This window comes from Microcaecilia unicolor, chromosome 4 (assembly GCF_901765095.1).
Source record: "Microcaecilia unicolor chromosome 4, aMicUni1.1, whole genome shotgun sequence".
In the NCBI taxonomy this organism is placed as follows: domain Eukaryota; kingdom Metazoa; phylum Chordata; class Amphibia; order Gymnophiona; family Siphonopidae; genus Microcaecilia; species Microcaecilia unicolor.
The window spans coordinates 297,753,292-297,821,491 of record NC_044034.1 but is presented as its reverse complement, the minus strand read 5'-3'; the positions used below and the strand labels follow the sequence as shown (position 1 = coordinate 297,821,491).

General features: G+C 44.0%; 1 protein-coding gene across 1 annotated transcript; it reads left to right on the top strand.

Annotated features, from left to right (window-relative positions):
- Positions 1-11,059: 11,059 nt before the first annotated feature.
- LOC115469282 (all-trans-retinol 13,14-reductase-like) lies at positions 11,060-51,564 on the top strand. Its single transcript, XM_030201777.1, has 11 exons — positions 11,060-11,231; positions 20,438-20,620; positions 23,807-24,048; positions 24,248-24,449; positions 28,735-28,932; positions 30,767-30,886; positions 32,229-32,367; positions 38,628-38,737; positions 42,660-42,826; positions 43,269-43,428; positions 51,273-51,564. The coding sequence occupies exons 1-11, from the start codon at positions 11,075-11,077 to the stop codon at positions 51,416-51,418; spliced, it is 1,824 nt and encodes a 607-aa protein (XP_030057637.1). The 5' UTR covers positions 11,060-11,074; the 3' UTR covers positions 51,419-51,564.
- The last annotated feature ends 16,636 nt before the right edge of the window (positions 51,565-68,200 follow it).

Genomic DNA, 68,200 nt, shown 5'->3' with positions numbered 1-68,200 from the left:
CGGCATTGAATATCCGACCTTAGTTCAGCCTATGCCTGGGAACAGCTTATAAAATACTTACTCTTTGGGGGCTGCTTATACCCCCATAGTCACCTAATGGTAGGGCTGGCCCAGACTAGAGCATACCTGATGAAACCAGGTCTAGAACTAACCGGAAAGTACTTCTCAACCTAACCTGTAAAACTCATTGGGACAGGACACTGTGAAGGTGGATAACAGGGTTCCAAAAGAAATTCGATAAATAACCTGTTCTGTCTGCCTTCCCTAAGTTTAGCATAAAAATGAAGGATGCCACTATGAGTTAATGCATTCTTAAATACACGATTGCTAGAAAGGGAGGCTCTGATCAGGGATGGACAGTGCTGCAGATGCCCTGTTTCTTAAAGCATTCCTCTAAGCACTAGCTGCTTCCTCTCACTGGAGAGAGTGCAGCGAGACTGATGGAGCTTTGACTCGACCCAGCTTGGCAATTATGATAAAGAATGTAGTAGTCTGAAATAACAGCTTCTTTTTCTGAGTTGCACAACAGTATTCAGTAACTAAAAGGAATAACATGATGATATCACTATGTAGTGACCTAGAGCTGAAAATAGACTTGCCTCATTACCTTTCCCCCAGACTGGAGCTGTTATCTGCATTGCAAGGAAGCTCTACCCAGACTTATACACACAGATAGCAAGTGGCTTTAAGCCTTGGGATTTGCTGCCAGCTCTTCTATTGAAACACAAACTAGCTTAGTCAGGTTCTGTACTCCATGAAAGTGCTCTCTATGTATAACAGGCCAGAGGCCAAAACTTATGTCTGTGTGCTAAGGAAGATTTGTTTCAACAGAATCTGACTGTTCTCCAGAGCTGACCCAAGGCTATCTAAGCAGACCTTTAACCATGCACCCTGCCCTCCCCCCACACCAAGGGGCATCTCATGGCTCAAAGCCCTCCCCATGGTTTATATAAGAACATAAGAGTAGCCAAACTGGGTCAGACCAATGGTCCATCTAGCCCAGTATCCTGTTTCCAACAGTGGCCAAGCCAGATCACAAGTAGCTGGCAGAAACCCAGATTGTGGCAACATTCCATGCTATAAATCCCAGGCAAGTAGTGGCTTCCACATGTCTGTCTCAATAGCAGACTATGGGCTTTTCCTCCAGGAACTTGTTCAAACCTTTTTTTTAAACCCAGATACTCTAACCGCTGTTACCACATCCTCTGGCAAAGAGTTCCAGAGCTTAATTATTCGTTGAGTGAAAAAATATTTCCTCCTATTTGTTTTAAAAGTATTTCCATGTAACTTCCTTGAGTGTCCCCTAGTATTTGAACTTTTGGAACAAGTAATAAAAAATCGATTTACTTTAACTCGTTCTACACCACTCAGGATTTTGTAGATCTCGATCATATCTCCCCTCGGCCATCTCTTTTCCAAGCTGAAGAACCTTAACCTCTTTAGCCTTTCCTCATAAGAGAGTTCCATCTCCTTTATCATTTGGTTGCTCTTCTTTGAACCTTTTATAATTCCACTATATCTTTTTTGAGATATGGTGACCAGAATTGTACACAGTAAAGGTGAGATTGCACCATGCAGCGATACAGAGGCATTATAATATTTTTGCTCTTATTATGCATCCCTCTCCTAATAATTCCTAGCATCTTGTTTGCTTTTTTGGCTGCCACCACACACTGGGAGGAAGATTTAAGCGTATTGTCTACAATGACAGTGTCACGTCCCTCACCTGTTCGACGCTCCTCCCGGCTAGGTCATCCTGCAGTTCCGTCTGAAAGGGACGAGGATCAGTCTTAGGAAGGTCTGTTTCTGTTTCCTATTTCTGGCAGCCGTCATCTTGGTTGGATCAATGGCTGCAGCCATCTTGGATAGCTCAAGGGGTACAGCCATCTTGGATAGATCATCCCCTAGGAAGCCATCTTGGAGTAACGAGGACAGGAAGGAAGCCCAGATTTGGTCCTTTGAGCTCTCCTGTGGGGGCAGCCATTTTGGATTCAGCTGAGGATGGTTGACTCTGATTGCTTTACTATTTAAAGCCTTGCCTTCAGTCCTTCTGTGCTTCGGCTTCTATTCAGTTCCTGGGTAGTTGCAGTTGGACCCTCTTGTATTTGTTCCTGATTTTTGACCTTTGCCTGTTTTTGACTCTGTTATTTGCTGCCTGCCCTGACTTCGGACCGAATCCTGACCATTGCTTGTTTGCTACCTGCTCTGACTTCGGACCAAATCCTGACCATTGCTCGTTTGCTACCTGCCCTGACCTTGGACCGAATACTGACCATTGCTTGTTTGCTGCCTGCCCTGACCGCGGACCAGATCCTGACTACCTCCTTCTGGGTATCTGTTTTCCACCCGTGTCTTTCCTGGGTGACAACCCCATGTGGTTCCAGAAGACCTGTAGACCGCCTGCACCTGGAGGCTCAACTTCCAGGGAATGGCGGCCTTCCCAGGTGAAGATTCGGGGCTGTCCGGCCGCCTTCCGACACCGACGTTTGACTCAGCTAAGGTGTGGGATCAAGGCACAAGGGCTCACAGTCTGACACCTAGGTCTTTTTCTTAAATGCTGACTCCTAAAGTGGACCCTAGCATCAGATAACTATGAATCGAATTATTCTTCCCAATGTGCATCACTTTGCATTTGTGTACATTAAATTTCATCTGCCAGTTGGATGCCCAGGCTTCCAGTTTCCTAAGGTCTTCCTGCAATTTTTCACAATCCACATGCGTTTTGACAACTTTGAATAGTTTTGTGTCATCGGCAAACTGAATCACCTCACTCATCATTTCGAGTTCAAGATCATTTATAAATATGTTAAATAGCACTGGTCCCAGTACAGATCCCTGCAGCACTCCACTAATCACCCTCCTTCATTGAGAAAAATGGTCATTTAAACCTACCCTTTATTTTCTGTCCAATAACCAATTCTTGATCTACAGAAGAACATTGCCTCCTATCCCATGACCCTTTAATTTTCTCAGGAGTCTCTCATGAGGTACTTTGTCAAAAGTTTTCTGAAAATCTAGATACAATACATCAACCGGCTCAACTTTATCGAGGGCCCTGGGTGAGCAGGCACTGCGCCTTTGGACACATGGGGCTATCGTTTCCATTGTTGACAGGGATGTGGGTGTGTGTGCATCCCCAGGCATATGGGAGATGGCAGGGGAGGCTGTCATAGCCACCACTCCTCCTGGCCACCTGTGCTGGGACCCCTCAGGAGAATGGTGATTCTTTACATCACAGTGGGAAGTTTACACATAGGTGGGAGGTCCCATAGTGGGGGTTGTGGGCCCAACATAATATGAATATTTCAGGAAACACCAGTAGAGGCTTTGAGGGATGTCTCACAGGGCACCATATGGACCTTTGGACTTGACACTGGTATACCCAATGAGTGCAGGTTAGGGGGCATGAGACAGCTTCCATTTGGGGGGCAACTGATGCGGTGAGGGCCCTGTGCGGTCAATGTACTGTCCTTGAATACTTCTTTGTCAGATGGAAGTTTAGTGTAGGGGTTAAGTCTGGGTTCCTTGAATGCAGGAGTCATGGGTTCAATTTCCACTGTCTGGGTTTGTGGTAACTCATTTCCTGTGTTGTAGCGGCTGCAATGTGCTAGATAGGTGTGAGTACCATGTGGAGCTCTTTTGTATTGGTGTCTTGGGTAGGGTGAGCAAGGGGTTCCCCCTTCCCTGTTCCTTCCAATGCCATCTCATAGGTTGAGGGTTGGGTGCAACACATATAGGGGTTATGGGCACACTCTAGGAAGGGTAGCTGCATCCTTAGGCCTTGATCTGGGTCAGAGGTGTTATAGGGGTGCTCTGTTTGTGGCACTTTGGCCCTGGAGGCGCTCCCACATGCAGGGTTCTCCCTCTGGACTCACCAGTACTGGTGTTGGAGTGACCCCAGGTCACCAAACCACATACAAAACAGAAGTTGGTAGAGATGGGGTTCAGATGATGTTTCTTCTTGCCTTCACATATATTATTAATTTTTAAGACATGTTGTGCAATGCTTCTCACATAGGCTGTGACAGATGTTAACAGGCAGATGGTGGGGGTGTTGATGGGGGGATATGCATTATACGGGCACAGGTGATAGGTGAGTTAAGGTGGCCATGTGAATAGAGTGGCATGGTGACCTTTTTGTGCAGCATGTGCAGTACTACAGGGATGTAAGGGTGGGCAGTGGAGTAAAGTTGGTGTTCCTTTGGGCATCTGCCTGAATTTTAGGGAGCAGCTGCTAATGTTTCCATCACTATGTAGGTGGGAGCCAGGATAAGGGGGGTGGCAAGGGGTGCAGGTCTGTGTGGTTTTTCATTATAGCTTTGCATAGTTAGTGGAGGGGGTGGCCCCCATACTGTCTGGGCATTGGATGTGGTGTAGATTCTGATTCCAGCAATGAGTTGTTTTTTTGTTAATGTTGTTTCTCATTTCTGTATTTGTAGATATGCACATTTAGAAACATGATTAATCTTGAATTGAAAAATACAGTAAGAAATTGGACCTCAGTGCATGTGACCCTGCCTATGTCTGGTGCTTGTTCATGAATGGTGCTGTGATCCAGGGGGGCAGTGTGGTACACTTACCTTGCCAGGGTGGCTCTTATGAGTCTCAAGGCTCTAAGGGAGACATTTATAGGGGTCAGGTGGTGGTGGCATTTGAAGAGATGCCTCCTATGCCTCTGCAACAGGAGGACCAAGAGCAGGGTCTCCTCTGGGGAATAACTAGGTTCCTTGGTAGTGACATGCTTGCAGACTGATGGACATTCCTCCATATGCAGAGCTGTATATGGACGTGTTGTATGTGGAGGGAAATTCCTGCTGTGGTTGTGCACATTTTCTTGACGCGGGGGCATGTAGTGACGGGTGTTTTGCATACTGTATTTTCAAATGGTGGAGATGTTTTTCACTGCTGTTTGTGGATGTATTATTTCAAGACATATATTTCCCATATTTTCGGATGTAGGGAAACGTTTAATTTTTTTTTCAATTATGCCCCCCCAACTTTGGATGTTTTTTAATAAACGTCTCTGGCATCATTTGGGCGTCATATTGAAAATGCCCCTCCACATATTTTAGCTACTCTGCATCATAGTAGATGGCTAGACAGCTTTGAATATAGACCCCTGTGTTCATACAGAAAAATAAATAACAAAATAAAAATAGAGAAAGGTGCCTCATTTGTTATCATATTTCCCAATGTACTGCATGGGTTTCTCAAGCAGAGTTCAGGCTGATACCCTGGTTGTCCTGGCCTAGGAATTGGAAGACTGAAGAAATAGACATAGAAAAATAGAGTCATTGACCTTTCACCTAGTCATAAGCTCAGAACTGGAGCAGGTTAATGATAGTTCGTCACCTGTGTCTTCTGACAGCTGCCATTACCAATCCATGGCTGCTAGGGGCCCACGTGACTGTACAGTGCTATTATGTTATATATTGTGCTACCTTTACCCGCTCTGTTATTACTGAATAAATGCTTTACTTGCTTCTGATGGACTCTTCAGATACCCATATTGATGTTAACGCAGTGGGTGTTGGGGGGGACCATGACTAGCACGTTTATCAGAGATAAATATTGCAGTGTCAGTATAAATGGCTCTTGGAGCATTTGGCCTCTGCGTGAAGTTTTACAGTATCAAGATATGGAGATGATCTCCGCAATGAGAAATTGCAAAATAGGGGCATAGGGAACACAAAAGATTTTATTCATATCCCATGCTTATTAATAAAGCACTCATTCATTTTTGTCAAAAGTCCAAACTCTAAACATGGTCATAAAATGCTGTAAATCTACCATATCTTGTTTCTGGAGACATACTGTACCTGAATGTAACTTGTATTGAGCTACTAATGAAAAAGGCATGACATAAATATAAATACAGAAGTTGATATTCAGCTGGTCTCTGGCATTGAATTTCCGGGTTTACGAAGCCAGCTAAAAAAACATAGCCATATTCAGCACTTAACCGGCTATGGTGCACCACGTAAAGATAGGATTGATTTTTATGTGGTCCCATTTAATCGGTGACCTTGGCCCAAGTGCTGAACATTGGCACTTAACAAATGAGGCACTTAGCTGGTCAATTGCTGACGCCATCCCCAAATATGCTGGTTTTGCGTTAGATGCTAGTTGTCATTTTCAGCAGAACTGAGTAAGAGCTGCTGAGAACGACCGGTTAGCCTAGAAAAAGTGATTTCACCAGCCAGGAGCGTTTATCGCTGGTTAAATCGCTTTGAATATCGACCTCAAAATGTCTAGAACTGTTTTATTGTCTGATGCTGTACTTCTCCTTTATTTTATAAGCCACATTATTTCATATTGAAGAGGAAATTGTGGACTCTCTCCCAAATTCTATGTATGGCGCCTTAAGTTGTGCGTGCTAATTTGACCACATGGCTAAATTGAGCACACAACTTAACTGATTAAGAAGCCAATCAGCGGTGATAATTGGTACTTAACAACCAATTAGCTGCACTAATTGGCCTTAATTAGAATTAACGCACACAACTTTCTAGGCGTATTCGATAAAGCGGTGCTAGTAAATTCTAATGCGCACAGTCAAAATGGGGGTGTGCAATGGGTGGGTTGTGGGCATTTCACAAAACTATGCATACACTATGCCTAAATTTTATTTATTTATTAGGTTTTATTTACCGCCTTTTTGAAGGAATTCACTCAATGCAGTGTACAGTAAGAATAGATCAAACATGAGCAATAGGCAATTACAGCAGTAAAAATATTCAACTAACAATGCAAAGTATTACTTAGAGGGGCATTTAGTCGCAAGAACAGCACCTGAGCATATTCTATAAACTACGCCTAACTTTTGGTATAGTTTACAGAATCACGCTAACCGCGTGGTTTTTCAGCACCAATTTTTAAAGCGCCATATATAGAATTCCCCCCTCTGTGTTAACTGACAGAGTGAAGCGATATATCCGAGTGAGAAAAAGGCATGAAAAAGCTGAAGAGGATATTAGTAAGTATTGTGATGCGATGGTCCTGGAAATCTAGAAGAGAAGGAATACTGTGAGTAAGTAATAATACCCACAAATATACCATTCACAGACACAGCTGCAGTACAAGCTTAATGTTTATGGACTTGACTGACAACCCACCATTCATTCTGAAACAGCAAAGCAGTGGACATACAGTGCAAATCAGACCTGAGATGGGAGGTTTTAAACTGATAAATATCCTGATGCCAAAGAAAGAAAAATAGGTGTTTATTGGATAAATACCAGAAAAACACCACCTGTTCTTGTGTTCTCTCACCTCTCCCCTGGCTTGTCTTTATATACGCCACTCACTTTTTGTGCTGATGACGCCTAAAGGACACAAATTACAAGTTTGATTCTAACAAAAAGAGTACCCAACAATATTACCTGTAGTGTGAAAATACTGATTGATTTTTTGTATCCTCAAAAAAAACAAACCTTAATTAGCTGGGAAATAAACACCTAAATTTACAATTATAAGTACTAAGGAATACAAGCCTTAAATTAAAAGGAGGTAGACAAAAACAGTTATCCAAGTCAAATTGCTCGCTTCCTTCATTTTGGATATAAAAAGCTGGTACTGCGATCCTACCGACAAAGCAAAGATCTATACTATCAAGATACCCGAGTGTTGATATTTCAGGATTATTCAGCTGGAGATGCAACTAAGAGGAGAGCATTTGGTACTATTTGTAAGACGGTGGTGGAGAAACAAGTGTGGGTCACTCTGCAATATCCAGTACACCTCTGCGTTGTTCATAATGGTGTTCTACACACATAGGGCCAGCCCAAGGCAAGATGCCGCCTGAGGTGGCGCTAAGATGCTGCCCCCCTCAGGCTGAGATGCTGCACCCCCTGGGCCAAGATGACGCTCCCCACCCCACGCCAAGATGCCTCCCCCTCCCGGGCTGAGATGCTGCCCCCCTTCCTACCTCCAGCCCGTTTGCAGTGTTTACCTGTTTCATCACATTCCAAACCCGGCAGCGATTCCCATACAGGTGAATGCCACAAAGGGGGAGATGCCGCTCCTGAACAGTGCCACCTGAGGTCCCCACCTCAGGTGGCCTAATGGTTGGGCTGCCCCTGCACACACGTTTGAGACACCAGAAGATGCTACTCAACAACTTCAGCAATTATTACGACCTGTGGAATGTCAGGCAACGGAAGATGTGGGTTGAGCATGACTACTTCTGTTGTATGGATTGTACACTAGCTGATGGACATGATATTTGGTCACTATCTAGTGATATTGTATGACACTGGAGAGGGAGACTTACCGAGAAGGGGGGGGGGGGTAGAATCCATGCAAATGCTTTATTGGGGATTTCTGGGGCTGTTACTGCCTGGGATATTGGGGTGGAGGATGGGAGGGATTGTGTGCTTACTTATATGCTAGCATGGCATGGTCAGGTAGGGTCTTTTTTACTTCTTTGGATGGATGAGGTCTTTTTGATTGTAAATGGAGATTTGTATCTAAGGTTACCCAGGGGTCTAGCGAGGGCTGGGTGCTGGACACCCCATTATCTGGTATGGTTCTTTTGGAACTTGATTTCTTTACAGAGGATGGGTGATGGCTGATGTATGTATAGCATCATGGAGGGTCCCCAATCAAGTGCCTACTTATGCCATCATAAAATACAGTTGGCTTGTTTGCAAGAAACTTGGCTTTCAGACTCTGAACACCTTAAATTGAGGCGTGATTGGGTATGGGAGGTTGTGGCGGCTTCCCCTGGGGGAACGTAGGGCAGGAGTGGCCATTCTAATTGGGAAAGCGTTTCCTTGTGTGACTGAGCAAAAAATATTAGATCTAGCAGGCCACTATGTGACTATTAAATTGTGTTGGCAAACCTCTATCTTCATGGTGGCCAATATCTATTGTCCCGCTGTGTAGAGTCATGATTTTTTTAATTAACTGTGATGCAACAGTGTTGGTCTTTGGGTAATTTCCCCATGTTCCTTATGGGTGATTTTAATTTGGTGATGGACCTCGGATTGGATAGGTTGCCTGCCTCCTCACAAAAAGTTAATCCTCTTCAGGAGCTGCCTTATATGGCTTCTGCTTTAGACGTAGTTGACAGCTGGCAAACCCTGCATCCCATGGAATGGTCTCTTGGCCTTTCCTTTTTCATATATTGGATTTTTTTGGTTTTCAGGGTTATTTTCTACAGATTCTGCGAGCTCTCTATGATAACCCCAGTGCACAGGTTCTAGTTAATGGTTTGCAATCTGTTTTTTTTTTTTCATATCCATAGGGGCACCAGACAGCGCTTTCTTTGGAAGGGAAATAGAGCAAGATTCACATACAAACAACTAACCGAACCTATATGCTGAGACGTGAAAGCTTGGGCCTCACAGATTTAGATCTATATAACAGAGCTTGCCACCTTTGTCATATTAAGGATTGTTTGAAACAAAACTACATACAGGGAAGAAGAGGAAGTTATGAAACTTGGCCATATTGGCAGAGGTTCTCACGGTGTTGAAAACAGCTGCAAGTTAAGTGGTGTTAGTCACACTAAAAAAAGTTCTGAACAGTTTTGGACTGTTTTTAAAGAAAATGTAACAAAAAGCTAACTAAAAAGTTAAAGCAAAAAGTTAAAATGATGGATCGATGAAGATTTTCACATTGTTGCTTTTGAATGTTTGGATAGCGACATTGATGTTTGAAAATATTTTGAAATATTCACAGGGCTTTTTTTGAGGGGGTACTTGGGGGTACTGAGTACCGGCACCTTTTCCATTGTCTGCTAAAGTTGACCCATGGACCCCAGGTTTTAATGAAAGAGCTCAGGCTCTACACACCAATTCTGCCTTGTCATAGATTCTGTGACTAGTTGCAGAGGGCCTGGCTATTCTGGGGTGGGTCCCTCAGTGATCACCCCACCCATGAAGAGTGGCCTAGCATTTGAGTACCAGCACCTTTTTGCTAGAAAAAACACATTGAATATTCATGAAAGTATTTGGAAATGTTATTGATATTGCTACTGCATTGTGTTCAAGTAAGCAGTTCCCGGGACAATTACCACTGTAGTTTATATGTCCCTGCACAGTGAACGATTTTGTCCTATTTATTGGATCTGTTGGGTGGAGGCATTTACACCAGCCTTTGGCAAGGCCCAAAGTTAGGCGCACGTCCACTTTATATGCACTACTTAATTGAATATTGAGCCAATCAGTGATGATAAGTGGCCGATAGCAACCAATTATCATCACTAATTGGCAATAATTGAAATTTACACACTCTTCTTAATAGGCATATTCTAAAAAGAGGTTTGTGCAAATTCTAAAGCACGTAGCTGAAAAGGGGACATGACCATGAGAGGAGTGTGGGCGTATCGGGGCATCACTCAAATGTATGCGCATTACTATAGAATATGGAAGAATGTGCCTACATTTAGGTACAAGTATTTACACCAGGTTTTCAGTTGCATAAATGGCTGCACCTAAATGTAGGTGCGTTTCCTATGTGCCATTCTATACAACACACTTAACTTTAGATGTGTTATATAGAATAGTGCTAAACACCTTTTTTTTTAGATGCCATTTACAGAATCTGTCCCTTAGTGTGCAATTTTCTGGTGCCTAAGTATGGGCATCCTATGCAGAATCTACTCCAATGTGTATAGGTAACATGTGCTTGGAGCAGCAAATTATTTCTGTATCTTTCTGCCATATTTAATTGGTCTCTGACCTCATTTCTTAGTGCCAAGGACTTTCTCTCTTTCCATACCAGGCACAGAATAAGCACTTGGCATTTACACTTCTGTTATCAGTGATGCTCTAATATTTTTCTCCTTTAACAACATATCCGGTTTTCTTGCATCAAGCTTCTTATCAGTTGGAACAGGAACGTCCCAGGTGACCCTTAATTCTGTTAAGGGTCCTGGATCCACTGTTTTCCGGTACAGCAGTGTTAATGTTTACAAAATTCTAGGGCAACCCAGCTGCAAGGAGCTGAGGTCCAGCCCAACATCAGGAGACAGTTGAGGGTGGGGCCACAAGTAAGTGACAACATAATAAAGCCTTCCTGAACCAGTCCCAGGCTAGCCTCATTCACTGGAAAACAGCACAGAGGCACAATGTGGCTCTACCTGGCAGTTGGGTTCCTCCTGTTCCTGGCAATCCTGAAAATAATTTTCAGGAATGACTCTGCAAATCCATTTTCTGTAGATTCCCGGAGACCTCCTGTGCCCATGGTGACTGACAAAGACCAGCGGAAAAAAGTTCTGAAACCAGGTAACCAGCAAAGTTTATATCTATCCTGAGTATCTATTGCTTCAGTTGCATATATCCTGCTATATCCAGACTCCTCTCATGGGATTGATTCATATTTTTTATCATCTGACTCTGCTAAGTCTTCTAAGAAACAACACTACAACTCCCACAATGCACCAGGGGATAGGGGTGTTTAAAGCTGGTCCAGTTCCAGTGAGAACACTAAATATGATATTAAACTTACCTTTAAAAACAATGCAAAGTTCAGCTTTTGTAATTATTACTCTCTTGTTAAAGCCACAGTATCTGTTAGCTCATGCTATGTTAATTAACCCAAATTTCTAGACTCTTGCTGGCAGATATGCTTACAGTTTTAGTTAGTGAACAAGTTTGGTGATTGTGTCACCTAGCACATACCTCTTGAGCACTGTTCTCTCTAAGCTGAGTGGAAGACCTCCAACTGCATTGCTGCCAATGGGGGGGGGGGGGGGGGGGGGGCTAATATTGTGTTTTCAATCACTAGGGACAGGCAGGTTCCCTGGAGTCCTGCAGAGGCTACCTGTTCCCCTCACTATTGAAAATGTGATAGTGAAACAGCACCCCCCCACTGGCAGGACTGTAGGTTTAGGACTCCCGCTCAGCATAGAGGGAACAGTGCTGTGTAGTTTAGCATACAGGGGAGTAAATATCTTGGCTGTATTTACATACATTTTAGAGCCAAACATTCAATCCAGTGCAGCTGTCTTCTGTTTCTCTGAATTGCATAAGCCTATTCAGTAGGTGAAAGGTAGTGTAACAAAGTCAGAATCACCCTGTCTGACTGTTTCTCTGAATTGCATAAGTGTATCCAGTAGGTGAAAGGTAGTGAAGCAAAGTCATAATCACCCTGTCTGACTAGCTTAGGGGACAGACATGCCTCTTTACTTCCCCAGTCTGCAGTCTGCTGACTCCGTGAGTGCTCGAGCACCCCCAATATTTCTACCCACCAGAAATTGGAACCGGAAGTTCCCTTCCCAGCCTGCCTGACCTGCCCGGTGCCCGCCCTCTTCTCCCTCAACAGTCCTCCGCCGGTCCGCCCTCGCCTTCTTGCTTGCCGTCCAGAATTTTAAAAGTCATCTTACCTCGGGGTCCTGGCTGCAGCAGTGAAAGGCGAGCAGGCTCAGCGCTTCAGCCTTCCTTTCTCTCTCAGCTCTGAAGGGAAGGTTGAAGTGCCAAGCCTGCTCGCCTTTCACTGCTGCCACCGGGACCCCGAGGTAAGATGACTTTGAAAATTCTGGGTGGCACGCAGGAAGGCGAGGGTGGACCGGTGGAGGACTGTTGTGGGGGGAAGAGGTCGGGCTGGGGTTGGGACTAGCACTCGGAGGGAGGGGGCCTGGAACTCGGAGGAGGGGAGAGGGAGGGGGAGGGGGAGGGGGGAATGCACCACCTGTGAAAAAAAAATTCAGCACCCCCAATCATTTTGAAAAGTTGACTCCTATGTCTGGCGTTATTATTAACCTTATATTCCCTCTGTTTACTATTACTTCTCATGTACACACACACCCAGCAAGTAGCAATACTAACCCTGTATCAATTAAAATCCAAACGGTCTACTGCTGAAGCACTTTGGAAATGCTGCTAAACTGCTGCACCAGGGTTCACTGGGTGAGCACTCCCTATTCCCTCAGCTAGTAGTTTAATTTTCTTCTTTTGTAACTTCCTCCACTGTAAAATTGGCTTTTACTGGGCTAGCTGAACACTTCATTTGCAACTATGTTGGAGTTTTCTGCTAATTTAACCCTTTTTCTCACTTTTGTTTAGCACAGTATTTAAGACACAGGAACTACAAGTCCCTGTATGCAATGAGCCAGCCTGGAGACAGTGTGGTACAATGCCATGCGGAGTGACCTGGGTTTGATTCTCGGTTCAGATCTTCTGTTTTCTGGTACAGTTTGGGCTGCAAATGCTGTGGAGATAGTGTTCACAGCCCCAAAGGGGAGGAAGTCGGGGGGGGGGGGGGGGGGGGGGGGAGGGAGGCTGCAACAGTGACACCTAGTGGGTGGATTTAGAGCCCATGATGGTAGGGGTTTAGAAAGAAATCCTTATGCATGGTCCAGCGGAGGGACTGTCACTGCAAAAACTAAAGTAAAATAAGAGCAGATTCGAAATAGGGGAAAAAATTCACTAGTAGTGGCAAATAAAGGCTCATAGCACCAAATTGCAGCCCAAGGTTTATTTTAAGTTGAAGCCCCAAGGAACGGTGGGAAAATTCCAGGAAGAAAAAACAAATCCAAAATAAGAAGTAAAGATTTTGTATCTTTGGGGGCAAATTTTCAAAGGTTCTAACATACAAAAATCTTATGTTGTAAAGTGCCTCCCCCTGCTTATATGAGCTGTGTATTTATCCCCAAGAAAAAAGTGTGGCATTTGGTCAGGGAGTGAAAGTGTACAGGAAAACTTCATTTCAAATAAGTAATGCCACACTGGGAAAAGACCAAAGCTCCATCGAGCCCAGCATCCTGTCCACGACAGCGGACTGTCCACTATGCTTACTTTCATGCATATACTTTCAGATGTTTTTATTTAGTTTCATTTGATGTTTTGACTTCTGTCACTCATTATAGAGATATATACCCTGGAGGAAAGGAGAAACAGGGGTGATATGATACAGACGTTCAAATATTTGAAAGGTATTAATCCGCAAATGAACCTTTTCCAGAGATGGGAAGGCAGTAGAACTAGAGGACATGAAATGAGATTGAAGGGGGGCAGACTCAAGAAAAATGTGAGGAAGTATTTTTTCACGGAGAGAGTGGTGGATACTTGGAATGCCCTCCCGCGGGAGGTGGAGGAGATGAAAACAGTAACGGAATTCAAACATGCATGGGATAAACATAAAGGAATCCTGTTCAGAAGGAATGGATCCTCAGAAGCTTAGCCGAGATTGGTTGGCAGAGCCGGTGGTGGGAGGTGGGGCTGGTGGATGGAAGGCAGGGCTAGTGCTGAGCAGACTTCTACGGACTGTGCCCTGAAAATGGCAGATACAAATCAAGGTAAGGTAAGGTATACACAAAAAGTAGCACATATGAGTTTATCTTGTTGGGCAGACTGGATGGACCGTGCAGGTCTTTTTCTGCCGTCATCTACTATGTATGTATATTGTTAATCAAAGCACGCAATAATCTCAAACACTCCTGCATTGTGTGAATTGGATGCATTTTGAAAGGGAAAGGGATGGGTAAAGGTTCTCCACTTATCCTCTTTACCTCTGGAACTGTGTAGGAACAGGAGGCTTATTTTCAAATCACTTTGAAGGGGGGCAGACTCAAGAAAAATGTCAGGAAGTATTTTTTCACAGAGAGAGTAGTGGATGCTTGGAATGCCCTCCCGCGGGAGGTGGTGGAAATGAAAACGGTAACGGAATTCAAACATGCGTGGGATAAACATAAAGGAATCCTGTTCAGAAGGAATGGATCCTAAGGAGCTTAGCCGAGATTGGGTGGCAGAGCCGGTGGCGGGAGGTGGGATGGTGGTTGGGAGGCGGGGATAGTGCTGGGCAGACTTACACGGTCTGTGCCCTGAAAAGGACAGGTACAAATCAAGGTAAGGTATACACAAAAAGTAGCACATATGAGTTTATCTTGTTGGGCAGACTGGATGGACTGTGCAGGTCTTTTTCTGCCGTCATTTACTATGTTACTTAGATGTACATAGTAACCTATGGTACTTTGTGTATCTAAGTGCTTTGAAAATGAGCACCCAAACCTCCTAGTTTTGGTGTTTGTTTCCATTGCAAAAGGAATTGAACTGAGCAGGGACTAGACGGACCTTGTGGTCCTTATCCATCTTTATAATCTCTCTCTCTCTCTCTACTGCCAGCAGCTGCCGCTTGCCCTTTGCAGAAATGAAAAGTGCTCCGTTCATGATCATGGGATATTAGATTTGCATTAATGCTACATACTGAGATTTATCATTCTAAAACCTCTTACTAATGTGACTCATCACTAAAGTTTACCTAATATTGATGCCGTAGAGATTAATGGTTGGCCCTTTGTTTATTGATGGCCTCGGGGATATCCCTGTTAGGCTATTGAGCTGAGTATTTTTGAAGATATGTTCTCCAATAGGAATATGGGAGGAGAGATTCAAATGTAAAGGGTCATGGATTTGAAATGCCACCTTTCTGTGGTACAACAAAATCAGTTTATTTGTTATATGTAGGTACTCTCTCTGTTCCTAGTATGTTCACACAATCTAAATTTTTGAACTTAGCATAGCCAGAGCCCAAAGTGGGGGGGGGGCACATTTTAGCCCCCTCCCTCCCTGCCGCTTCTGACCCCACCCCCCACTCCCGCCGCTGCCGCCGCAACCAGGTACCTTTGCTGGTGGTGATCCTCAACCCCCGCCAGCTGAAGCATTTATCTGTCCCGTGCTGCTAGTCTCGCACTTGCTTCCTCTCCTGTTTTCAACGTGCCATCACTGCATGCTCGTTTTAATGAAACTGAGCATGCGCGAGCATGCACAGCGCAACTGGAAACAGGAGAGGAGGGAAGTGCGAGACCAGCGCGAGACAGATAAATCTTTTAGCTGGTTAGGGTCGGTGACCCGGCCAGCCAAACTGGGGGCCCCAGAACCAATTTGGGGGGGCCCAGGCCCCTGTGGCCCCACCATAGCTACGCCACTGCCTATGGCAATAGAGGGTTAAGGGTTCCTTTAACAAAGGCACACTAGCGTTTTTAATGCGTGCTAAAAATAAGCACATACTAAATGCTAGAGACACCCATATATTCCTATAGGCATCGCTAGCATTTAACGTGCGCTAAAAACGCTACCACGTCTTTGTAATAGACCCCCTAAGTGACTTGCCCAGAGTCACAAGGAGCTGCAGTGGGAGTTGAACGCAGTTCCCCAGGTTCTACTACTACTACTTATCATTTCTAAAGCGCTACTAGACGTATGCAGCGCTGTACATTTGAACATGAAGAGACAGTCCCTGCTTGACAGAGCTTACAATCTAATTAGGACAGACAAACAGGGCAAACAAGAGATAAGGGAATATTAAAGTGAGGATGATAAAATAAGGGTTCTGAACAAGTGAATAAGGGTTAGGAGTTAAAAGCTGCATCAAAAAGGTGGGCTTTTAGCTTAGATTTGAAGACGGCCAGAGATGGAGCTTGACGTACGGGCTCAGGAAGTCTATTCCAGGCATACGGTGCAGCAAGATAAAAGGAACGGAGTCTGGAGTTAGCAGTGGAGGAGAAGGGTGCAGATAAGAAGGATTTACCCAGTGAATGTTCCCGGGGAGGAATGTAGGGAGAGATGAGAGTGGAGAGGTACTGAGGAGCTGCAGAGTGAATGCACTTATAGGTTAATAAGAGGAGTTTGAACTGTATGCGGAAATGGATAGGAAGCCAGTGAAGTGACTTGAGGAGAGGGCTAATATGAGCATAACGACACTGGCGGAATATCAATTGTGCAGCAGAATTTTGAATAGATTGAAGAGTCCACTGCACTAACAGGCTACTCCTTCACAGTACTGATAACGTCATGTTCAGTATAAAACCTCCTGTTGGGAGGGATCTTTCTACTTTTTTGTCACAGCCTCTCATCTGTTCTAGCAGAATGACAAGTGCTCACGAATAGAGTACGTTGGCTTCTGGGAGCTAGGTCTTAAATACTAAATTAGTCAAAGACAAAGGAAAAAGAGGGGTTTGTGCCTTCTCCCCTTTCCCTCAGAGCAGCTGGAGCTTCTGGAGTGACCTTCTGGACTCTCTTGAGTATAATCCTTGGGCCAGGAGACCTGGGGTTTGGAAGAAAGTGGCACCCCAACAAAACGGCCTTGTAACAAAATAGCCCTTGACAAAATGGCCCCTCCCACAAAATAACCCTTTAAAAAATAGCCCCCTAGGACAGTGGCGTTCCTGGCCTGGATGGCACTCGGGGCGGAGCGCCGATGCGCCCCCCCCGGGTGCAGCGCTCCCCCCATGGCAAAATGACACCCCCCCGGGTGCATGCCGCTGGGGGGGGGGGGGGGGGTGCCACGGCACGCGCCTGCTCCAAGTTCGCTAAACTTCACTTCGCTGCAGCTCCCTCTGCCCCGGAACAGGAAGTAACCTGTTCCGGGGCAGAGGGAGCTGCAGCGAACGAGTGACAAAGTTTAGCGAACTTGGAGCAGGCGCGCACCACGGCATCCCCCAGCGGCGTGCACCCGGGGCGGACCGCCCCCCCCCCTTGGTAAGCCACTGCCCTAGGAAAAAATAAAACACCACAAAAAAAGATAATAAACTACAAGTGAAATCTTCACTGATAAAGGCTCCTACCAGCATTGCATTATATAAAAGCATATATAAATAAACAAAATTCTAATCTATAGCTACCAGCTGGTGTTCATGATCTGTTCTGCTGTTTAAGGAAACTATTCTTCCATCAACATGCTAATTAAAAATAAAAACCCAATATTGTCATCATTTTCATAGTCTTACCAACTTTATTCTGTTTGGCAAGGTAAGATTATTAGGAAAAAAAAATGCAGTGTCATATTCTGAGCAGCCTGATTGGGCCCTTTTGTCGGGGGGTTAATTTGTCAAGGGCTATATTGTGGGCAGGCCGTTTTGACAGTGGCTGTTATGTCAGGGGCTATTAGGTCGGGAACTTTTTTGTTTGGAGCTTTTTTTGTAGGGGCTATTTTGTCAGGGTCCATTTTGTTGGGGCTATTTTGACTGGGTACCGAAGAAAGGAATTCTGGATTTTCTTTTTTTCTGGATTTTTTAAAGGAAGATTTTCTAAAAACTTTCCTGAGAGGGATCAGGGCTTAGAAGAGGAGTCTGGACTACCATGAGAGGGTCCAAGGGAGCCTATGGATGGAAGCAATTTAAAAGAACCTAGAAAGAGAAATGTATTCTTTTAGAGTTTAAATGTGGGTATTATGTAGGAACAGTGGAATAGGAGACATATGATAAAGATATTGAAAAACCTCCAAAGCATAAATGCACAGAAGGTGATCCTTTTCAATTAAGAGAAAGCTGTAGAATGAGGGAGAAGGGGGCAGACTCAAGAGTAATCAAAGGAAATATTTTTATATGGAAAGGGTGATGGATGTGTGGAACAGCCTCTCGGAGAAGGTGATGGAGATGAGGATGATACTGAATTTAAGAAAACATGGGAGAATAAGGGATTCTTTTGACCAGTAATTGGTGTGGATGATCAGATTGGATTGGCTGTATGATCTTTATCTGCTGTTATTTTTCTCTGTTTACATAAATTCACTACTGGCTCTATCACCCTAGCACTCTGTGAAGAGGTTGAGCCTGGAATGTCTGATTTTGGGAAAGCTGTCTTTATAGGATGTTCAGAGTCTATAATGTGGAGGGACTCAGTGAGTCTGAAGCAGGGGCGTAGCCATGGGCGGGCCTGGGCCCACCCAATTTGAGGTCAGGCCCGCCCAGCAGCAGTGTTCCTGCACAGCGATTCCGGTCGCAGGCTCGGATCGCAGCGATTCCTACACGCTGTCTGCCACTCAACAGTCTCCTGGCTTGCAGCTACTAAGCGCTAACCCGGAAGCCTTCTCCTGCCGCATCTTGACTGGGCAGAAACCGGAAGTTGTGACAGAGGAGAGGCTTCCAGGTTACAACTACAGGTTAGCATTTAGTAGCTGCAAGGAGATTGTTGAGCGGCAGCCGGCAGGCAGCGTGTGGGAATCGCTGCGAGCCGAGCCTGCGACCGGAATAGCTGCGAGCTACAGGAACACTGCTGCTGGGCGGGCCTGCAAGGAGGGTGAGGGAAGATGGGGTGAAAGTTGCTGCACGGGGGAAGGGATGATGGGGGGAAAAGATGTTGCACGGGGGAGGGAAGATGGGGGACAGCAGCTGCAAAGGGGGGAGGGAAGATGGAAGGAAAGATGCTGCACACGGAGGAGGGAAGATGGAAAGATGAGGCATGGTGGGTCGGGGAGATGCTGCACAGGGAAGAAGGGAGAGATGAAGCAAAGGGGTGGAGGGATGAGGAAGGGAGAAGTCTTGGCTGCATATGAGGTGGAGGGGAGGGAGACATGCTGCATAGAGAGGGGATAGGTGGTGAGAGGGGGAGAAATGTTGAACATATGGGTGGAGATGAGGGAGAAATGGTGGGCATAGGGGTGGAGGGAAGGGAGAAATGTTAGACATGATGGTAGAGGGGAGGAAAGGAGAGATGCTGCATGGGAAGGGGAGAGAGATATTGGACCAGAACACAAGGGAGAGGAAGAGAGAAATGTTAGACATGATGGTAGAGGGGAGGAAGGTAGAGATGCTGTATGGGAAGGGGAGAGAGATGTTGGACCCAGAACACAAAGGAGAGGAAGAGAGAGATGGTGGACAGAGATAGACATGAGAGGGGGAATGAGAGGGGGAGATAGACATAGGGGTGGATGAGAGGGACGGAGAGGTACACAGTAGGTGGTGAGGAGGGAAAAAGCTGAGTGCCTAAAATTAGGCTCCTAAATTTGTGTCCTATATTCAGCCAGACTTAGGAGCCTATGGGGCCCTTTTACTAAGCCGCAAAAGCATCTATGCACTCCAAAATGGAGTTACTGCGCGACTACCACATGGCTCTGGCGGTAATTTCATTTTTGGTGCACGTCTGATACGCACAGCTGAAAAATTATTTTCAGACACGTGTATCGGATGCGCGCCAAGTGGCATTTGATGCACGTAGATCATTACCGCCCGCTTACCACGTGAGACTTTATCACTAGGTCAATGGCTGGCGGTAAGGTCACAGACCCAAAATGGACGCACGACAATTTTGATTTTGCCACATGTCCATTTTTGGCAAAAAATTTTAAAAGGCCTTTTTTACAGGTGCTCTGAAAAATGGATCGGCACGCACCCAAAACCCGTGCCTACAATACCACGAGCCATTTTCAGCGCACCTTAGTGAAAGGACCCCTATGTTTTCAGCTGAAAATTCAAGTTATGCCTATAAATTTAGGACTGTTGTGCTTCAAATCCGCCCCTGTTGCCACCCACTTTCATGCTTCTAAATTTAGTAGTTTAGTAAAATTTTGAGTATAAATTTAGGAACTTGGCCTTAGTAAATTTTCAAAGAGGCCAGTTTATGAGCTTAACTTTCAAAGTCAGGAGCATAAATCCTTTCAATATTGGCCTCTTCATATTTATACACTGAGAAATAATTACTTGGCAAAGTTTCATGGAGATATCTCTCAGTAAGCCAAGGCAGAATTGTAACATGGGATGTCTCTTATTTTCCAGCTTTCTCGGTAGACAAGGTTCCAGAGAATCAGGATGCCATAGTGATCGGCAGTGGTGCTGGTGGCCTGGGAGTTGCAGCCCTCCTGGCAAAGGCTGGCAAACGTGTGCTGGTGCTGGAGCAACACAGCAGAGTTGGAGGCTGCTGCCACACTTTTAACGATAAGGGCTATGAGTTTGATGTGGGTAAGTTGGTCACAGGCACGCCTACCCTAGGTGTGTTTGGCTCTTTAGGGACATTTTTAGCTTTCTCTGCAGTGGTAGGGGTGATTCAGGTACCCGTCTGGTCACCAGGGTGTAGGGTACTTTGAAAGTATTTACTAATTAGTGGAGCCTGTGAGAGTGGTTGCTTTTGTCGTACACATACCCCAGCCCTCACCTATAAATGGTCTAGAATGAATTTAAATATCAGGGCCAAAATTATTTATTCAGAATGTAATTGACCTGGGTAAATAGGAAAGATAAGAATTGGCCATCCTGTGTGCAGGTGATAGTGTAGGGGATCATGCATATTTTACTCAGAATAAAAGTAAGCAGGCTCATAGTCAGGGTTAGCTGGAAGGAGACAACTATGCATGATCTCTTTCAGGAAAATATTATTTGCAAACCAAGCAGGTGCAATGTTATTTTAGGTTTTCATGGCTGGTGTCATGATTATTTCCAAGTTTATTAGGGGTTTATATTCAGCCCATCAAATAATATCTGAGTGGCTTACAATAAAATAGAGGAAAATGGAGGAAGAGTGATTGACCACATAACCGTGAGGATAGAGGGGGAGAAAAACAATAATATAAGAAAAGGTGGCGCAGGAAAACACAAAAGATAGGGGAACCAATGGTTCCCAGAGTGCAACCAATCCTCAACAGGCAGAAAAGGCAAATCTGAACTAGTCATAGGCATCATGAAACAAAAAGGTTTTTAGATCAGTTTTGAATTTGGATTATGAAGATGAATGATGTAGGTGAGCTGGCAGTTTGTTCCAAAGTTCGGGGCCTTGAACTGAAAAAATGGAATGAGGTGTAGTATCGTAACAGATTTCTTGAAAAGATGGAACTAAAAGATGGTTTTGTTGGACCGATCGAAGAACATGGGGGGGGGGGGGGGGGGGAAGACAATAAGGAGTAAGAAAATGGGATAGATAAGCCGATTCATCAGAAGAGAGAGTCTTAAAGACAAGGAGCAATAATTTATAAGTTATGCAATGAATCAATGGAAAACAATGTGCTGTTTTTAAAAGTGGAGTGACTTGGTCGAATTTTTGATGACCTGTAATGACTGTATTTTGAACTAGTTGTAAACGATGGAGATCCTTAACTCAAAGTACTTTGTATAGAGAGTTGCAGTAGTCTAGTTGACTGATTACCAGTGAATTAACAAAATATTTACAGTTGGGAGTGTAAAAGATGATACGAAGTTTGAAAAAAGAGCGTTTGATCATTGCAGAAATTTGAGGAATAAATGAAAGGTCTGAATCAAGAATGATCCCAAGTATTTTGACATTGTTTACCAGTGGAACAATAATGGAGTGAAGCTGGATTGGAGTTGCTAAGGTGGCAATAGGCTGATTTGTAAAGAGAAGAAGCTTTGATTTGTCTGGATTTAACACAAGTTTACTGTCAGCTAGCCAGTTGGTTACTTTGATCAATTTAGAGTTGATATGATGAATAAGTGTAGAATCCGTAGGATCAGGCGTACAAAGAATTTGTATGTCATGGGGTAAATTCCAGTGATTAGAGAAGAGTCAGAAAGGGAGAAAAGAAGAGATTAAAAAGCATGGGGGCTAAAACTGATCCTTGTGGCACACCAGATGGAAGTAAAAAACAATTTAGTTATTCATGTGAACTGTATAACAGCGATCAGAAAGGTAGGAAACAAACCAATGAAGCGCAGTGACTTTCAAGCCTAATTGCTGTAATCGAGAAAGAAGTATAGTATGGTCAATGAGGTCAAAAGCCACTGACAGATCAAGAGAAAGTAAAAGAACTGAATTGGATTGTTCAAGATGATAGTGTATATAAGTAGTTAACCTGAAAGAAATGTTTCAGTACTGTGAAAAGGGTGGAAGCCTATTTGATTTGGATGAAGGACTAATGTTTTATCCAAAAAATCTTGTAGTTTTAAGTAGATTATGTTTTCTGCAATTTTGGCTATAAAAGGGAGATTGGCAATCAGGCAATAGTTACTACATTCTTGAAGAGGTTGTGTTTTACCTTTGAGTTTTGATATAAGTGTTGCTTGTTTCCAAGAGGGAGGGAAGTGACCTTGTTCAAGAATTTTAGTGATCATAGAATGTAGAAAAGGGAGCGTTGGGGGGGGGGGGGGGGGGGGGTCTAGGAATTTTTTAAGGATGGATGGTGGTATAGGGTCTGAAGGAGCAGTAGTAGATCTCATGCTGTTAATAGTTGAAGAAAGAGCAGAAATAGATGGGATGATGAATTTATCCATAGTACATCAAGGAAGCTGATGGACAGAAGTCTGCAGTATAGCAGTCTCAGTGGGGTTAACAGAAGATACAGTAGTAATGGTACACAAGAAAACAGTTTGTTTTCGAAATAGAATGTTAAACACTGAGCAGTGGGTTCAATAATGGTTGATGAAGACCTAGTAGATGAAGTAGTAAGAGACGTAAGTAGTTTATATAAGATGGGTGTGTTAGGTACCTTTGAAATCTTATCTGTAAAATAGGTACATTTTGCTTTCTGAATGGCGGTCCTATAAGTGGCGGCTACTGTCCGAAAATTTGTAAGGGTGTTCATTTGCAGTTGTCCGGGTCTTGCTGGCTGAAACTTACTTGGACACAGTAAGGCCTGGAGAGCTTCAATAACCAAGCAGATGCAGTCTCTGTGGATACTTTTTCCCAGACAATTTTCAAAGGAAACGTTCACATGTATTTTCCCTTTGAGAAATGGTGCAGAATCCTTGGGAAAAAGTACCCACGGACTTTCCATCTGCCCACATAATTTTTGAAAATACCAGGCCCAGATTTAGGCATAGGCAATGTAGGAAACTGCCTGAGGCAACAAATTTTGGAAGGCCCCAGAACATTGCTGCCATACCTTAATCCAGGCCTACAGTTGTGCTGGAGAGCAGCCAACTGCAGTTGCAGCAACTCTGGAAGTAAATTTTAGTGTGGGGCCTACCTACCAGCCTTGCATTGCTGACAGGCCCTGCAGTATCCTATCCTCTTCTTCTATGTGGCCTCCCTGTCACAGCTAGAAACCTATCAGCGTTGGAGGACTAGTGTGCTCCGCACTAAAGTTACCTTACTGCTGCTGTGAGTATCAGGAGGGGCTCCCCCATTGCATTTTCCCTCCCCCATTGCATATAGATGCCTTTTATATGAATCCGGTTCTGTTCATCAATCTATTTCAGGAATTCACTATATTGGACAATTGGAAGAGGACTCACTGTTTCGACTGACAGTAGACCAGCTAACAGATGGGCAGCTGCAGTGGTCCAAGATGGACAGTCCATTTGATTCAGTGATCCTGGAACATCCCACCATTAGCAAGAAGTATAACTTGTATAGTGGGAAGAAGGAGTATATCGATGGGTTAAAGAAATATTTTCCAGAAGAGGCACAAGCCATTGACAAATATATGAAACTTGTACAGGTAATGCCATTTTTAATTTATAAGTACACAAAATCATGAAAAATCTTCTCTTGGAACCTGGAAGATTGTTACAAACATATGATCAGAACTGGCATAATGATGAATGTTGTCCAGGAGAATGATACAGAATTGATGATAATGATTATAATTTCAAGAACCACACAATCTTAACATTTAACTTTCATTTTTTATCTTACAGACTACCGCAAGAAGAGCTGTAGACATGGGTGTTTTAAAAATGATTCCTCTGCCCTTGGCAAAGTTTCTAATTAATGTGGGCCTTGTTAAGTGGATATCTCCTTTCTTTAAGATGGCTTCAAAAACTGTTAGTGAGGTGATCAACAGCTTGACTGAAAATGAAGACCTCAGAGTGGTTCTTGCTTACATCTTTGGCTGTTATGGTATGCCTGACCTCTTTTAGATAAATTGGCCTCTATAACAGTGTACATAAGTACATAAGTACATAAGTAGTGCCATACTGGGAAAGACCAAAGGTCCATCTAGCCCAGCATCCTGTCACCGACAGTGGCCAATCCAGGTCAAGGGCACCTGGCACGCTCCCCAAACGTAAAAACATTCCAGACAAGTTATACCTAAAAATGCGGAATTTTTCCAAGTCCATTTAATAGCGGTCTATGGACTTGTCCTTTAGGAATCTATCTAACCCCTTTTTAAACTCCGTCAAGCTAACCGCCCGTACCACGTTCTCCGGCAACGAATTCCAGAGTCTAATTACACGTTGGGTGAAGAAAAATTTTCTCCGATTCGTTTTTAAATTTACCACACTGTAGCTTCAACTCATGCCCTCTAGTCCTAGTATTTTTGGATAGCGTGAACAGTCGCTTCACATCCACCCGATCCATTCCACTCATTATTTTATACACTTCTATCATATCTCCCCTCAGCCGTCTCTTCTCCAAGCTGAAAAGCCCTAGCCTTCTCAGCCTCTCTTCATAGGAAAGTCGTCCCATCCCCACTATCATTTTCGTCGCCCTTCGCTGTACCTTTTCCAATTCTACTATATCTTTTTGAGATACGGAGACCAGTACTGAACACAATACTCCAGGTGCGGTCGCACCATGGAGCGATACAACGGCATTATAACATCCGCACACCTGGACTCCATACCCTTCCTAATAACACCCAACATTCTATTCGCTTTCCTAGCCGCAGCAGCACACTGAGCAGAAGGTTTCAGCGTATCATCGACGACGACACCCAGATCCCTTTCTTGATCCGTAACTCCTAACGCGGAACCTTGCAAGACGTAGCTATAATTCGGGTTCCTCTTACCCACATGCATCACTTTGCACTTGTCAACATTGAACTTCATCTGCCACTTGCACGCCCATTCTCCCAGTCTCGCAAGGTCCTCCTGTAATCGTTCACATTCCTCCTGCGACTTGACGACCCTGAATAATTTTGTGTCATCGGCGAATTTAATTACCTCACTAGTTATTCCCATCTCTAGGTCATTTATAAATACATTAAAAAGCAACGGACCCAGCACAGACCCCTGCGGGACCCCACTAACTACCCTCCTCCACTGAGAATACTGGCCACGCAATCCTACTCTCTGCTTCCTATCTTTCAACCAGTTCTTAATCCATAATAATACCCTACCTCCGATTCCATGACTCTGCAATTTCTTCAGGAGTCTTTCGTGCGGCACTTTGTCAAACGCCTTCTGAAAATCCAGATATACAATATCAACCGGCTCCCCATTGTCCACATGTTTGCTTACCTCAGGACACATGTTTGCTTACCTCAGGACACACCTAGCCAAACAGGCTTGCAGGATGTCCACAAGGAATATGCATACAAACAATAGAGGCAGTATATGCAAATTTATCTTATGCATATTCATTGTGGATATCCTGAAAACCTGACTTTTTATTTTATTTTTTTATTTGTTACATTTGTATCCCACATTTTCCCACCTATTTGCAGGCTCAATGTGGCTTACACAGTACCGTTAAGGCATTCGCCAAGTCCGGTAGAGAAACAAATACAAAGGTGATATTGTGGTCGAATAAAGGTACATGTGTTTCAAGTATAGTGGGGGTTAAGGAGAGGAAAGGTTATATAGTGTCCATTACGATCTTTGGTTTTCCTGTGTTGCAGAGTGTAGGTATTTATGTTGGGTCGGTGGAGTATGCCTTTTTGAATAGTTAGGTTTTTAGTGATTTCCTGAAGTTTAGGTGGTTATAGGTCATTTTCACAGCTTTTGGCAATATGTTCCATAGTTGTGTGCTTATGTAGGAGAAGCCGGATGCATAGGTTGTTTTGTATTTGAGTCCTTTGCAATTTGGATAGTGGAGGTTTAGATATGTTCGAGATGATCTGGTTATGTTTCTGATTGGTAGGTCTATGAGGTTTGTCATGTATGCTGGGACTTGGCCGTAGATAATTTTATGGACCAGGGTACAGATTTTGAAGGTGATACGTTCTTTGATGGGAAGCCAGTGCAGTTTTTCTCAGAGCGGTTTGGCGCTATCAAATCATGATTTACCAAATGTCAGCCTGGCTGCTGTGTTTTGAGCGGTCTGGAGTTTCTTTGTGAGTTGTTCTTTGCATCCTGCATAGATTCCGTTGCAGTAGTCTGCATGGCTTAGTACCATTGATTGTACAAGGTTGCGAAATATTTCCCTCGGGAAGAAAGGCTTTACACGTTTAAGTTTCCACATTGAGTGGAACATTTTCTTTGTTGTGGAGTTCACTTGGCTCTCGAATGTGAGGTTGTGGTCAATTGTAACACCGAGTATTTTCAGATTGTCTGAGATAGGTAGGGTATGGTCTAGGGTGATTAAGGTTGTGGGTTTGTATGTGTTGTATTGAGATGAGAGGATGAGGCAGTGTGTTTTTTCAGTGTTCGGTTTCAGTTGAAAAGAATTGGCCAATGAGTCCATGGTGTTCAAACCAAGTTTGATTTCATTGGTGATTTCTGTTAGATCATGTCTGAAGGGAATGTATATTGTGACATCGTCTACGTAGATGAACGGGTTGAGGCCTTGCTTTGATAATGACTTGGCCAGTGGGATCATCATTATGTTGAAAACTGTTGGTGATAGGGGTGATCCTTGAGGTACTCCATAGTCTGCTTTCCAAGGTGGTGATATGCTTAAGTTTGATTTCACTTGGTATGTTCTGGTGGTTAGAAAACCCTTGATCCAGCTAAGTATATTTCCACCAATCCCAAAGTAGTCTAGGAGTCTTAGTAGTATGTTGTGGTTTACTATGTCGAATGCACTTGACATATCGAATTGTAGGATAAGTATGCTTTTGCCTATGGCTATTTCCTGCTTGAATTTGGCCACGAGAGTGACTAACACAGTTTCAGTGCTATGGAGGGGGTGAAATCCTGATTGTGATTCATGTAGTAATGAGAACTTGTCCATGTAGTCAGTAATCTTGCTGGGTGTGTCTCAAGCACTGGGTTGAGAATCCCTGCTTTACAATAATGAACTTGGTACTTGTCTGCTTTTTATAACTTTTGTTTATATAATAAGTAATGGAACAGCTTGTTAAAAATGATGGTGTAAAACAGCTTCCCTATCATTGCCCTCCCCACCCCAATATAACACTGTCTACCCTGAATCCTTCCAAGTTAAACACTGCACCACAAAAAAAAACACCAACACCTGACTGTGAAAACATTAGGTCCCCTATCCCTCCTGGTTCTCTACCCCATTGCCCCAGGGCAAGGCAAAGCTTACACGAACAGGAGCAAAGCCTAATCACTCCTTCTCCATAAAAGCCAAAATTCAAAATGGCATGGGCCGAGCCGTAAGTCAGCTAGTGCCATCTTGAATTTGGGTTCTGGTAGGGGCAGAAATGATTAGGTATTGCTCCGGTCCCCAACGACTTCAACTTGCTCTGGTATAAAAGGAGGAAAGAGCATTCTATGAGCAATTAGCTAGCTTTATTTGCTATTAGTGCACACCAGTCTCAATGAGTGCACGCTATTTGCTTCTAGTGCATACATACAGTGGCCTCCAGGACAAACACACAAATACTGCTCCACCTTTAATGTATCAGTGAGATGATAACGCTCTTATGCTAAGAGCTGATGCCCTTGTGATGTAAGGCTTATGAAACGAGAGTAACAAGAGTGAAATACGTGTATGTCAACTGTCAAGATGAAAACAGATCTTGAACTTTGTAAGACCCCTGTTACACAGCTGTGAAGTTGAAGAACCAAGTACTACACTCATTCATTTTCTGTACTTTTCTGCAGAAGAAATATGGACATGCTTGTGTGCAACATCTTTTGATCTAGTTATGCTAAACAGGATCAAAGCCCTTTCTGGGAAGGAAAGGACTGCACTTATTTGAATAAAGTGCTGGGATCTGATGGAGAATACAAAAGAGAGGGAATCCAAAAGCACAGAAGCCAAAGCAGGACTGGGGGCGTCTCAACTTCACTTTATTGATCAAACCTGAATGGTCCGTGTTTCGGCATAAAATGCCTGCGTCAGGGGTCAAATGATGTTATCTAGTTCCAATGTAACAAACCCTGTTTCTATGCTATTTGTTTGACGTTATTCATTCAAGTCTGCAGCAGAGTAGTTTTTCAAGAAAAGGGTGTTTTCCTTCACTGGCTAGATTGTTATCTTGGAGAAAAATGCTCCCCTTAATTTTCCAGCAGATTTCCTGCCCTAAAAATGTGTTTTCTGTCTCCTTTAGGGGTGTTCCCGAAGAATGCCAGTTTCTCTCTGCATGCCATTCTGATTGATCATTACCTGGAAGGTGCATGGTACCCAACGGGAGGTGCCAGTGAAATCGCCTTCCATCTGTGTCCAGTCATACAAAGGGCAGGTGGTGCTGTCCTTGCCCGAGCCCCTGTGGAAAGCATCTTAATAAACAATGAAAGAAAAGCTTATGGTAAGTTTGGGTGAGTTGCATAACCCCTCAACTAGATAGATACTCTCAGAACAACTGTTATTCTGCACTGCATTTCAAAGTCATTTTTGTATATTTTAGATTCTTTTTATTTTATAGATTGTACGGTGACTCACAAACATGAATTCCAACCAGATATCAAAACTTAAAATGGAAATAATTTAGAAGGAAACTTGCTTGCATTCTTTTGATTGTCACTGCTGGTCTTGAGAAGCAGCAGCTGAGGGGGCACAAGTCAGATAGGGAAGGGAAGAGAAGAGATTCTGGTTGGAAGTGATTAGAGAGAGGAGGAGACACTAGATGGAAAGAGTGTAGAGAGAGAGAGAGGAGATCTTGCATGATAGAAAGTGGGGGAGAGGGCAGATGCTGGATGGAAGATGGGTGAGACAGAGAGCAGATGCTGAATGGAAGGAGAAGAGAGAGAGGAGAGACTAGTGGCTAAGCCACACTCACTTTGGGCTCAGGCCTCCCCCAAAATTGCAGCACCAATGAGTGGGTTCAAGGGAGGGGCACAGTGGAAAGGGGTGAAGGGTTTTTCTCTGTCAATAAGTTGGCAACCCTACATGTAGTCAACTGAAAGCCAGTGAAACTATCTCAGTATTGAAATGATACGATCATAATATTCCCCCCCCCCCCCCCCCCAGAGACAATGCAGGAAAATGGACACTGGGAGTAATTCTCTATAGATTACCTAAAGTAGGCTGGAATGATGCGCACTAAGCGCAAATTCTGTATTGGTAATGGCACTTGCGATTGCCATTATAAAATATAGTCTGCATTTATGCACCTAGTTTTAGTTGCGAACATCTCTGCCAGCTGAACGAAGTGGAGGAGTAGGCTAGTGGTTAGTGCAATGGACCAGTGGCGTACCAAGGGGGGGCGGTGGGGGCGGTCCGCCCCGGGTGCACGCCACTGGGGTGTGCTGCGGCGCGCGCCTGTCAGCTGAGTTCGCTAACTTCGCTGCAGCTCCCTCTGCCCCGGAACAGGTTACTTCCTGTTCCGGCCGGGGCAAAGGGAGCTGCAGCGAAGTTAGCGAACTCAGCTGACAGGCGCACGCCGTGGCACCCCCCCCCCCCCAGCTGTGTCCTCCATTGCCCCAGGTATAAAAATAAGTACCTGAATATATGTAAACCGCTCAGAAAGGAGGTATATCAAGTCCCATTTCCCTTTCCCTCATGCCTAAATGCAGACAGGCGCATAAATGATTCCCCTGATCTATAATCTTCCAATTCCTGGGACCTCTAATGCTACCCTGCCATGTGACCTCCCAGTTTCCATTTGCATTTCTCTCCATCCATCCTCAGACATATGTCTGGTGCCTCCCTGTCTTCCTTCCCCTTAGAACCTAATGTCTCTCTGTGTGGCTTTGGGCAGCAGATCTTTGGCCTCACAGAAGCTTGGAGTAGGTACCTGTTTGATCCCATATAAATCAATTGATTCTCACTCCCAGTCCTCAAGGACTACCTAACAACATATCCACTATAAAAAGAGAGATCTGCATACATTGCTTCCATCGTATGCAATCTATCTCAATCAGTTTCATTTCTGATAGAAAAACAGACTGGCCCATTGGTGCTTGAAGACTGGACTGAGAACCAGTGACACAAAGGACAGGTGCAAGGAGTCCTTCAAAGGCTGCCAACCAAGTCTGGTTTTCAAGGTAACCAAAATGTGCAAACGAATGTCATGGATATCCCTTGTGAGTATTTCAAAAACCAGACCTGATTGTAGCTTTTGAGGACTGGAAAGACCTGAGCTAGTACACCTATGGACAAGGACAGTGACAGGTTTTTTTTTTTTTTTTCTTTTCTTCCAGGTGTTTCTGTAAGGAGAGGGAAGGACCTGGTGAATATCCATGCTCCTCTGGTGATTTCAGATGCTGGGATAATTAACACCTACAAGCATCTTTTACCTCCCAAACTGCAACTCCTACCAGGTAAATGCCTTTCTCTGCTAAGAACTCACATCTCTTGCTTTGGCTGCATAGAGAAACTAGTCACAAATGCTCATCATGGACATTTACAGCCACAAAGCATCAGCCAATCAACTTCAAACCACAGAGTCCTCAGGAAGACATTTCCAGGATCCCAAACTTCATTCTTAAGCCCATGATAAATGTTTGCTACAAGAATATTTTTATCAACTGCTGCCAGGAGCATCACATGTGGTCCCTTAAGAGTTCCCGTCATGCTCCCACCCTGCCCACTTTCATGACATCAGTAAGGGAAGCCCATAGATGGGTCACCGTTTTGGTATTCTGGCTTTTCTTGTGCCCTGTGCGGCCACACTGACTGCAAATAGCTAGCTACAGCCCTGACTAGCACTGCTTATATTGCTTTGTAATACTAAACCAAGGTTTTTAAGCTGTTCAATCTGCTTCTGCACCAGTGTGGCCCTCATGCCAGGCAAGGTGGGGCAAGTAGTTCAGGCCCTACTGAGTCTCCACAGAATGTTACCAGTGGCTTCTTTTTGGTAGCAGTAGTAGTATTTACAATCATTTGAGATTTCCCCAGAGGTAGGAATGAGGGTCTGGTGCTGAAAGGTAAGGGTTCTTTGCAAAATAGGATTTCCCAGAAGAGAGGACCAGGTTCAATAGAACAACTTTGGGAATTCCTATTGAAACTTGGGAGAGAAAGATAGGGCAAAATGGGGGAGAATCAGGTTATGGAGGCACAAGTGAATGATAGCAAAATCAAGAAATCAAATTATTCAATCTTGATAATATCATAAAATTCAACAATTTATCCACTACAATATATGCTTGACTCAAACAAGGCTAGGCCTCGCTTCCCCCATTAACCAGTAAATAATTTTTTTCCTGTATAACCCCAGCTAATACCATTGAACATAATAAATTCTGGTTTTGAAAAGCCCAATAAATTCCATGCTTCCCCTTAGTCAAGAGTTCTACTGTGTATCTATCAGTTCCCAGCCACCTTGTTGTCTGTGCTCAGTTATGGTGAAACACAGGCCACTGTGTGTGTGGCTGATTGTAATAGACTCACCGTCAGGCACATGGCACAGTTGGTCATCCACAGGAGTTCCACTTGACTCCAACTGTCTCCAGAAGGGGGTCCCACAGTGCAGGCTACAAAGTCCTCTGATCACAAAATGTTGCCTGACTATTCATAAAATGAATGCGAGGGGAGATTGCTGCCTGAGACAACCGTTTCACGCGTCCTAATTATAAAACCATCCCTGGTTAGCCCCAGGACCTGGGCTGAGCATCACTACTGTAGTTTGACAGCTGTTTAACTGTTTTTGTTCTCTGCACACAGGGATTCAGTCTCAGCTTAGTTTGGTTCATCATGGAGTTGCTGGGTTCAGTCTATTTGTAGGCCTCAATGGCACAAAGGAAGAACTGGGACTAAAAGCTACAAACTATTTCATTATCCACGATAAGAATCTGGATACATTGTAAGTATGAGTCTTGAAATCTTAAACAGGAGAGGTTTCTTTCTACTTTTAGTATTTCTGACTTAGTCTGCCCCTCCAGAATGCCAACACCATGATGTAATTCTGAAAACTGGCCAGGCTGATCCACAAAAATATAAAAGGCAGAAATTAACAGTTCTCCTGCTTACAGCTGCTGCAATCTGTAGGAGCCCAACTCAGAAGAGAGAGAGAGAGAGAGAGAGAGAGAGAGAGAATATTCTGTTTGTAGTAACCAGCTGTGGAAGATCAAACCCTGAGCCAAATACAGTGTGAAGTTTAAGCCACATACACTAAGGGGGGAAGTGGTGAACGTGGGCTACTGTTAAGACAAATTATTTTACTGTTAACCCCAGTTATTAGCAACTTAAACATAGAAAATAGAGAAAAATGTAGGCAGAAAAAGACCATATGGTCTATCCAGCCTGCCCACCCATGCCATCTACTCTCCCTGTAACTCCCTTTGAGATCCTATGTGCTTGTCCCAAGCTCTCTTGAATTCAGATACTGTTTTCGTCTCCACCACTTCTACTGGGAGGCCATTCCATGAACTTACCACCCTTTCCATGAAGACATATTTCCTCAGGTTACTTCTGAGTTTATCTCCTTTCACCTTCATCCTATGCCCTCTTGTTCCAGAGCTTTCTTTCAATTGAAAGATATTCGCCTCCTGTGCATTTATGCCACAAAAAGTATTGAAATGTCTCTGTCTTATCTCCCTTGTCCCAGTTTTCTTCCAAGGTTTTGTTTTTCCCCCTTTTTGAACTACTTTAGCTCTATGGTGGTTTAGCAGCTTGTGCTGTTTCTTCCCTTTATCTAATTACTTTCCCGATCTATTTAAGCTGATCAAAGGTTTTGCAATTATGATCGCCTTGTGTAATGCCTTTGCTTATGTTTGAGTTACTTGCCAAATGTGTGAATATTGCCTTCCGAAGCAACCAACAACAGAAGGGTTAATCAGAGAAGTAATGTAAGAAAATAAGGGGTCATTTTACTAAGGTGTGCTGAAAAATGGCCTGCGGTAGTGTAGGCGCATGTTTTGGGCACGCGCAGATCCATTTTTCAGCGCTCCTGCAAAAAATGCCTTTTTTAAATTTCTGACAAAAATGGATGTGCGGCAAAATCCAAATTGGCGTGTGTCCATTTTGGGTCTCAGACCTTAGCACCAGCCATTGACCTAGTAACCAGGCAGTAATGACCTACACATGTATCGGACGTGCACCAAAAATGAAATTACTGCAAGAACCATTCAGTAGACGGGCGGTAGCCCCATTTTGGCACACATTGGGCGCACGTAGATGCTTACACGGCTTAGTAAAAGGACCCCTAAGACTTTTTCCTTTATCAGAAAATTGTTTCGGAGTGTGAGGCAGAGAATGGAGCAAATAGGACAAACCAGGTGCAGGGAGAAGCGATGTAAGTGACAAAGCAAGATGTACTGGGTTTCGGTCTAAGTATGAAAGAATAATAGATAACTTAGGCATGTTCTGTAATTAGCCTTATTGGAAGAAGGATTAGAACATAGAAGTCTTGGTTTTTTTCTGGAAAAGCAATAAAAACATACTCTGTTCACAATGCAAACAGAGAGGAAAGAATGGTTTAAAAAGTACTCTGTGTTTCTCTCTGGCTTCTCCCAACATTCTAAATAAAGCAAGAAACTCTCATTGGCAAGGCTGTGTTTACTATTTATTTAGAATGACAAGTGGTAAGCCATTTCCTAGTGAGTTACTAGAACCTGAAGCTCTTGGAGCATGGTGGAAGGGGTAGAGGGTATAATGTTTATATCCAAAGTGAAGACAAGAATACTCACACCTGGGCATGGCACCCAGTTTTGTGAGACTGTTCTTTTTCCATTCAAAAGTATTGAAGTCCACAAGTACTATTAACATAGTAACACAGTAAATGACGGCAGATAAAAACCTGTGTTACTATTTTACATGGTATGTGATACTTTATATGTATACCTGAGTTTAATTTGTCCTTGCCTTTCTCAGGGCACAGACTGTAGAAGTCTGCCCAGTACTGTTTGTGTACTAAGTTCTGAAGTTAACATCGAAGCCCCTTAAAATTTACACTCCAGCCCATCCCTATCTGTTCAGTCACGATCAGGGCGTAGACTGTAGAAGTCTGCCCAACTCCCGTTTTGTTTCCAATTACCGGCATCGCCACCCAATCTCCGCTAAGATTCCATGGAACCATTCCTTCTAAACAGGATTCCTTTGTGTTTATCCCACACATGTTTGAATTCCATTACCGTTTTCATCTCCACCACCTCCCGCGGGAGGGCATTCCACATATCCACCACCCTCTCTGTGAAAAAATACTTCCTGACATTAGTCCTGAGTCTGCCCCCCTTCAACCTCAATTCATGTCCTCTAGTTCTACTGCCTTCCCGTCTCTGGAAAAGGTTAGTTTGCGGATAAATACCTTTCAAATATTTGAACGTCTGTATCATATCACCCCTGTTTCTCCTTTCCTCCAAGGTATACATGTTCAGGTCAGCAAGTCTCTCCTCGTACGGTTTGCAATGCAAATCCCATTCCATTTTCGTAGCTTTTCTTTGCACTGCTTCCAGTCTTTTTACATCTTTAGCAAGATACGGCCTCCAAAACTGAACACAATACTCCAAGTGGGGCCTCACCAATGACTTGTAGAGGGGCATCAACACCTCCTTTCTTCTGCTGGTTATGCCCCTCTCTATGCAGCCTAGCATCCTTCTGGCCATGGCCGTCGCTTTGTCGCATTGTTTCTTCACCTTCAGGTCCTCCGACACCAACACCCCAAGGTCTCTCTCCTGAGTCGAGCTTACTAATCTCTCCCCTCCTATCCGGTATCTCTCTTTTCGGTTTCCACACCCCAAGTGCATCAATCTACACTTCTTGGCATTAAATTTTAACTGCCAGTCCCTCGACCATTCTTCTAACGTTCGGCGATTCCTTCTCATCATTTCTACTCCCTCCAGGGTATCCACTCTATTGGCTATTTTCGTGTCATCCGCAAAAAGCACACCTTTCCTTCCAACCCTTCATCAATATCTCCCACAAATATATTAAACAGAATAGGCCCCAGCACCGACTCCTGAGGAACTCCACTGCTCACCTTCCTTTCCTCCGAGCGGATTCCATTTACCACCACCCTCTGCCACCTGTCGGTCAACTAGTTTCTTATCCAGTTCACCAGTTTCGGTCCTAAGTTCAACCCTTTCAGCTTATTCACGAGTCTTCTGTGGGGGACCGTATCAAAAGGCTTTGCTGAAGTCCAAGTAGATTACATCTAGCGCACGTCCCTCATCCAGTTTTTTGGTCACCCAGCAAAAAAGTCAATAAGATTCGTTTGGCAGGATTTTCCTTTGGTAAAGCCATGTTGCCTCAGGTCCTGTAATCCGTCGGCTTCTAGAAAGTTAACTATCCTTTCTTTCAGCAGCGACTCCATTATTTTTCCTACCACCAACGTGAGACTTACCGGTCTGTGGTTTCCCACTTCTTCCCTGTCTCCACTTTTGTGAAGAGGGACCACATCCGCTCATCTCCTATCTCGCGGAACCTCTCCCGTCTCTAAAGATCTATTAAATACATCTTTAATAGCTCTCTGAGCTCCTTCAGTATCCTGGGATGTATTCCATCCGGCCCCATAGCTTTGTTCACTTTCAGATTCTCCAGCTGTTTATAAACTCTTTCTTCCGTAAACGGCGCAGTATCCACTCCATTCCCAGATGTTCCCTCAGCAGCCAACCGTGGTCCTTCTTTAGGATTTTCCTCCGTGAACACCGAAGAGAAATAATTGTTTAGCATGTTCGCTTTATCTTCATCACTCTCCACATAGCCATTCTCATTATCTTTCAGTCTCGCAATTCCATTCCTATCTCTTCTCCTTTCTCCAATATATCTGAAAAAAAGTCTTGTCACCTCTCTTTACATCTTTAGCCATTTTTTCTTTTGCTCGCGCTTTCGCTAGCCGTATTTCCCTCTTCAATTCTTTCAGTTTAATCCAATAATCTTTTCCGTGATCCTCTCATTGCATTCTTTTGTATTTCTTGAACAAAGCCTCTTTTGCTCTTATTTTTTCAGCTACTTGTTTGGAGAACCATATAGGCTTCCTGCTTCTCTTGTTTTTGTTTACTTTCCTCACAAAAAGACCAGTTGCCATATTTATAGCAGCCTTTAGCTTGGACCACTGTTTTTCCACTTCTCCTACGCCTTCCCATGCCAACAGCTCCTTCTTCAGGTATTCCCCCATTTTATCAAAATCAGTATGTCTGAAATCCAGTACTTTGAGTTTTGTGTGTCTGCACTCCGCCTTCACCCTTATATCAAACCATACGGTGTGATGATCACTATTACATAGGTGGGCACCCACCCGGATATCGGAAACACTACCTCCATTAGTGAGCACTAGATCCAGCATCGACCCCTCCCTCATGGGTTTCATCACCATTTGTCTGAGCAAGGCACTTTGACAGGCATCCACAATCTCCCTAGTTCTTTCCGATTCCACAGACGGGACGTTCCAATCCACGTCAGACAAATTGAAATCTCTCAACAGTAGCACCTCCCCTTTCATACCAATCTTTTGAATATCTTCTATCAGATCCTTGTCTAACTTCTCCGTTTGCGCAGGAGGTCTGTAGATAACTCCAGTGTGGATACAGGTTCCGTCTTCTCTTTCCAGGACGATCCATAAAGCTTCTTCTTTTCTCCAGGTTCCCCGCATTTCAGCCGCTCTGATATTTTCTCTCACATACAGAGCCACTCCTCCACCTCTTCGGCCCTCTCTATCCTTCCTAAAAAGATTATAGCCCGATACGGTCACATCCCATTCATGAGAATCGTTGAACCATGTCTCTGTAATAGCAACAATATCCAAGTTTTCTTCAAACATCAGGGCTTGCAAGTCTTGAACCTTTTTACTTAGACTACGCACATTTGTGCACATAGCTTTCCATGTGCTTAGTGAGTTTGGGTGTTTTTTTATATTTACATGACCTTTCCCTCTGCCATTATGTTTATTCTGGGGGTGACTTTCTGAAATCCCCTGTTTCCTTTTGTCACCCCCAGCCTCTAGTTTAAATGTCTAGAAACATACTGTCTGAATATCTCCCCAAGGATCCTTTTTCCCATCACAGAAAGATGTAGCCCATCATTACAGTACAGCCTGTTATTTTTCCATGTATTACCCCATTCTCCTATGTATCTAAAACATTCTTCTCCTAGGTTCACAGGTGTGACAGTGGTAAGCTATTTCTTTTTGTAAAGCTTCTTTCTTGGCTTTGGTTACTCTTTGAAACAGAGAAAATGATGGCAGATAAAGCCAATCTGGCATATCCATACCTTCTGTTATTCCTTCCTCAACCTTAAAGATCCTGTGTGCATGTCCCATGCTTTCTTGAAGTCAAATACAGTCTTTGTCTCCACCACCTCTACTGGGAGGCTCTTACCATAAAGAAGCATTTCCTTAGGTTACTCCTAAGATTGTCCCTTTCATCTTCATCCTATGCCCCCTCATTCCAGAGCTTCCTTTCAATTCAAAGAGACTCACCCTCCAGTGCATTTATGCCATGGAGGTAGTTAAATGTCTCTTATCACCCCTCTGCTGCCTTTCTTCCAGAGTATGCATATTGAGATTTTTAAATCTGTCCCTATATGCTTTGCGATGAAGATCACTGATTATTTTAGTGGTGCTCAGATTTACTTAAGGGGGAAGGGTGTATGGTTATGGAACTACAAGTCCAGAGACACAAAGGGGCAAAATCGGGAGTAGCTCAGCTTGTCCCTGATAACTTGTATCTGTTTTGGAACTGCCCCCCCCTCCCTCAGCACTCTTAAGTGAAACTTTAACTAGTATTGCTGGAGGAAGGTAAATAGGTAGATTAGATGGATCTGGGGGGCTTTATCTACTAGAAGTGTGCCGGTCATAAATGTTCATTTTGTTTAGTTTTCCATATTTATGGAATTTTTAATTTTTGTTCTTTTTTTTTTTCCATTTCAGGGATAGTATTGCTCTAGAGTGCACCCTATTGCTTTTTAGTGTGCATTATTCTTAAATACTGAATCTCTTGTTAAATAGTGTGCACTATTAATGAGAGGAAAAAAACATCTTTTCTGTTTCTGATTGAAAATTGTTATTGCCTTTTCCATGTCGTTTTCAAATGAACACACATCCTTATTATCTATTGCCATATGTTATATTTCTAGTAGAACCTGATTCTTTTGAGCAAGCTGTGATGTGTGCCATTTGTCTGTTTCCAGGGAAACTCAGTACATTTCAGCTTGCAGAGAAAATGCACCCGACAGCATTCCATTGATATATGTAGCGTTTCCATCAGCCAAAGATCCCACATGGGAAGAGAGATACCCAGGTATGTTATTTGCATTGTAAGTTCATTTACTGCACACCTCGCTATAAAAAGAATGCTTAGCTAGATCCTGAGCAAACTGATTGGCTGAGTGGAGGAGTGGCCTAGTGGTTAGGGTAGTGGATTTTGGTCCTGGGGAACTGAGGAACTGAGTTCGATTCCCGGCACAGGCAGCTCCTTGTGACTCTGAGCAAGTCACTTAACCCTCCATTGCTTGCCACATTGAGCCTGCCATGAGTGGGAAAGTGCGGGGTACAAATGTAACAACAACAAAAAAAAGTACAGATCGTTAATCCCCTACAGATAAATGTTTATCTGTTGGGAATGTTGATAATTATTCAGAAACACAAACTTTCCAAAAGGAAGTTCCCTCTGGGCTGTTAGGTGCAATCTTCTATTGCCACAAATCCTTTCCGCCTTCTGGTGCAATTTGCCTTCCTGCCAGCAGGAGGACTATAGCAGTTGCACTGTTATCCAAGATTGTCTACTTCCTCTTTTCTGGCTTCACTATTAAGTTTGACCTGCAGGATTCCATAGTTTCATGAGATCTGCTGGGCCTCTGTTGGCATGTCCAGACTTACCCTCTCCTTTCTGGTCCTACTTAGATCCCTGGAGGATCATAGCAGCAATTTCAGCAGTGTTACTTCTCCTGTCTGATAATTTTGTAGCCTTCTGAGGCCCAGCGTAAAACCCTGCTTTTCTATTACAAGTTTTTAATATAAACTGGCAGTTGTGGGAGGTATTTTGTAGGGATAATGCAGTTGCAGGGGAGTAGTTTTAGGGATGGAGTAGGTTGCAGGGTGGTGTGGCAGTAGTTGGGGGTTAGTTTTTGAGATTGAGGCATTTTTTGGGGTGGTGTAGAAGTTGTGGGGGTAGATTTTGTGGTGGGGCTTGTGCCTGTGAGTAGTTTTTGGGCTGTTGGGTCAGTTTGGAGAGGTGGGGAAGTTGCAAGAAGCAATTTGGGGGCAATTTGGGGGTTTAGAAGAGTAGGAATTCCACCTTTTATCTAAGTTTCTATGCAACAGAAGTAGAAAATGGTTGCCCTGTGGTAACATTAACGAGGGCGGGCCTGGAGCTCAGAAAAAGCAGAGCCAAACAGTGGGTTCAGGTGAGCAGAAAGTAATACTTTATTAAAAGTGTTAGGCATTGGGGGGGGGGGGGGGTATTCCTGTTAGCTTCACAGGCAAAGGAGAACATAAAATAAACTAGTCCTTAGATGCAAAGTCCTCCCTTGGTCTTGCCCCTACAGGCTATGGCATGCTCTACAGTCTCTAGTCAACAACACTCACCAGCTGGCCTCCAACTAATTCAAGCATACAATTCTTCAAGGTCCCAATTCAACTTGGCCTACCTGGCTGTCATGCTTGAAACTCACAGATATGTTGTGGAGGCATATGCAGTGAGCCTTTACTGCTTCCCTCTGGGCCTCCCCACCCTGGCTGTACCTCTAGCTTTTATATTTCCTGGACCATGCCCTCCTGGCTCCGCCTCTCCCATGTCAATTCTCCCTTGAGCAGGACTGAGATGGCTCTGACACTGTGAGGGAGTGCCTTAAGGGGAACTGGAAGCATTCTATAGACTCTCTCACAAACCTCCAGTCTGATTTGGCCCATGTTTGAACTTATTGTGTCTTTTCTTGTTTGTTTTTTTCATTCTGTTAAATTTTTGGAGAGTTATATTACAGACAACAGACCAGGTTTTTTTATGAACTTTTGCTGACTTCTTCTCCTTTTTATTTTGATTATGAATCTTTGTACTGTTAACTTCAGTGGCATTCCTAGGGGGGGGCGGTAGCTGCGGTCCACCCCGGGTGCACGTCGCTGGGGGGGTGCCGCGCGCTCCTGTCCTCCATTGTTCCATGCTTCTTCTCTGCCCCAGAACAGATTACTTCCTGTTCCGGGGCAGAGAAGAAGCATGGAACAACGGAGGACAGGCGCGCGCGGCATCCCCCCAGCGGCGTGCACCCGGGGGGGGGGGGGTCCCTTTGCGGGGGTGTCCTTTCGCCGGGGGTGTCTGCGCTGCATTGAGGGGGCGCTGCACCCGGGGGGCGGGGCGCATCAGCGATCCGCCCCGGGTGTCAGCCCCCCTAGAAACGCCACTGGTTAACTTACCTTCTTTTCTTCCTTGTTTTTGTCTTATTTTCCTATAGCCTTTTGTTTTTGAATGTTTTAAGATTGTAAACTGCTCTGCTAGTTTTTTGGATAGACAGTGGTATAGCAAATACCAGAATACCAAATACCAGAATAAACTAAACATTCTTGACCCCTTTTGTATAATTCTTTCCAACAGACCCTCACTGCTTATTCTCTCTTTTATAGTATACTTTTTTCTTCTTTTCTTACTTTTAATGATATTTTAGCTTTTCTTTTCTTTTATTTGTATTGTTAACTGTTTTGCTGTACTCTCCAGTCTGAAAGGCTTCATGTAGAGAAACTAAACCAAACAAATAGTAAGAGGTTCAGTGGCACTAACAACCCTCTCACCCCTATAAATCCTGGTGGCTCAGCCAATTCAACATAACACTCCCTACAAAAATGATGATAGAAGGGTTTGGTCCCAACATGATGCTACCCATTACACACAAGATTGGCATCTGCATTCCCACCATATCACCTCCTACCTGACCCCGTGCAATAGCTTGGTCTCTTCTCTTTCTGCCTTCTGCCCAGTACTGGTATCTCTTTTGCCCCACTCCCTTTCTCTCACTCTGCTCCCACCTCCTCTCTCTCTTCTGCTCCCACACCTTCTCTCTCCTCTGCTCCCATTCCTCTCCTTGTGCTCATAAGACTCTTTACCTACCAACAAACCTCAGTCTGCTGCACAGTCTTCTCTTTCTGTGACCCTCTCATCCCAGGAGGCTGATTGCCCTTCCTATCAGAAACTCCTGTGCAAGCTAAAATAGTTGCCTTAAGGTAAGGACTCTTCCTGGCCTCTTCCCTTTGGCAGCTGGCTGACTCCCAGCCTACATGCGCCCAGCCTATTAGCTTCCTTGGGGGCCCTTCCTGATGGCAGCAATAGTACAGAACAGCTCCACCTCCTGCACATGCTTCCTGCATTCTTTAGAAGGATCTGTGTCCTGTGCTTGCGTGTCTTCTCTGGCCACATTAGATTGGCCACAGCCAGAATATGAACATCTGCTAGTAGGCACTGGGGATTAAGAAGGTGCTTGGGAGGAAAGAACATTGGCACTCCCTCTGGCACGGTGACTTGTGCAGTTGAGCAACAGAAGAACAAAAACCCTTGTGGTCAAACAGACAAAACAGTCACAACAAAGGTGACAAAAGAAAGGGCAGCAGGCGATGTCTCAATTGACACCTTTATTAACCATCCAAGAGTAGTTTGAATTCCCGAGAATTCTAGCGATCTAAGGTTATTGTACTCACAACAGCAAGATATTGGATTACATCTGCTACAGATTGGGTCCAGCTACACATCAGCACACATCCTACTTGAGATTCCTGAGGAAGGCCCCTGTGGGCTGAAACACGACTCGTGTTGAGTCTTGGATGGTTAATAAAGGTGTCAATTGATACATCGTCTGCTGTCCTTTCTTTTGTCACCCTTGTTGTGACAGTTTGTGCAGCTGCAAAGGTTGCACACACCGAAAGTTGGCCCTGGATATAGGAGCTACATTTACCTAATCACCAAGCAAGTAAACCCAGCTTGAACAAGTTCAGTCCTTAAGGGCTGCAAGCAAACTAGGTTTTCAGGATATCCTAAATGAACATGCATGAAAGAAATCTGCATACAATGGATGTAGTGGGCATGCAAATCTTTCTCATGCATATTCATTAGGGACACCTTGAAAACCTGGCCTGTTTGCAGCCTTCAAGGACTTGAACTTGAACAAGCTTGATTTAAACGTTTGTTGCATTTGAAGAGAGATTTTGCCATCCTCAGCTGCCATCATATACCATTGTTCCAGGCAAGTCCACCTTAACAGCTCTGACTGCCACTCCATACGAGTGGTTTGAAGAATGGACAGATAAGAAGGTGAAAAAAAGAGGAATGGATTATGAGAGCCTGAAAAACAGTTTTGTGGAGGCCATGCTGGAAACCATCCTGAAGCACTTTCCCCAAATAAAGGACAAGGTGAGATAAAGATCACGTTCATATTTTTATGATTATGTTTTCAGCAATGCATATTTGTTTTATTTTCTTAGGAAGTAGTCGTTAGCATCCTTTTTAGAAGTTATTATTAACTTTATTAAACTGTCAGAGGGCTACATTGAATTGACTCTTCTATGTGTTGCTGATACCTTATTCCAGGTGTAGAGATTGCGCCACAGGTAGCATGATAAGGAATGATTCCTTACAAACCTGCTTTCTCTGGGCCTCCTCATGGATGTTTCTTGTAAAACACCCTTCCTGTTAAATAGTTCATTCAGTAAATTAAATTGGGCTGTGATCTTTCCGCTTCACTCTCTATGACATACAAAAATTTCAAATTCTGGCTGAAGAGTGTTTCAGTGTTTGGTGTGTAGACGCTGGTTGCTGAGATTGATGTGTTTGTTGTGTTTGTGGACTCACACAGATTGACTTCATCTCAGCTGGGACACCCCTGTCTAATCAGCATTATATCGCTGCCCCAAAGGGTGAATGGTACGGAGCAGATCACGATCTGAGTCGTCTGAGTGCTGAAACTACTGCCATGCTTCGACCAACAACGCCCGTCAAAAATCTGTATCTGACAGGTATTTACTTAATAGGATTCAATGTAGGGATTGTGTTCCATAAAAGTCTTTAGTTTGTTCCTGCATCTGAAAATCCCTAATGCCTAACCTACTTTCTAATACTGGGATCTGTCTTGCTGTTTTCACAGTCCTGCATTACTTTCTCTACTGTTTTGTTCTGAATTTGTTACTTTGGTTTTATGCCCTGTTTTTAACAGTAGGGAACCACACCAGGATCAGATACAGATCAATTTCTATTTATTTATTTATTTATTTCTGTATTTATTAGGATTTATTTACTGTCTTTTTTTAAGGAATTTACTCAAGGCGGTGTACAGTAAGAATACCTCAAACATAAGCAATAGATAAGCAGTAACAATCCTATATAATAATTCTCACCTCCAATGTTCTGTGCCTGGGACCGTGGCTCCCTAGGCTGGAGGTGGTCTGCTAGGCAGACACGCACTGATGTCACTGACGTCATGATAGCTGATTCCAAGGCAAGGGGAGGAGTAGGGAAACACGTGCAGCGTGTTTCCCTACTCCTCCCCCTGCCTCGGAATCAGCTGTCACCCCCGTGCTACGGCCCCCTCGACCCCCCCCTCCGTGAACCCGTTGCCCCCCTGGACCGCCGAAAACCACCCCCCGCCGCCGTTGTGTACTACCTGTGCTGATGGGGGACCCAAACCCCCGACAGCCGAAGTGTTGTTGTGCCCTTCGCGTTCCTTCCTCATCTTCTCTGGAAGTTCCTCTGTGTGAACTGCGTGAACTGCGTGTAAGTTACCTGTGCTGCGGGTCCCCCGTCAGCACAGGTAGTACACAACGGCGGCGGGGGGCGGTTTTTGGCGGTCCGGGGGGGGGACAACGGCTTCGCCGAAGGGGGGGGCGAGGGGGCCGTAGCGCGGTGGGGGGGAGGAATTCCCTGCCTAGGGCCCGTTTCCTTGCCTACAGAAACGGGCCTTTTTTACTAGTATTCAAATAATAATACAAAGTATGGCATAGTATAATACTTACAATGTCAACATAATACATAATAAAACATTTTAATAGACAGCGTAGGGTATAAGCAAAGATGGAACATATAGATAGGTAACTACTACTACTACTTATCATTTCTAAAGCACTACTAGACGTATGCAGCGCTGTACACTTGAACATGAAGAGAAGAGGTAAGAGAGTAAGAGGAGTTAGAAAATAAGGAGACAAATTTAAAGAAAGTTGCACATGAGGTCAGAGGGACTGTAAAATGTTATCTCAGCTAGGGTAGAAGTGGATAAACATGTCCTGCTGCAGTATGCGCAGCCTGTGTCACTCCTTGTGTGTGTGAGTGAGACTAACAAGTTAGTTACTTCTTCCATTAAAGGCCTGGTTGAAGACCAAGCTTTCACCTGCTTCCTGAAGTAGAGATAGTCTTAGTAGTAGTGTTAAGCGGAGCCTTTCAGGGACTGCATTCCAGAGTGTGGGTGGGGCTACTCTGGAGAAGGCTCGTTGTGGGTATCACATTTTGTAATGACTTGGTGTGGTTAGGAATACTCCTTGGGAGGACCTTTGTGTCCTTGGAAGTGTGTAGAGGATGATCCTGTTCTACAGGTACTCGGGGCCATTTAAGGGCCTTGAAGGTCAGACATAGAGTTTTTAATTTAGCCCTGTATTGTACTGGTAGCCAAAGAAATTTTTGCAAAAAATGGTGTGATGTGGTCACGTTGCTTGTAACCTTCTGAGCGTCTTGCTGCAGTATTCTGAATCAATTGAAGCTGGTGCAGTCCTTTTATAGTCAGACCAGTGTAGAGTGCATTACAGTAATCCAGGCTTGATGTTATCATGACATGCACAACTAGGATAAGATTTGCCTTCTCAATGTAAGGAGAGAGGTGGCATAGTTGTTGCAAATAGTAGAAGCAGCTCTCGAAAGTTGCTTGGATTTGGGGAATCAGAGTAAGTGTTTAATCTAACTGTATTCCAAGGTTCCTGACTTGTGATTTGAGGAGGAGTTCGTACTTCCCAAAAGAGATTTTGATGTCAGGTATGAGTCCACTTGTGTTCAGGACCCAGAGAAGCTTGGTTTTACTTGGGTTAAGGCAAAGTTTGTTGTGTTTAGTCCATTCTTGAATTGATGTTAGACAGATAGTCGATTTATTTAGGTCTGTAGACGTAGGTTAGGTTCAATGGGTATGAGTAGTTGCACATCATCCACGTAGATGTAGAACTGAGTGTTCATTGACCGAATCAGCTCAGTAGTGACTTGAGGTAGATATTGAACAGAATAGGTGACAGTATTGATCCTTGTGGTACCTCACAGGTCAGTGCCCATGGTGGCGATGAGGTGCTGCCAAACATTATGGACTGTTGCCTGTCTGATAGATAGGATGTGAATCAAGCAAGTACTGTTCCACTGATACCTGTTTCTGCCAGTTCTAACATAATATCATGATCCACAGTGTCAAGCTGCTGAGAAATCTAGCAGTACTAACACTGGTTTCTGTGAAGGTCATCTAGTAGGGATACAAGGACTGTTTCTGTTCCATAACTGGATTGACATGGATCTAGCCAGTTTTTGTGGTCCCACTTTATATTGATGCTAACAAACTCTATTCACATTCTCTTAACCTTGTCAGCTGATAAGCAAGTTGTAAATACTGGAAGTCTGAAAAATAAGATGGGAGAATTTGAATGTATAGCAAACCCAAGGGTTCCAGGGATGATCTGAGAAACTGCAGAGTGGTAAGCCTGATGTCCGTGCTAGGCAAAATAGTAGTAACTAGACCAGACTAGCTATATTCTTCATAAAACATAAAAGGGATCCGAATGAAGAAAATAGGAAACAGCATAAACACTGGCAAGTTGGATAAGGAAGACAAAATGGAATGTGAAAAGAAGCAAAGAAGTTTACTCTAGAAACAAAAAGTCATCATAAAAAACTTTTTTAGGTACATTAGAAGCACGAGGCCTGCGAGGGAGTCAGTTGGATCATTAGATGATCAAGGGGTAAAAGGGGCACTTAGGAAAGACAAGGCCATAGAAGAAAGACAAAATGAATTCTTTGCTTTGGTCTTTACTTATAAGTGAGATACTGATGCCAGAAATGCTATTTAAAAGTGCTGATTCAGAGGAACTGAAATAAATCTAAGTAAACTTGGAAGATGTAATAGACCAAATTGACCAGAGTGGCAAATCATGTAGACTGGATGATATACACTCCAGAGTGCTGAAAGAACTGAAAAATAAAATTCCTTTCGCAGAGACCGCCGTCCCAGAGGTGCGTCCTCCGGTCCTCCCCCAGGGTCTCGTACCCAATGACGGGGCGCTGGTCCATGGCTCAGAGCAGATTGGAGGACGCCTAGCCTCGTTTCTGGGCGAGTGGACCAGGGTAACTTCAGACGCTTGGGTGCTGGAAGTCATCAGAGACTGCTTCAAGCTAGAGTTCTGCTGACCCTTAAGAGACGGGTTTGTGCACTCTCCCTGCAAGTCTCCGGTCAAAGCTGTGGCAGTGCAGCAGACTTTGGACAATCTGATCCGCCTGGATGCGGTCGTTCCGGTGCCAGAAGATCAGCTTGGCAAGGGACGTTACTCCATTTACTTTGTGGTACCAAAGAAAGGAGGTTCTGTCCGGCCTATCCTCGACCTCAAAGGGGTCAATCGGGCCTTGTAAGTTCGGCACTTCCGGATGGAGACTCTCCGCTCTGTTATGGCGGCAGTGCAGGCAGGGGAGTTCCTGGCATCCTTGGGCATCAAGGAAGCTTACTTACATATTCCCATCTGGCCTCCTCATCAACGCTTTCTGCGTTTTGCAGTTCTGAGCCGACACTTCCAGTTCAGAGCCCTCCCGTTCGGGTTGGCTACTGCTGCACGGACCTTCTCCAAAGTAATGGTGGTCATCACGGCCTTCCTACGCAAGGAAGGAGTACAAGTCCATCCTTATCTGGACGACTGGTTGATCCGAGCCCCCTCTTATGCAGAGTGCGGCAGAGCTTCAGACCGGGTGATTGCTCTTTTGAGCTCCCTGGGGTGGATCATCAACTGGGAGAAAAGCCAGCTGCGCCCGACTCAGTCCCTGGAGTATCTGGGAGTTCGATTCGACTCCCAAGTGGGCAGAGTGTTCCTGCCAGACAATCGGATTGTCAAGCTTCAGGCTCAGGTAGACAAGTTCCTAGTCGGGCTTGGGACTATGTGCAGCTGTTGAGCTCTATGACGGCCACGATGGAAGTAGTGCCCTGGGCCAGGACCCATATGAGACCTATACAGCTCTCTCTGCTGCAGCGATGGACTCCAGCTTCGGAGGATTACGTTGTGCGCCTTCCCTTGGATCCGGCGGTGTGCAAGGCGCTGAGTTGGTGACTGAGGCCAGACTAGCTGTCCGCAGGAATGCCTCTTATGACCCTGGAGTGGGTTGTCGTCACGGCGGATGCCTCTTTGACGGGCTGGGGAGCCCACTACTTGAGAAGGACAGCGCAGGGGCTCTGGTCCCCTGCAGAGGCAAAGTGGTCTATCAACCTCCTGGAACTCAGAGCCATTCGGTTGGCGCCTTTGGAGTTTCTCCCGGTCCTGGCGCTGAAGCCAGTACGGGTCCGGTCGGACAATGCAACGGCTGTGGCCTATGTCAATTGCCAGGGAGGTACCATGAGCACCCCTCTAGCCAAGGAGGCCATGAAGCTATGCCTGTGGGCGGAAGCAAACCTGGAACAGCTGTCGGCGGCCCACATTGCGGGAGTCATGAATACTGCTCAGGCCTTCTTGGACATCACGAAGCGCTGGGGCCAGCCGAGCCTAGATCTGATGGCGTCATCAGCCAATTGCCGCGCTTTTTCAGCAGAAGACGGGACCCTCGATCTCTGGGAGTAGATGCTCTTCTCCAACAGTGGCCGACACAGGAGCTTCTCTATGTGTTCCCGCCTTGCCCATGTTGGGCAGGGTGCTAGGCTGGGTGGCAAAGCATCCGGGCCAGATAATCCTGGGAAGTCCGGATTGGCCCAGACGTCCCTGGTATGTGAACTTGATCAGGCTCTCAGTGGACAGCCCTCTGCAGCTGCCAGCGGAGCGGGGCCTGATGCATCAGGGTCCCGTGGTAATGGAGGATCCCTCCCCCTTTGGTCTTTCGGCCTGGCTATTGAGCGGCAGTGTCTGAGGAAGAAGGGCTTCTCAGACAAGGTCATCGCCACTGTGCTGAGAGCGAGGAAGCGCTCTACTTCTACTGCTTACGCCAGGGTTTGGCGTACCTTTGCATCGTGGCGTGAGGCAGGCTCACTTTCTCCCTTCACTACTCCAATTTCTTCAGTATTGGCGTTCCTGCAAGAAGGTCTGGAAAAAGGCCTGTCACTCAGTTCCCTTAAGGTCCAGGTAGCGGCTCTTGCTTGCTTCAAGGGTCACCTGAAGGGTGCTTCCCTGACCTCGCAGCCAGATGTGGTGCGCTTTCTCAAGGGAGTTAATCACCTGCGCCCTCCTCTGCACTCAGTGGTACCTGCGTGGAATCTCAATCTGGTGTTAAGAGCCTTGCAGAAGCCGCCTTATGAACCCTTGTCGAGGGCATCTCTGAAAGACCTGACGTTGAAAGCAGTCTTTTTGGTGGCTACCACTTCAGCCAGAAAAGTTTCCGAGCTCCAGGCGCTATCATGTCGAGAGCCCTTTCTGCAGCTCACTGAGGCAGGAGTGTCTATTCGCACAGTGCCTTCCTTCCTGCCCAAGATTGTTTCTCGCTTCCATGTAAATCAGCAGCTCTGTCTACCCTCCTTTCGTAGGGAGGACTACCCAGAGGAGTACTCTGCTCTCAAATATCTAGATGCGAGACGAGTCATCATCAGATACTTGGAAGTGAGCAATGATTTCCGGAAGTCGGATCATCTGTTTGTGCTGTTCACAGGTCCTCGTAAGGGTCTGCAGACTGCCAAACCTACAGTGGCACGATGAGTCAAGGAAACCATTGCAGCGGCTTATGTGGCCGCGGGGAAGGTGCCGCCTATCCAGCTGAAGGCTCACTCCACTAGAGCACAGGCGGCCTCGATGGCAGAGGCCGGGTCCGTCTCCTTGGAAGAGATTTGTAGGGCAGCAACTTGGGCATCGGCTCATACCTTCTCCAGACATTACCGCTTGACTGTGGCTGCTCGGGTGGAGGCCCGGTTTGGAGCTTCAGTGTTGCGGTCAGGGATTTCTATGTCCCGCCCTGGGTGAGTACTGCTTCGGTACATCCCACCAGTCTATGGATTGATCGGCATGATGATATGGAAGGTAAAATTATGTATCATACCTGATAATTGTTTTTCTATTAATCATAGCTGATCAATCCATAGCCCCTCCCAGATATCTGTACTGTTTATATTCTGGTTGCATTTCAGGTTCAAGTTTAGTCTTCAGTTCCTGTTCAGGAGGACTTCGTGTTCAAGTTTTTTCAATTGGATTCTTCAGGAGTTGAGACGATTTTGTGTTACAGTGAGTTGCTGCATTCCTCTCCCCTCCGTTTTACGGGGCTGGATTGAGACCTAAATTCTGCCGGCGCTCCCTCCCGCTTCGTGCGGCTGTAGGGCAGCTTTGTACCCCTCCCGCTTCGGCGGTGTTAGGGTCAGCTCCTCCCGTGGTTGCGGTTGCAGGATAAGCCAGGTCCCCCCGCATCGGCGGGTGTGGTGTCTCTCCCCCGCTCCGCGGGGATGAGCTGGACGGATTCCCCTCCCCCACTTGTGTGGGGATGAGCTGGGTTGATTCCCCTCCCCCGTTTCGGCGGTGGTGAGCTGGGCAGTGTCCCTTTGTGGGTGTAATTCTCTAAGCGCTGAGTCCTGCGGATGGAGCTTTGATATCGACATACTGAGGAGTTTCCGGCAGCACATGACCACATATAGGGAGGCAAAAGGATTGCTCTCTATCTCCACCTGCTGGTAGATGGACACAACCCACTAGTCTATGGATTGATCGGCTATGATTAATGGAAAGAAAATTATCAGGTATGATACATAATTTTACCATCTGGCCCAAGATGACTAGATTTAGGTGCTGGGGAGGGGCAAGCTACATATTTACCCCCAAACCTCTTTAACTACAAACTATACAAGCCAGATTGCTGCTTTGTTATTGGAATGGCAAACGTCTGTGTGGGGAATTACTTTCCTGAACAAACACCAGATTTCATGTTTTCTTACTTTATTTTATTGATCAGTATATTTGAGTGGAGGAGTGGCCTGGTGGTTAGGGTGGTGGACTTTGGTCCTGGGGAACTGAGGAATTGAGTTCAATTCCCACTTCAGGCACAGGCAGCTCCTTGTGACTCTGGGCAAGTCACTTAACCCTCCATTGCCCCATGTAAGCCGCGTTGAGCCTGCCATGAGTGGGAAAGCGCAGGGTACAAATGTAACAAAACAAACAAACTATAATTTAGATTAGTGTTTCCCAAGCCCAGTCCTGAAGTACTCCTTTGTCAGTGAGGTTTTCAGGATATCCACAATGAATATGCATACATTGCCTCCATTATATGCAAATCTAGTTCATGCATATTCATTGTGGATATCCTGAAAACCTGACTTGCAAAGGGGTACTACAAGATTGGATTTGGGAAACACTGATTTAGTTGATATCATTTCTTTCTCCTTCCCTCTCCTGCATAGATCAGGCAGCAGTAATCTGCTGCCAGATCTTTCACCTTGGTTGTGACTTTATTATACCTCTTGAGAACTGTACATCATAAAATGCCTGGGAACCCTGTAAGAATGAAAGGCATCCCTTGACTTACTAGTGCTTTTAAAGTAACAGGTTGCTGGAGAAAGCTATGGGAAGGCTATGTGATTACAGTGCATAGTACTTCTCCATATATTTCTGACTGAAGGAGAAGTTACTAACCTTAATGATTGGAATTGTAGATGCTTTAACATATTTGCTCTGTATTGCAGGTCAGGATACTTTTGTGTGTGGATTTGCCGGGGCCTTGCAGGGAGCCATGGTCTGTGCCTCAGCTATCCTGGGACGGAACCTGTACCTGGATTTGTTTTTTCTTCAGAGACAAATTGGTAAAAACAACATCAAAAAGTACATCTGAGTTGACCATCTCCCCCCCACCCCCACCTCCAACTGGCCTGTCTCTAATCTAACATGTTAAGGGGGTACTGCAGAAATTAAAGAAACATCCAGGGACAGCGGTTTATAACAATGCCAGTTCAGGAGCATTTCATTTTTAAAAGAAACACCCCATAGTGTCTGACAAGTAAGGGAGTTGTGTTGGGGTCTTAAGACATAATGAAGGCTTCAGGCCCTCAAGGATCTTTTAAACCAGGAAGACACAGTAGATGCAAGATCTGAACAGCAAAGAGTGTAATCTACTGCCAGAGAACATTAATTGCTAATTTAAAAAAGCTGTAGACATTGTGTGATCCCTAGATATCCAGGTCACACAGATACTGTTCATGCAGGGTTTCTTCCCTGAGAGCACAGTGTCTCCGCTTTTTCCCTGAATCAGTAACTAGACAGCACAAATATGTTATGGTTTCCAAAGAAAAGTAATCTTTACGAAATGTTTCAAGTAGGGAAATACATATTCATGGAAAAGAGACAGTAGTGGAGTGCCCCAAGGGCACTGGGACCTGTGCTGTATAACATATTCATAAATGATCTGGAGATAGGAGTGATGAGTGAGGTGATCAGATTTGCAGATGAAACAGAATTATTCAGTTATTTAAAATGGCTGAGGATTGCCAGAATTTTCAGAAGAGTTTTGTGAGACCCGAAGATTGTCCATAAGTACATAAGTAAGTAATGCCACACTGGGAAAAGACCAAGGGTCCATCGAGCCCAGCATCCTGTCCACGACAGCGACCAATCCAAGCCAAGGGCACCTGGCAAGCTTCCCAAATGTACAAACATTCTATACATGTTATTCCTGGTATTGTGGATTTTTCCCAAGTCCATTTAGTAGTGGTTTATGGACTTGTCCTTTAGGAAACCGTCTAACCCCGTTTTAAACTCTGCCAAGCTAACCGTCCATCCAAAAGGTAGATAAAATTTAGTGTAGACAAGCACAAAGTGATGCACAAAGAACAAAAAATACCACCTAAAGATACAAAATAGAAACACAGACAATTACAGCAGATAAAGACCATTTGTTCCATCCATACCATCTATCCTTTCCCCTCCCTTAGAGATCCTAAATGCTTGTTTTAAGTTCTCTTGAATTCACAAATTCTGGGTTGTAAATTAGGAGTCACCACCCAAGAAAAGATCTTGGAGCCATTGTGGACAATATATTGAAATTTTCAGCCCAGTGTGCCACATCTGCAAAAAAAAGCAAATAGAATGTTAGGAAAAATGGAAGGGATGGAGAACAAAACTGAGAATATAATTATTCCTCTGTATAGGTCCCAGGTGTAACAGCACATTGAGTAGTCTGCTTTTTTTGTCGCACCATTAAAAAAAAATCAACTAGAAAAAGGTTCAGAGAAGGGTGACAAAGGGAGATGGGACCCCCTCCCTTATGAAGAGAGGCTAAGCAGGTTAGGGTTTTCAGGTTGGAGAAAAAAATTATTGAGAGGGCATATCATAGAAGGTTATAAAATCATGAGTGGGGGTGGAATGGTTAAGTAGGCAACAGCTGTTTAACCTTTCAAACAACAAAAAAAAAAACAAGAGGGCGCTCCATGAAACTAATGACCAGCAGATCAGAAACAAATAATAGAAAACAATTTTTTTTTCACACAGTGCATAATGAAGCTGTGGAATCTACAACTGGAAGGTGTGGTCAATGACTAATATGTGTCTGGGAGAAGCTTTTCTAAAATTGCTGCTTCTCAATGTGAATGCACACTCTGATTGTGCCTCATCATTTCTCCCTCCCCCTCCCCAGTCCCACTGAAGGCTTTTGATCTCCCCCAGCCTCTTCCACACAGTCATCTGAGTCCCCGCCCCCTCCTCAGAACTTATCATGTCCTTACCAAGGGTCTCTGGTGCCTAGTGCAGTGTTTCTCAATCCTTTCCTGGAGGCATATCTAACCAGTCAGGTTTTCAGGATTACCACAGTGAATATGCATGAAAGACATTTACATTCAATAGATCTCCAGTATATACAGATGTATCTCATGCATATTCATTGTGGAAATCCTGAAAACCCAACTGGCTAAGTGTGCCTCCAGGAGAGGGCTGAGAAGTCCTGGTCAAGTGTGAGCAGGAGTGATCCCCAGTTGCTCCTGGGTTTAATATGGCACTCTTCAACTGTGAAAGCGATTGTTTTGCCTTCTAAGCCTGTGAGATTGATGAACCAACAGCATGAGATATTGAGATCTATTAGCGACAGAAAATAATATGAAACCATTATTGGTGCCAGAAGATTAAAACTCTTCAGCAGTTGTGGAAAAGGGCTGGATTTTGGTAAAGTGGGAAGATGCTGGTGCTGGTTTAAAGATGGGAGTTTATATGCTTGTCTACCCTATGGTTCTCTGCATTTTGGGTAGATAATGATGGAAACTGGATGGGCCAATGGATCCTTTTCTGATATCACAATGTAGCTGGGGTTTTTTAAATCTCTGAAAGAGTTCTGTTAGTCAGATTAATCTTCGAATGAGACTGAGACTGGATAAGTCATTTGGCAAGAGAAGACAGCACTGAGGTGTGTCCTTCACACATTATTTTAGACCCTTTTGTAACAATGGCAACACAAATCCAAACATGTTTTAGAATATTTGTGTCTCTTTAAGCATTTTTATTCAGAAAGATTTCTAGAAAACAAAAATTAGTTATTTGAAAGCACATAATGGACAGTTGTACAATTTGGTGCCCAGAATGCACCTGGTAGGAGCCGACTTCACTTTATAGAACACTAGCATCTCCCAGTTGGCTTAGGTGACAGAGAACTGGCATAAGTGATAGCGCCTAAATGACAGAGGTTTGAGCGTAAGTTATAATATTCTATAAGTTATGTGCGTAAGTGTGAATCCTGCCCAGGCTATGTCCTGGCTGCCCCACCTGTATGTCCTCTTGTAAACACACACTATGCATGATACATGCCTAATTACAGAATAGCACTTAGGTAGCAATATGGTGCATATACACGTATTTGCTAGTATCTAAACATGTACACATGTAACACATATGGAAATGTTGCCACCTGTTTTATACTGTTGCCCTCCTAATGCAGACATTGAAACACATCAGATTATTATTAATAAAATAATTATAGACCGTACTATCAATTCTAGGTGGTTTTCCCCTCCCCCCCAAAACAAACAAACTGTGAGGCCTATCCAGTTTGCCCAGTTTCATTCCTGGTGCAGTGCCAGAAACACTGATTAACCTTAGGTTTTCTTTTCAGTTCTTTGCTACTAAGGGGCCCTCTGTGATTATCCCATGATTTCCTGAATTCTCTTCCAGTTTTTATCTCCACCATTGACATTGCCAACATGCTAGAATCATATTTTGGGCCTGATCCAGAGCAGCTTAATTATCGTCTAAAGGGCTTGTGTAACATTGTTTTTGTCATATTTTGATCTAGATCACCATGTACATATTTTTTTGTTACAATACTCAAATATATGTAAATAAGATCATAGCTGAAGTTAACCTTACATTGAAAAATAAATTGTACATAAGATTGAACATTATAACTGTGTAGGATTGACAGCTTTCTGTTTGTGATGTAGAAAGTGTAACATGCCTGGAAGTTCCCTCATATTGGAAGTATATTTCTTTCATTGTATAAATCGTCTAATTATTGTGTTACTAGAGTGATTTCCTCCCTCTTCTAAGCGAGAACTATGTTATAAGTTTCTTACTGTGGTGGTTTTTATATTTTTACCTTTGTTGTGCTTACATATTGTAATAGTTCTAAATGCCATCACCTGCCCTGAACATTAATAAAAATTATTATTGCTATTATTATTATGTTTGTTGTTATTATAAGGATTTGAATAAACTTTCTCTAAAATTCAAGTCTTTCCAGTTATATAATGTTAATATGATAAACAACTGTAAGAGCTGGAGTAAAACTGAACTTGGAGCAGGGCTCTAGGCCTCAAGCTAGAATCAGCAAGTAGTGGAAGCCTATTTGAAAAGGACGGGCTCCACCTTAACAAGGGTGCAGCTAGGATCTTGATGCTAACATTTTTAAAAAGAAGATAGAGCAGTTTTTAAATTGGTTCATGGGGAAACAACTACAGTTATTCAGGATTGCATGGTTTGAATTATACTGAATTCTATAATACTGTGTGCATCTTTAGTAAATGCCCCTGACCTGCTCATGCTCCTCCCATGGCCTTCTTTTCAGTTGTGACCTAAAATGTTTATGTGCCTTTTTATAGAGTAGCACTTAGAAAGATGTGTGTGTAAATCTAAATTGTTGCCAATTAGCATCAATAATTGTTCATCACCCAATTATTGGTGCTAATTGGCTCATTACTCAATTACATTGTGTGCGTCAATTGGGCGCATACCCAAATTAGCATATGCAGTTTTGAGCACCATTTATAGAATTTGGGGACTGGTGCCTCTTAAATAGGAGGCATTAAGGGCCCCTTTTAGAAAGCGGCGGTAAGCCCAATGCAGGCTTATCACTTGCTAAACAGGAAGTACCACTGGGCTACCACAGCAGCCTGGCGGTACTTCCCACCCCCAGTGCACTGTCATATCCATCTCTACAAGAATATATTTATTTTTGTAGCACCGGGGTGTACCCGGTGGTAATTGGGCAGTGTCACATTCTTACCTCAATGGGTGACAGTAAGAGCTCCCCCCCCCCCCCCCGAAACGGCTACGCGACAAGTGCTTTACTTGCCACACAGCCATTTCCTGCAGAAAAGTAAGACAATCCTTTTACCAGCTGTGACTTAGTAAAAGGTGCCCTCAGTGATCCCACATTAATACTTTTGCAAGTCTCACTTGCTAGTGGAAAAATTAGTGTGGAACCTGCAAAAAGAAAAAAAACTATTTTAGGAATGTGTTAGATATGGGCTTAGCAAAGGCTCCTTCATTTTACACTCAACAAACAATATTATAAGCATTTTCCACATGTAAACCTACTTTACACACAGAACTGGTGTTTTATAAAATGTACAACTGCATATTCATATAAAGGGGGCAATTCTGTAATGAGGCACGGTGATGGAGTTTATAGGACATTGCCCCTTACCTTTAAGAAAGTCCCTCTTTAGTTAGCCTGGGCCACCTTAAGAGTGCAGATCCCGCCTCAGGAGGAAGTGAGCTAGGAGGGGTGGAGTCACTACCAGGAAGTTCAAAAGCAGGGTCAGGCAGAGGTTAAGGAGGCCCAGGGAAGGAAAATGTAAATGTCCACTGTATGACGCTGAAGCGTCCATTCCATAATCATGACCTGGCTGAAGTAAGCCATTGTTTTGACTAAATTGAAGCAAGTTTTGCTTTGAGGCCTGGCTGGAGCCAGACCTGGACCTCTGAGGAACCTGAGAACTTGTAGGCTGTGTTTAGGGTGTGGCAACCCTGGCAACCATGGACTATGTTTGGCCTGCTGCCAGGTTCCTGTCTAAAACCCTGGATACTGAACTGCAGAGGGCTTTCCATCCTATGTCTCGGGCACTGTGAAGGAACAGACCGAAGAATCCCTTTAAATAAAATACTTATTTTTGTGTTTAATCCTTTTGTCTAGCTATATTATTTAACTGGCCAAGCCCAACCCCTGCTAGGGATGTCAGAAGCACCTAGAAATAGGTGCCCTGAAGGCACCTGGTAGGAACCTATTCCATAAAGGAAATAGTTGCCTAGGCAAGATATGCACCTCTAACGTAAGGCATGAACACTTACACCAGCCCTAAAGCTGATGTAAGTCCAAGCATATAAGTTTCAGACAAATGCATGCCACTTAAAGGCTAGATTCTATGTATGGCACCCAAAAAAAAATCGGAACCGAAAAAAGAGCTATTTTATAAGCCACATTTAAAGTTAGGCAAGGTTTATAGAATAGCACTTACACCCAGGAATCGCACATAACTTTCGGCTCAGCCCTTTGCACCAACTGAAAAGTGGTGCAAATGTATGCGTCTTGTGATAGAGTCACATCCAGGATAGTTGGGTTAAGGCAGTTTCAGTCTGAAATACAAGTCCCAGAAGGCATTGCAGGCAAGGAGCCAGGGGGTGAGATGAAGAACCCGGACTGGACTCCTAGCTGCAATAGGGGAAGACATGGGTGTAAGCTGGCAGGACGTGTAGATTGGCTGCCACTAGGGGGGAAGAGAGATAGGAAACCCTGTGCGCAGGAGCTCATCATTAGTCTAATGCTTAACTCAGCTGGTATGGGTGTGGGGAAAGCTAATGGAAGGCGAATGATTGGTTGTAGTAGCAGAAGCCAGGGATTGATTAGGTAGGGTAAGAGAAGTCCCTAAAGTTGTGCAGGCTGAAAACCCTTGGGTAAGAGAGGTCCCTAAAGTATTGAATCTACCAGTGAAGCAGATGCAGGGTGGAATCCCTTGGGTATGAGAAGACCCTAAAGTATGGAACCCATTATGAAGGTAAAGAGAGTAGAAAGTAGAAACTTCTGCTTTGTGTGTTAACTGTGATGATGAACTGAATGAGCTGCTTTTATTTGGAGTTGAACTACTGTTACCGTGCCCTAGATAAAGAGCCCAGACTGGAGCTGACTGTGAGCCTGTATTGAATCCTGATATGTGCTGACAGCCTACTGCTTAAAGTGGGACTATTTACCACACACTTTCAGGTGGCTTATATGTGCTTAAGATAGAAGGTGAATGTTGCTGTTGGAACTGTGTATCAGGTCTACTAGAAACCTGCATGGAATAAAGTCCTTAAGATTGAAGTTGCTGGTGGACATTTATTTGTTGACTGTACCGGGAGCCTGTGACTGGAGGAGATTGTTTTATCCTTGACTGCACTTAGAGGTACCTGGTCACAGTCTGTATTAGGTGTGTATCCCCTTTAATGTTAGGAACACCTCCATTATGCCCATGACCTTCCCATTTTCACCCCCCCCCCCTTTTTAAGATTGCGTGTAACTTTTAGGAGCAGATCCTGCACCTGAATTTACACACATAAATGGCAATTAAATCTAATTACTGCCAATAATTACTTGCTAAATAGCCAATTATTGGTGCTAATTAGCTCATTATTCAATTTAAATGCTTACATAAATTTGGGCACGCACCCAAATTTGCACTTGAAATTTTGGCCACTTCTATAGAATTATGGGGATAGTGTTCTATAAGTTATGCATGAACCCCCACTGCACCAGGACTCCACTTATATATACGCCCTCCTTGGAAATATGTGCATATTTAGTGTTCTGCTGGCACGTAAGCATGGGTATGATCTAGTATTCTAAACATTTACCCACATTCTTTGTACATGAATATTGTTGCCTATGTTACAGAATTGCCCTGAAAAAGTCCACATTCCAAGGGGCATAATTTGGGCAAAACAGAGGTGGAGTTAATGCACATATGTACTTTGTATAATGGGCCAAATTCTATATCTGGTGCCTGAAAAATCTGCATGGTAAAAAAATACACTTGTGCGTATTTTCTAAAGTACGCCTAACTTTTATAGAATACGCCGAGCGCCTCTGCATGCGACCAAATTTGGTCACGTCCATTTAGGCCACGTTTTACTTGGTGTAAATACTGGCGTGTAGATTTAGGCGCAGAGGGCCATGTTCTATAACAGTGTGTGTAAATTTTGGAACAGCCATGAAACACCCATTGCCCCGCCCATAGGGACCCTTTTTGGCCATGCTGATTAGAACTTAGGTTCTGCATTACAGAATACACTTAGTGAGTTGTGCGTGTAAATTCTAATTATTGCAATTAGTACTCATTATTGCTTATGTAGTTATCAACGCTAATTAGTTTAAGCCAATTAAGTTGCTTATTTTGTTATAGAATGTGCTTGGATATCGGCATGGAACAGTAGGCTTCATATATAGAATCTGGGGGAATGTGTGCATCTTTGGAGAAAGTGTACATTTGTGTCTTTGGCATTTGTGCATTATTTTCTAAAGGTGTACAGGCACCTATGTTATCTTTATAAAATAGGCTTAAAATAGGAGCCTTTTTGGATTTCTCACATAATGATCCCCTTAAAGCTCACATTTTAGTGAACATATCTGTATCTTTTAGATGTACAGATCATATTGAGTCCAATTCTCAAATGATATTTTCCCATGTGACGGTCAATTCTATACCTGGGTGCTAGAGGGAGCCTATTCTATAAAGGAAAGTAGGCGCTTGCCTTTCTCTATAGAATCTTAAGATAACCAGGTATATACGTGTCTAAACACTGAGGCGCAACACTTATACCAGCTGTAGAGCTGGCACAAATGCTTGGACCTAAGTATCACAGATACATGTGTAATGTATAGTATTCTATAAGTAACACATGAAGTGTGCCCCTTGTCCATCCTCCATCCAGGCACTGCCTATATGCCTACTTTGCAACTATGTGCTATGAGAGATATGTGTATAGTTATAGAATAGCATTTAGGCAGAATATTGGCACATAAGCACATATATGCCAGTATTCTAATTGTTTATATGCATATGTGCCAAGAAAATGTGAGCACCTAGGTTAAAGAATTAACCCCTGAGTGTCTGTCCAATAGGGCAGTTTTCAGGACAATGTGGTTACTTGGGCCAGTGGACTCATATGTGTTGTACTTTCCCTTTAACAGTTACCTAGGAAATAAGTATCAACAGAGACTTGTGCCTGCTTTTTCTGGGGCCTGGGCCTGGTTTTAAAAAAAATGCAATACTACACACATTTCAGCATCCTCTGCCTTAACTATGGAGGAGTGGCCTAGTGGTTAGAGTGGTGGACTTTGGTCCTGGGGAACTGGGTTCGATTCCCACTACAGGCAGCTCCTTGTGACTCTGGGCAAGTCACTTAACCCTCCATTGCCCCAGGTACAAATAAGTACCTGTATATAATATGTAAGCTGCATTGAGCCTGCTATGAGTGGGAAAGTGCGGGGTACAAATGTAATAAAATTAAAAAAAAACTCTGCTGCAGGGTGGCAATTTTCACAAAGCCAGTCTACTAGAAAGTTGCTCTTTAAAGCAGGCATTCTGGAAATCATTAAGCTGGGGATGGATATCCACCTGAGCTCTTTATCAGTGAAAGGTAATTAAAAAAAAAAAAAAAAAAAAAAAGAAGCAAGGCTGAAAGGAAGCATATCTTGATATTAGGCAAACTTCCCCTGTTCAGTGTTGCCAGGATAAAGCTAGCCATAAAGGTTATTCTAGTACAGCAAACTAGGGCAGAAGTCAATTGCCACAGGAAGCGTTTTGATTATGATCTTAAAAGAGCAAACAGATTGCAGATGTATGGGCTAGCATAATACTGTTTTCACTTGAAGATTTTGAGAAGGCTTAGAATTTTAGATACATGAACATTTTTTCCCCAAACAATTACGCTTTAACTGGAGCAATTGATCAGATGAGACATCCTAATTCAGAACTGTATCTTTAACAGGAAATTGATAGGCACTATATTCAAATTCAGAGGGAATGAATCTAGTTTTAAATGAAGTAATATTTGGATAGGACTAGTGCTTATTTTAGAAGTCCCGTTCATCATTTAGATGTTTGAATCCTGGCACATACATGTCTATGAAAAGCATGGTATGGGTGGGACTGGAGTGGGATGAAAACATAAATGTGCATTCTCCATTTCAGAAGGGGAGGACACATCTAGGAACCCTGAGATGAATGTCAGGAGTTAGATCTGCTCCCGGTGATGTCTAGGGTGCAAAAAAGCGATGTGGCCAGTTGTGACAGTTACTGCACGGTAAGCATATAAGGTCAGCATATGAAGTCAGTAGCTGGCATGACTACTGATAGTGCAGCTGCACTACCTGTAGTCCAGGAACATGGGAACGGCCTGAAGAAATAACACCACTGAATATTACGAGCAAAAGGATTAACCCTAATGTTTCAACAATGACAGAAATCACAAAGAGAGCATTAGGTACTGGGGTATTCGGGGAAGATTCTTATGGCTCCTGCTGGGGAAAGAGTGTATACTTCTAATGGTCTCCCTCCCACTTCTCTGAGAAATAACCAAGGTCTCCAACTACTTCTTCCACCACCCCCTAATCAAAGTATCCCAATTTCCCCCCACTTTAAGCACCACCCTTTCAAGAACTTACCTCTGATGCAATGCCCCTACCATGTATCCTAACACAACCTCCTTCCAAACCCTGGACCCTCCAGTCACCCCTGGGGAGTCCTCCATGGTGGTACAGTGGAATGGGGCAGGAGTCCCTCCAGAGGCTCCACTCCCATCCTAGGTGGCTCCAGGTATCAAAATGGCAGTGCTGAACTCTAGTAGTAATCTTGTATTACTACTGTTAGAGGTCAGCCATCCATATATGGGTTCTACCCGTTCCACTACACTACCATGGAGGACCCCAAGGTGAGTCCTGGGGGTGGCTGCAGGGTCTGGGTGTGGGAACGGGGAGAGATGGGGTTAGGGTATGTGGTACGGGCATTTTTGGAGGGAAGGGCTTGGAAGGGAATCTGAGAAGGTGCTTAAAGGGAGGGGATTGGGGGATACTCTGATTGTGGGTGGGGTGGGGGATTAGAGGTGCTCTGATCAGGAGTGGAGATTGATGTGATCTCATTAGGGGAATTGGGATTTGCTGCTGTGGGTGTGTAGAGTTTGGCACTTTAATGTCTGTGGTCTAAAATTCCTACAGCCAAACTTGACAAGTCTATATGGAGGGGTGGTTGCTGTTGATGTTCCCAACATCTGTAGTCCTAAAATGTGTCCTCCCATTGGATGTAGCCACCGCAGAGCCATTTATGCCATTTTGTATCTTAGAAAAGGGTCTAGGTTGGCAGACCGTTTTCTAAAATATTTGCAGAATTGTAGACATCCAGATCTGGATGTCTCCATTCTGGTTTGTGCATCCTTTTTTAAATGCCACTCATAAGTTGGTTTAAAGAAAACAAGAGAAGAAAAAGAAACATGCACGACAGAGGGGGTAAGAATAAACGTTTGTATGTCCGTGGTAGGGAAGAGAGAAGTGTGAGAGACTGCAGTACTGCCAAATGCCATCCCTGTCTTCCCAAACTACATGAATCTCAGGGTCAGAATGTCCAAAATATTCCCCAGTACAAGGATAGGCACAAGGAACTGGTTCAGGTAACTGGCACAGATATACTACACCTTTCCCCTGTATGATTCAAGGACTCAGGAGATTGGCACAGGAAAACAGGATGTTTGATTTTTCATCTCCTCATCAATTCAGATTTCGATCTGGTTAATCTTCCCATAGCCAGCAATCCCAATTCTCAACCTGCATGAGCCCATGTGATTTTATGACACAATTACATTTTATAGATTGTTACCTTTGCCTTGCTCTTTTGTTTCTTAATGAAGGGTTACTATGTTACAGTTAGTTCAGTTGTATTTGTTTGCGTTATTAAATACATTTATCCAGGGCTTTTTTTGAGGGGGTACTGAGTACCGGTACCTTTTCCATTGTCTGCTAAAATTGACCCATGGACCCCAAGTTTTAATGAAAGAGCTCAGGCTCTACACACCAATTCTGCCTTTTCATAGATTCTGTGACTGGTTGCAGGGAGTCTGGCTATTGTGAGGTGGGTCCCTCATTGGTCACCCCACCCCTGAAGGGTGGCCTGCCATTTGAATACTGGCACCTTTTTCGCTAGAAAAAAATGCACTGCATTTATCCAGTGGGTATTGCTACTACAGTTATCAGCAGTCTGTCACGTGCTGGCTTTTGATACACTTGGCATCGGAGTGGAGTCTTATAACACAGAGATAAATGTATACTGTTGGGGAGGATCTCTGCAGCCACTAAAAATTAAAGATCAAGGACAAGGGAAGCAAGGAGGGGACTGTCTGAAAATGTTCTTGCAAAACAAGCAGAAAAGAGGGAAACAGCAACACAATAAATAGTGAAGTAATAGAAGTGTATGGGACCGCAGATGGAACAACGAGGCGGAGCCAAAATCCAGAGGAAGCAATTTTATTCAAAGACCTTGCTTGAAAATATTCTTGGACTTTAACCACTGATATACAGTAGAGGGAAAGTATATAGATTTCCTGTTCTTTTTGTTTGTTTGTTTTTGTTAATGTATGTTTTACGGTTGATACTGTTCCCCTAAGGTCAGCAGCAGAACCCCTGCCATCCAGCTGGGTTAAGCTAGCCTGGTGTAATCGCCTTGCATTTATTGACTTATGATTTACATTTTTTTGTAGGAAAAGCTGACCTATGTGTGGAAATACACGGTGACATAAAACCAGAACTGATTCAGCCTGCCCAGGAAAGGCCTGGAGCTCAGCTGATAAGACCAGCGCTGATAGCAATTTAGTATTAGCTGATATGAGAATTGAAATCTGGACCTCCCATATTCACCTATTTGTAATTTTAATAACCTCCCCAAATGTGGACTCCCCTGAATATTTAAAAAGCAAAAAGGAAAAGTGCCTCTGGGCTAGTTCCTGCCACCCTGCTGACCCATTCTGACACCATCCCCAAATCCCAGAATAAACCCCAAAGAGAAGCTGAGAGGCTGTAGAGGCTTACCCCAATACCCTCCCTCCCCCCCCCCCCCCAGCATTCAGCACTGCTTTAATGGTACTTCTCATTAGCTAATTCTCAGCAAGAGGGCACGTTGGAGACAACAGACTCCCCCACCCCCCATGCACACTTTCTTAAGAGGATGGGGATTAGTTTTAGAACTACTTCAATTGTGGATCAGTTTCACTGTATAAAGTTAACTGAATAGTACTGAATGTCTGTGTTAGGAACGCACCTGGTCTGGAACGCACCTGGCCCCTCCTCTAGTTAAACATATAAATTTTGGCCATGTGAAGCGCAGATCTACAATGGTGTACCTGTTTGCCACCCAGGGCGGGTCGCTGCTGCACCCCTCCAGCGTGTTGCCCCCCCCCCCAGGCACATCACCCAACCCAAGGTGCGTCACCCCCCAAACAGCATCACTCTAGCACCTTTCCTCCTAGCAAGGGGGTGTGCAGAACAGATATGTGGCTGTCGGCTCTGCCGGTCCCCTGCCTCAGAACAGGAAGTAATGTCAGAGGAAGCAGGAGACTGGCAGAGTCGACAGTCGTGCACCTAGTCCATGCACCCTCTTGCTACCTGCAGCCAAGGTGGACTGCCTCCACTTTCCCTCCCTTGGTACACTACTGCAAATCTATAACCTAGGTGCCTGCATTTAGGCATCCATTACACACATAGTAGCGGGGATGTACACATGGATAGAGCATGGGAGGGATGAAGTTAGAGCTCCCACCAGAGGCGGAATGACCATTGAGACAATAAGGCACTGCCCAAGGGCCCATAACAGTAGGGGTCCCACTCTCCCCTAGTTTCCATCTATTTTAATAATTTTTGATAGATGGTTAGTGCCCAGATCACTGTCAGTCTGCCCCTGGCTCCCACTTACCTGTGGAGGAGTAGCTTGGTGGTTTGTGCAGCTCCTTGTGACTCTGGGCAAGTCACTTAACCTTACATAGCCCCAGGTACAAATAAGTACCTGTATATAATACGTAAACCGCTTTGAATGTAGTTGTAAAATCCACAGAAAGGCGGTATATCAAATCTCATTTCCCATTCCCATAACTTATATAATACTGTAAATTACATGTGTTCCTGCTCCATTTAGGTGTCCGCATTTGTGCCAGTTCTATGGATGGTGTAAGTGCAGGCACTTACATGCTAGGCACGTCGATATCAGGTTATGCTAGTATTCAATACTGGAACCCAGGTGCCTAGGTTCTGTTATAGAATAGACATCTACCACTCTGCCTTGAGGCACCAAAGAGGAGGCACCCACTTATAGAATTGCCTCCATAATGACTTATATAACTGCAATATAACTGTAATGCCCCCTTGTGAGCATTCCTTGGGCAGCCTCCATTGAACTCTGGAATAATTGGCGCCTGGTGCCTCTACCTGAGGAAGAAAGGTATTAGTGGGTGAGATTTAATTTCAAAAAGACTGCTGTGAATAAGGCTAGCTGAAATGTTAAACAGTTTACTGAAATATTTACATCTTATACTATATGAATGCATGAAGACATTTGTTAAAAAGTATTTTGATGATTAGCTTATTAAGTCTTTAGACTGTGATTGGTGTTCAATAAACCTACTAAACCACCTTTAACTAGTGCTCTCAGAACCATAGTCCCTCTATCAGTGTGGCAGCTTTAAACACATCTCTCTCTTTCTTTATTAAGTCTTTTTATTAGAGTGGTAGTGTTATCTGTTGGAATGTAATTGTATTTTACATGCATTGCCTGTCACCTATTATTTCTCTGTGATTACTCTGTGACCTCTGATGTGAATTACTTAGAGAGGTCACACAGCTATGCAACTTCCTGTGGGGGATAGATGCAGCACATGCAGCACATGGAGCACATGGAGCTCATGATCTCTCCTAACCTGAGAGGATCTATGGTGGTGTGAGCATCCATTACCATCTAAGCACATGGAAGGAGCTGATAATACAAATGTATAATAATATGTATATATAAGCCTGTCTGATTATAATCTAACTACAAACTGTGAGTAAACAGATGTTTGTTACTTCAACTTTAAAGTGACTCAGCAGTGAATTATTCAGGGTGAATGAGAGAGAGATGAAGAAAGAAATCAACATTTCTAAAGCTGAAGCTGTGTGTACTAAAATCTGCTAATTATTTACTACAAATAATCCAACAAAAGGGTTATGGGCCCAGGGCCAGGAATTGAAAAAGAAGAGAAATATTACCAGGCAGTAAAAAAAAGCCACATTTTTCTCTTAAGTTTTAAAGGAAAGATTCAGTCTGTCTCTCTCTCCCCCCACAGCAGACAGAAGGCTAAGAAAATGGCTGAGGGAGGAAATTCACCATTTTTCTATTCTCTCAAGATGCCTAAATTAACTGAGTTTAATTATCAGCAGTGGGAACTAAGATTCATATGTCTCCTTCGAGCAAAAAGATTAGATATATGCTTAGACCAAGACAGAACAGCTGAAAATATGGCTGAATGGGACAATGCAAACTATTATGTGAAGTGCATGCTTTTGGAAGCTCTCTCAGAGAAACAAGCCATATTAGTGGAGGGAAAAGATACACCAAAGGACATTTTATATAAACTAAGAACTATGTATGCAACTACATATGCAAAGCAGCAACCAAATTGGTTGGCAGAGTTGAATGAAACCAAATTAAGGGATAAAAGTAAATGTAATGATCACATTATCTTATGTCTTCATTTCAAAAGTTAGAACTTTCTGGAATTCCCATGTGTGATGCATTGAAAAGAGCATTTCTTTTTACCTCACTATCAAAGAAGTTTGATGTTTTTAGGTCTGTAAATGAGGCCATTGAAGGGCAATCTTTTGAACAGGCAACATCAAAACTAAGGCAGGAATGCATAATAAATGATTCTGAGGATGTGTTCTCAAAGCAAGTCAGAGAGAAATGAAACAAATTTCTTGGCAAAGAACAGAGGAAGGCGGAGCTATGGGAAAACTCCACCCAAGGGCAAGCTGATTTGCTACTCATGTGGAAAGGAGGGACATGTATCTAAATGGTGTAAGGAAACACAAACACTCCCTCTAGCTCACCTAAGCCAATGGAACTAAAGAATTTTCAAACCAGGAAATGTATGAAGGACAAAGATAACACAAGGGCTTTCTAATGGCAGAAAAATCTTTGACTATGGTAAATAATAATTCAAATGAAAGTACTTGGATTTTGGATTCGGGAGCACATGCCATTTAACCAATTGTAAAGATTTCTTTCAGGAAATGTGTCCAGAAGAAGGAATTCTTAAAACTGCAAACGCAGGGACTGCTAAGATCCAAGCAAAAGGTATTGGATTCTTAAAATGCAAAGTGTCTAATGAAGTTAAAGAAATTCCTGTAAGTGATGTCTTGTATATTCCCCAAGCAGTTTGCAATATGCTTAGTGTATCTACATTAGATAAGAAGGGATTTGCGATTCATTTTGAAAACAGTAAGTGCACAATCTCTAAAAATGATGAAGTGTATGCTGAAGCTTTTATGCATAATGATGTTTATAAGCTGAACATTTCAGGTGAAGCCTCACATATGGCGCAAGTAAGGAAGAATGATGGTAATGTAGTCTGGAAATCTGGCACCGCCGCCTGGGACATCGTGATTCTAAGGTGATCCAGGATCTTTACAGTAAGCAACTGGCCACCGGCATTCAGATAAGTGCAGATGCTGGTAAATGGAGAAATGCATAGACTGTGTTACTCAAAAAGGTGTGAGACCCTCATTTCCTGCATACACAGGAAATAGGAGTAATAAATGCTGGACTTAATACACAGTGACTTATGTGGACCGTTTAATATCCCATCATTGGAATAACAGATTTGTGCTAATATTCTTGGATGATTTCTCTAGATATTGTGTGGCCTATTTGCTGAAAGAGAAAAGTCAAGTCACAGACATGCTGAAGAAATACGTAGCCATGGTGAGCAATAAATTTGAAAGAAAACCAAAGGTTCTTCAGACCGACAATGGTGGTGAGTTCACTTCACAAAGCATGCGCACATTTCTAGAACAAGAAGGCATTCAACATATCACAACAGTAGCTTACACACCAGAGCAAAATTCTGTTGCAGAGAGAAAATTTAGGTCACTTGTGGAAATGACCAGGTGTATGCTGTCAGATAGCAATCTCCCTAAAAGACTATGGGGGGAAGCCATTCTCACAGCAGTGTACCTACAAAACAGAATGCCAACTAAAGGCGCTGAGCGCACACCACATGAGACATGGCATGGTAGGAAACCAAACCTGTCACACATAAGAACATTTGGAAGTACAGCATATGCTCATATACCAAAGCAAAGAAGGCATAA

Bases quoted from the DNA above. Each gene is read 5' to 3' on its own strand.
- LOC115469282 (XM_030201777.1), top strand. From the start codon at position 11,075: ATGTGGCTCTACCTGGCAGTTGGGTTCCTCCTGTTCCTGGCAATCCTG. The intron at 24,049-24,247 runs GTAATGCCATTT...TTTATCTTACAG, and splicing joins AATATATGAAACTTGTACAG to ACTACCGCAAGAAGAGCTGT. The intron at 30,887-32,228 runs GTAAATGCCTTT...CTCTGCACACAG, and splicing joins CAAACTGCAACTCCTACCAG to GGATTCAGTCTCAGCTTAGT.